Source organism: Carassius auratus, chromosome 7 (genome assembly GCF_003368295.1).
Source record: "Carassius auratus strain Wakin chromosome 7, ASM336829v1, whole genome shotgun sequence".
Lineage (NCBI taxonomy): Eukaryota > Metazoa > Chordata > Actinopteri > Cypriniformes > Cyprinidae > Carassius > Carassius auratus.
Window position 1 is genome coordinate 15,708,731 of NC_039249.1, and position 72,089 is coordinate 15,780,819.

A 72,089-nucleotide genomic window follows, 5' to 3' on the forward strand; every position below is an offset into this window, starting at 1 on the left:
GCCCCAAGGACATCTTGACATCAGTGACTTTATCCCCTTCGGCCAAGGGCATGAGCTGCATACCCTAAATAAACTTAAGTGCTGGGCAAGGTAGCCCAAGCCTAGTGCAGAGTTCAAGAATCTCAAAAAAAGATTCATTTAAGGGGATACGGCCACCGACTCGGAGAAAGGAAATGAGGCTGACAGCATGTAACCCCTTACCATACAGGATTTTAGAACAAGTGCAGAATGCTTAGCATGCACACTTACCACAATGTGGATTTTATGAAGTGCACAGAAGCTCAGGGTGTGCACATACCATAGCATGGACTTAGAAACACTGTTGCTTAAGGGGTAACCAAAGCTGTATCAAACCAGCCTAGGAGATCTACGTGACTGACACCGAAGCATCTGCTCAAAGATGCCCAGAAGGGAGCGGCGCACTTGCAAGAAGCCCCTCATGGTGAGGGGAGCACAGCTAGCTAACTTAACAAGCAACCTGCCAGGGAGGCAGGAGATCGCCCAGCCACCTGACATGATTGCTATCCGGTGCTTGAAAGAGTGGAAGCCCAACTTCAAAAATAGAAAGGGGACTCAGATGCTCCGATCAAGAGGGGCGTGCTCATATGAAACTCCCAGGTTTCCCACTGCTAAGCTTGAATCACAAGGAGAATGGCTCAACAGGGAGGCAGAGAGAGGCCTAATAACCTGAAGCTGCTACTCAATGGAGCTCAAACAAGCAGAAAACTCGATGAGAGAAGTCCATAGATGCTCAATCGGGAGTGGCAGGCTCAAAGACAACCCTCCGAGGTGAGGGGAGCATTGCCTGGCTTGACCCTAATAGAATTAGCTTATCAGGGAAGCAGCAAGCGACAGAGATGGGCCTAACACTCAGTTGGTTGCAAATGGGTTTTTTCGGGAGCAGTGCTCTCTGCTCTCAAGCTGAGGCAGGCCCATACAGCACGTACTGGGAGCGGACTCATAGCTAACCCTCACAGTGAAGGGAATACTTCTCAGATCGACCAGAAGGAGATGCTAGATCAGAAGGGGTAACCCAGCAGGGCCCAATCAGCGACAGTCCACTGGTGCAACTAGACACAGTCTCATGCTCTCTATCAATCCACTGAGTGAAGTGTGCAATGGTGTTATGATAACCCAGTACAGAGTTGTTGTCTGTAAACAGAGTGATAATTGCTGTGTCATCTGAATATTTGAGGTATGTGGTTGTGGGTGATGGACTGATGCAATCATTAGTATAAAGACTGTATAGAAATTAGGGGTGTGACGGTTCGTATATAACCGTGAGACCAGCGGTTATAGTTGAACACCGTCATTAGAACTCTATAACCGCCAAAACCGTGTCATTAAAAAAATTTTTACAAACATTTTTTAGATAGGATCATAAGATGCGCAATATATCGGGAGACATGGTTTTTACCACTTAATGAAGTTTTGTAAATCGTCAGACATGATATTTACCACTTCATAAAATTTTGCTTTGTTGAAAATCTTTCTTAAAAACGAATTTCGTTTTGTACAAATTTTGTCTTAATTTTAATAAATGTTTCATCAACCAATTGCATGTATTTTAATAAATAAAAAGCAAATATAGCAGACAATGATAACCGACATGGAAGCACCAGCGCGCCACGTTCACTTGCACTGCACTAGAGCGCATCTCATCGCAAATGAAACTCAGCGTAGGCCTATGCCTCATACATTAGCATTAAATATCTTTGCTGCATCCTTTCTAGAACAGACAATGGCATTTTTTTTGCGACTCGCATCAGCAAAGCATTGCATGGCCATAGACCGCAAAACAAGCAGCGGATGGCAGGCGGGTACGGCTTTGAAATTTGCTCAAAAAATGTTGTCTCGGATGATGAGTTTTGTGACCGATCTCCTTAATAAATGGAGGTCTGAAATCTCTGCCCCTTTACCGATCAGAGCGCGCGCTAACACGGAGTTAACCCCCCCCCACCCCTGGTTATGTTATGAACCGTCACATTTGACTCACGTCATAACCGTCATCACCAATTCTGAAACCGGCACACCCCTAATAGAAATAGGCTTGGCACATACCCTTGAGTTGCTTCAGTGTTGGTCATAATTACTGATGATGTGACTGAGCCCACACGTACAACTCACAATCTATCTTTTAATTTTTTTTAAATAAGATAGATCAAGTGGGTGGGATGTTGATAATGATTCAGTTCAGTAGGTCATGTTTTTTTTTAGGTATGGGAATTATGAAATAAGTTTTCCCAGATGATAGGATTCGCAGAAGAGTGAAAAAAGCACTGGTGAGAGTTCGTGGACACAGGCCTTCAGCACCCTTGCTGGGATGCCATCAGGCCCAGGGGCCTTGCCCAGCTTACATCAGCTGAGTTGGCGCAATACCTTAATAATAAAAAACGTAATCAGTCTCGAGACCATATTTTAATGGTCTTGGTCTTGTCATGGACTCATGTGCATTTTGACTCTATATTGACTCGGGTCTTGAACATATTAGGAATCTGACTTATTAACGAGTCCCAATCAAAATATTTCATGATTATGCGATTACTGTATGTTAATATTTATTTAAATTGATATATGATGGTAGGGCCGTATGATTTCTGCAATGCAGAAAACATGGACGGAATTGCGAAATCCAGTCATAAAAACGGAATTTACAGTTTAACGTCGTTAAGTTGTTTTATGAATTTAAATAATTAGAAATGCTAAAACACAAAATTTGGTAACAATAAAACATGGTGAAGAAAAAATAAAACATTTCATAGGACCCTAAACGTAATTTGTGTTAAACTTAATTTTTGTTAAACTTTTAATAAGCTGTGAAAATGTATGTGTTATGATTTTAATTAATTAGACATGCATTTTGATTAATACAATTAAATTTAACCACTAAAAAGGAGCTTAGAAAAATTGAAACATTAAAAAAAAATGTTATCCAGAAAAATTAATTAATAATTTTGACACATTAACTTTTTAAAACATCTATCTATTATTCAGTTTGCTTATAAGAGCCACAAAGAGTTTTGTGCAGTAAGACTCTAAAAAAGAAACATTCTGTGATAGGTGGCCTTTTAACCCTTAACTGATATGTATGGTGGGGAAGTCGAGGCCTAGTGGTCAGAGAGTTTGACTTCTAACCCTAGGGGTGTGGGTTCGAGTCTCGGGCCGGCAATACCACGACTAAGGTGCACTGAACCCCCAACTGCTCCCTGGGCACCGCAGCATAAATGGCTGCCCACTGCTCCTTGTGTGTGTGTGTGTGTGTGTGTGTGTGTGTGTGTTCACTGCTGTGTGTGTGCACTTTGGATGGGTTAAATGCAGAGCATTTAAATGGGTCACCATACTTGGCTGTATGTCATGTCAGGTAAATAAAATACAGTCTACATGCCATGTTATATTTTATATACTGTTTGGGTATGGTACCAAATTTATTGTTTCCACCAAACATTTTACAAACTCTTGAAGAATTCTTTAGGTCTTGTCTCAGACCCAATCTCTCTGGACTCGATCTTGACTCGGACTCAACCCTCTCTGGACTCGGTCTTGACTCGGACTCAACCCTCTCTGGACTCGGTCTTCACTCGGACTCAACCCTCTCTTGACTCGGTCTTGACTCGGACTCAACCCTCTCTGGACTCGGTCTTGACTCGGACTCAACCCTCTCTGGACTCGGTCTTGACTCGGACTCAACCCTCTCTGGACTCGGTCTTGACTCGGACTCAACCCTCTCTTGACTCGGTCTTGACTCGGACTCAACCCTCTCTGGACTCGGTCTTGACTCGGACTCAACCCTCTCTGGACTCGGTCTTGACTCGGACTCAACCCTCTCTGGACTCGGTCTTGACTCGGACTCAACCCTCTCTGGACTCGGTCTTGACTCGGACTCAACCCTCTCTGGACTCGGTCTTCACTCGGACTCAACCCTCTCTTGACTCGGTCTTGACTCGGACTCAACCCTCTCTGGACTCGGTCTTGACTCGGACTCAACCCTCTCTGGACTCGGTCTTGACTCGGACTCAACCCTCTCTTGACTCGGTCTTGACTCGGACTCAACCCTCTCTGGACTAGGTCTTGACTCGGACTCAACCCTCTCTTGACTCGGTCTTGACTCGGACTCAACCCTCTCTGGACTCGGTCTTGACTCGGACTCAACCCTCTCTGGACTCGGTCTTGACTCGGACTCAACCCTCTCTGGACTCGGTCTTCACTCGGACTCAACCCTCTCTTGACTCGGTCTTGACTCGGACTCAACCCTCTCTGGACTCGGTCTTGACTCGGACTCAACCCTCTCTGGACTCGGTCTTGACTCGGACTCAACCCTCTCTTGACTCGGTCTTGACTCGGACTCAACCCTCTCTGGACTAGGTCTTGACTCGGACTCAACCCTCTCTTGACTCGGTCTTGACTCGGACTCAACCCTCTCTGGACTCGGTCTTCACTCGGACTCAACCCTCATGTCTGCTGTAGGATACTTACTAAGTCAGACATTTTGACATACAGTAATTTTTGTGTGAATTTGTCCATTGAAACACAATACTTCAGAGAGAGCTTAATAGCACATGTACAAATCTTCTCACTGCACACACGGGCTTTAGTCCTTTGGCACTTACTGTAAATGTTTAAACTGACAAAGCTTAAATGAGTTTGGTTTAAACACAGGTATCAACGTGTGCTGTTCAGGTCTAACCTGTGCGCATGCGCTATCAGCACCTGGGTGATGACAGAATAAATGAGTGCTCATATTCCAGCATACAGCATTTGCATTGAACAAGAGTGCATTGTTTGTCCACGGTTTTTATTTTTATATTTTTCATCACAGTTATTGTAATGTCTGGGAAATAAAAATGCACATGCATAAACAGAAAAATATAGTAGCCGAACTTTATGTTATTTACAAAGGCTTTGTCAGATTTAAATTGGACCACAGTCCCAGCGCGTGCTGAAACGTGTGTGGAGAACCGAAAGGTTTTTTTTTTTTCATTTTTTTTTTTTTCATACCGTCTCATCCCTAGTTTGGTTTGTGGAGGAAACATTTGCACTTATTGATATTATACCCGTTGTCGCCTTCTGTTTATTTTATATTTCACGTCAAGAGTTTATTTCTATTATTGAGCTAAGTAAATATCAGACAAAAAAAGGAGTCCCAAAAACTGAAATATTTGATCATCGACCATATCGCTGTTTATACCTGCATTACCAAGGCAATGACTGATGCATTTGTATTGCATTCCAAAAAGCTCCGTCATTAGCATCACAGTGGAAAATTCAAACGTATCCTTGCTGACTGGCCCAGATCGGCACGGAAAAGCACCTTATGAATCGCCCATGAGTGAACGTCATGAACATCATGATTCAGTTAATCTGGAACAGAGGACAAAAAAAACAAAGACCTCAGCTGTGTGGGTACACTTTAAATTGTGTGAGGACAAGAAAAGGCAGTGTGTCAAATATGTGAATTGAAACTGGCCTATCACAACAGCACATCAAGTTTGAAAAATCACCTGAGTTCTGCAAGTAGTTATATACTGTTGGTGTAAAAAAAAAAAAAAAAAACTGCTTTTATGCGGCATGTTAATCAGTAATTTTACACATGATAAAAACTTGCACTCAATTTGCTTGGAAAATACTTGTGAGTAGGGCAGCCATAAAAAAAATAAAAAATAAATAAATAAAAAAAAAAGACAAAATTGTACAGTAGCTCAGCCTAATAATAATATTAATAATAATATAGGACTTAACAGTCCTGTGTGTTTTTTTTATCACTAGTGCAGTGTCCGTTCTCGGAGCATATAAGCCCTGCCCGTTTGAGGGACACTGCTTCTTGCACTCTGTTCTGTACTTTATTTCAAGTTTATTAATTCTGAATGTGTGCATGTCCATATTGCACCAGAATGCAACACTGTACTTTCTTGGGTCCGCAGCAACACACCTGCCACGCAAGAAGTCGATTGGATGAACGGTTCTCGACATAATAAAAATGTTGACAGACAGACACACAGCAATTCCTGCCTTTATTAGAGAGAAGAATATGTGCAGCCCCTCCCACAGAAGCTTCGAATATTCTGTGTTAATTATACCGAAGCTCAAAAAACGGTATTCAGACCAGCCCTACAATATGGCAATAGTTAATTATGTATGGAGTCATTTTTTTCAGATTTTTTAAAAACATTTTAAAGTACTGTTTGATGCATGTACATTTTAACAGATATTTAATAATACAAATAAAAAGTGTGAAAGAAGAAGAAACTGATAATTGAAAATGTATGTAAATTTGAACATTTGTTGATCTGAGATTTTCAAAGAGCATGTTTGGTTTCAATGGAAAAAATTACATTTGGTCAACTTTGCATATAGTACACAAGATCAATGGAACAAATTTGCTTAATTGATTAGTTACTAGATAACTATTAACTAGATTTCGGATCCCAGATTATTCTCAGTGTGGTCTCAGACTTGTATGCCCCACTCTGTGGCTGTGTGTGTGTGTGTGTGTGTGTGTGTGTGTGTGTCTGTGTGTGTGTCTGTGTGTGTGTCTGTGTGTGTGTGTATTTGTAAACATATGTAAACATTTAAAAACATCCAAAATAAAAGGTTTTGTTTACATAATATATGTGTATACACACATGCATGTATACATTTAAGAAAAATTATATGTTTATATATGAAACATTTTTATGATAATTTATATGAATATAAATATACATGTAAATACATATACATATTTATACTTTTATTTTAATGTGTGTGTGTTCTATATATATTTTTGTATATATATATAAATACACAAACATAGAGTATATATTCAGAATATTTACACGTATTTACATGTCCATATTCATTCAGTTCATATAATAAATATATTTAATATATAAACAACGTATTTTTCAAAAGTTTATACATGCATATGTGTATTTATATATGCATAATAAATATACATAACACACACATTACATAAACAAAAAAACTTATTTCGGATGCGATTAATCGTGATTAATAATTTGACAGCACTAACTGCGATTGATTGTTTGACAGCATTCATATATATATATATATATATATATATATATATATATATATATATATATATATATAGATGGATAGATGGATGGATAGATACACACACACACACACACACACACACACATACATACATATACATACAGTGTGTGTGGGAAACAAATCTCAGCCAGTGGACTTTGACGCCCATTCTGATGGACGCAGGTGCTTTTGTGAAGAGTTCATGAGCAGTTCAGAATCTGTGTGGAAACAGCAGTTCTCTGCAACACTTCTCACAGATCCTCTACATCTAACACATCTATGCAAGCCAATAATCCTCTTTTCTCCATCCCTGCTTCTCCATCTAGATCAATCCCCGATCGAAACATCAAATAGAACTGTGCTCTCTTACTTAATTTTTTAGCCTCCTTCCCATTCCCCCTCTTGCCTTTCCAAAAAAAAAAAAAAAAATTCACTTACTAGGTAGTATTAGACAGGCTTGTAAAAGTGTCATTACTAGAGGGACCCTGGGAAAGAGAGGTGAGATAGATTCCTGTCGGTTTGTGGAATATTTCCCGTGCACTAAGCCCTCATGTTAAGAGTGTGGTATTATTGATAAGACCATCTTCTCCGGACCGTCCCACTGCCAGGGGACTCGGAGAAGAGCAATCCACAAAAGAGCTCTTTCATGTCCGTCTGTGCAACAGAACAAAGCGAGGATTAATGCACTGTCTTTCATCCAGGGGTGGAGGTGTCAGGAGGTAGGCATCCGGAAAAAAGGTAGCAGTGCCAGAGAGAGTGTCTGGGATGAAGTGGCATAACGGAGAAGATCTCATGAGACCTGGGCCCCTGGCGCCATTGACTCGTGAGTGAAATGACATTCTGGAAGATAGAAAACTTAAAACTCATTCTCAGACAGATTACACATTTTAAAATATTTGGGTGCTACAGAGGTGAAAAGTGACCTCATTTCAACAGATGGCCACACACATACAAACAAAAAAATAAATAATTTATTAGTGCCATTTTATAGTTATTAAATGTACAATTATGCATTTTATCCAAAGCAATTTATATTGCAATCAAAGTATACTTCAGTTCAACGTTGATAATAATAATAAATGTTTCTTAGACAGCAAATCAACATAGAATGATTTCTGAAGGATCATGTGACACTTAAGACTGGAGTAACGGCTGCTGAAATTCAGCTTTGAAATCACAGGAATAAATTAACATTTTTAATATATTCAAATATTTTAAATTCTAAGACTACATGCTACATAACACTAAATGCAACTTTGGTGAGCAAAAGAGACTTCCTTGGACCACAAACACTGAAACACTTTATAAAATAATGTTTCAGATCATTGTTTGAACATGGATGGAACCTATATCACATAGCAATATAATTGTTACATTGTGATTAGTTTGTAATAAATAAGTGTAGTTTTACAGTTTTAGTTTTTACAGGTGTTTTATCGGATGGTTAGTAACTGTTATTTGCAACAGTTGTGCGCACACAGTGCAACCCTTACTGATCTTTGTAGACAAGTATTTCAGCTTCAGACTTGTCAGTCAACAACCACTGACAAAGTAAAGCGTTTCTAGAGGTAAATCCGGGCTTGATTCTAAGCGGAAGCTCAGATATGGAGGAAATCATGCTTCATCCATACAGGCGGTTCATAAGTAGATTACCTTTTGTAATTCGTTTTGTTACAGCAGTCAATAAGCGCCCAATGCAAATGTGGTTCATTTGTATCTGAATTGATGTCCTGTCCCCATTAGCTTATGCCTTTAATGCATTCTGCTACATTAGTGAATAGACCTTAGCCGGATTAATCACAAGTTCATTGGGATCATTTGCTTTCCTGCTGCCTAATCGAATCTCTGACATTGGTAATAAGGGCAAATCTCACCTGTCTCCTCAGCCTCTCACAAACAAACAAGAGTGATTCTGACTGCCGACTCCCGATCCGTTTCCATTATTCCCTCCCAACAACATTTTAACATTGATTTTTGACACACCGACACAAAGAATGATATCAGAGTATGACTTAAGTGATTCCTGCAGCTGTTTGTCATTGTTTGTGTTGTCGTGCTTTATTCCGAATTTGATATTCAGGTGGACATGTGCTGCCTGGAGTTGAAGTAGCACTTAGTGTCTCTTATCAGACTCTCTTGCGCCGAGTGTTATAATGAATGACTTTTATGTCTGGAGAATAAAAACCTCTAAATAGGCTGCTCCCGCATTATTTATTTAGGGCTAATTAATTAAAGTGGACCTGTATTGAATTCAACAGGGCAAGAGAAAAAAATTAGGGTGGGAGAAAAAATAATTGGAAAGATAGAAAGAAGGTCCCTTACCTCATGGAGATGAAGCATTTAGTTTGTAAAGGTGCGGGCACTGTCTTAAAGCACTTGAAGAGGTGCTCTGGAAAACTGCTAGGGGAAAAGTACATTCGAAAGTGGACAACAGTATGCCCTGCTCACTCTATGGTGTGTCATATTTTTGCTTAGGGTAACCTAAACTATTATAATGTCACCAACAACTTGTATACATTTTATTATACATTTTATATAAATAGCTGCAAAATCAGTGTTATTTAAATCATAAATTAAGAACAGTTGAACCATTTATTTAAATGAGCAATACATTTGGTTGCAGCATGTATCAGTTAGGTCTTAAAATCCAACTCTCCATTGCTAGTTCAGTAACACTTTAATATAGGGTTGATTTCTCACTATTAACTAGTTGCTTATTATTAACATATTGGTTGTTTATTAGTGCTTATAAAGCACATATTCTGGATGACCATATTCTACAGTACATCCCTAATCCTACCCAATACCTAACCTTAACAACTACCTCACTGATTATTAATAAGAAACAAATTAAGAGTTTATTTATTAAATAATCATAGTTAATGGTTTGTTAAGGGTAAGAATGTGACCTTAAAATAAAGTGTGACCATTAGTTCATGTTTGCTCATGTCCATTAAATAATTTGAACAGATAAAACTGAATTCTTTAGTTAATTTCAATATGTACTGATACAAAAATGTGACTAATAAGTGTATTAGAAGTATTTTACATTGTTAGGTTGCATTAACTAATTTTAATAAATGGAACCTGATGTGTTTTTCAGGACCAATGCTGATACCAATAATTACAGATCAAGCACAGTCATGGCCAAAAGGTTTGGCAGTGACATAAATGTTGTGTTTTGCGAAGTGTGCTTTTTCAGTATTTGTAGATTATTGGTCCACAAATTGCAGAGGTTATTAAGAACAAGGGTCAACAATGTAAATGCTGACTATATAATATATATAATATAATAATTTGTAGATTATTGGTCCACATGTTTCTATGGTATAATGTTTTAAAGGCTTTTGTTGGCAAAAATAAATAAATAAATAAATATATATATATATATATATATATATATATATATATATATATATATATATATATATATATATATATATATAACATATCAGTTGTTCACTCTCATTTGGAACAAGGTTCAGCGCCCCCTCACCATCATGCCCTTCATGGGAACAAATGCTTTTATCTCTTCTGCACAGCTTAAATTTGTCTTATTTAGTATATTTATTTTACATCCTTGTGGATATTTACAGCAGCACAGATTTTCCAAAACAGTCCCACACACAGTGTAGTGCTAATACGCTAGTTTGCTGGTGCGGGTTGAGACGCGTGTCGTGAATTATTCGGGTCATTTCAGTGCGTGATTTGGACTAAGCAGTTAAATCAATGAGCCTGTCTCTGATGCTCTCTGTGAGGCCTGCTCTCTAATGGCAGTTATAATGGCCGAGCAGCGGAGCCAGGCGGCAGTGTTTTATGCGTTATGGTCATGCTTGGTGAATGCTTTTGGGCAGGCAGAGAGTGTGTCTGGAATAAAAAAGTCTGCGTATTGTAACTCACAAGACCATTGAGAACATGACCAGGAATAACTACAAAACCGCTTGCTTCTTGCCCATAACCCATTACCCACCCCAAGAACTTTGCATTACTGACACTTAATAACCAATCAGAATCAACGATCAGTGACAGTATTGTCAATTCAGATTCTATTGAGATTTCCTCATATCTCAGGAGAATTATATCCTTGCAATCACGGGTAGGAAATCTGTGTATGTAACTTCCTGCTCTTCAAAATAACTTTGAAATGCCAAGCATATCTCTTAATGCACAGTATGTTTGAGTTTGTCCTCACCTTTCAACATTTTATTAAGACAATTTTCATAATATTATTACTTAAATTACCTACTGAACGTGAAATACTCCTGAATTCAGCCACACCAGTCATGACATTTTTCTTGCCAATGGCTACTTTGTTTTAAGCAGAAACAGTATAAGCCTTGTTTTGTTTTTGTTTTTCTTCTTAATTTTGAATTTAATTGTACAAACCAGTTGATATTCTTTTTTTTTTCACTTGTGTTATCAATTCCATCCATGTTATGTGTCTTTTTTAGCAAAAACCTCACTAACAACATCTTCCATTGTAAAAGCAGTCATTGCCCATAACCCTCCAATCAGTGCTGTGGGTTCCCTTTGTTTTAAAACCAGTCGACCATCTCCTATCTTTCTGGCCTGCATGCCTTTCACATCCATCAGACTAATGGAGGCTTGTGAGAAGCTCATGGTCCAGGAGCAGCTTTGGAGACATGCAAAGAAAACAAGGCCACTTTGACCCTCTAAAAATCACCATCAATAACCCCTAGTCAGATGATGTCAGAGTTAAGTGTTTGGTGTTGTGTTGACACACCGGCATGACTGTCTGACACGCATATACACCCACAGAAATGTGCTCGCAGGTCTGCTCAATGAAGGATGGAACTGGAAAATCCTAACACTAATGCATCAGTAAGTGGAAAATATTTAAAATTAATCTTTACACGCATATGTACACAGACATGCCCAGGACACAATAACACAGACACACAGACATGTTTATGGAAAAACTATTTAAAAAATGATATCTAACTACAAGCAACAGCACAAATAAATACAATAGAGTAAAGATACACAAAACAGTGATTTTCCGTTTTATTTTATTTTTTTTAGTGAGGTCTAACATTAGTTTTCAGGTACAGAAATTGAATGCAGTAATCAAATGTAAACAACATCGCATATAGGACTGTATAAATGAAAGATTGTTCTTTATTAAAGTTATAAAAGCTTTTCAATCAATTGCAGTGAGTGATTTATTTGTTGTTCCTGTTCACTTAATATAAAGACTGTCACTTTAAAGGGGGGGTGAAATGCTCGTTTTCACTCAATATCCTGTTAATCTTGAGTACCTATAGAGTAGTACTGCATCCTTCATAACTCAAAAAAGTCTTTAGTTTTATTATATTCATAAGAGAAAGATAGTCTGTACCGATTTTTCCTGGAAAAACACGACCGGCTGGAGGTGTGACGTGTGGGCGGAGCTAAAGAATCACGAGCACGAGTAGGCTTTTGCGTTGAGAGCGTTTGGAAGCTGTGACATTACCGTGAGGAAAAAAAACCATCATCCAAAACAAACCATGGTTAACAGTCAGATTCAGCCATTTATTTATGATCCTGAATCAGATCCCGAGGCTGAAACTGAACGAGAGCAGCAGCAGCAACAATGACTTGCTCCGAGCGGGGCTCAAACCCGGGTCTCTGGCATGGGAGGGGACGCACTAACAAGGAGGCAGAGATATTTTAAGCAGTTTTACTCACCTCCTGCGGTTCCAACACACGATCGTGAACCTTTTTCGTTGGGATTGCATCATCCTTAAGAAATAAACGATACGCAAATCCGTCGTCAAACTGGGCCTTGTTTGTAAAACAAGCATCTCCGAAATGCAGGGAACAAACAAAAACCCTTGCACAACTCCGTTGATGCTCTGTAAAAATAAACTCCATCCACTGGTCCCTTAATGCTGTTTTTTTTTTTTTTTGGTAATCTGTGCAGGGTTGTCTTGCCCTGGCAACCAAAAATGCACTTTTCGCGACGCTCTCGCTCTGATCAGTGAATGAATGTCTGTGCTCAGCCTCTCAGTGCTCTGCTATACGGGAGCGCGCACTCTTCCAGCAGACGTGCCTCAGGACCCATATAAGGAAATTCCGCTCAGTCTAACGTCACACAGAGCTATACTCGAAAAAAAAACTTTCCGAAACTTGTGCCAAACCGGAAGGAGTATTTTGGGAACAAAAATACTCCTTCAAACGTACAACTTAATTTTTGAAACTTTGTCCATGTTTAGCATGGGAATCCAACTCTTTAACAGTGTGAAAAACTCAACTTCACCCCCCCCCCCCTTTTAACAGAATGCACTGATACAGTAGACCTACGTTCAGCCGGCTATGACTGCTGTAGGATACTTACCAAAGCAGGCATTTTGACATAAATTTTGTGTGAATTTGTCCATTAAAACACGATACTTCAGAGAGAGCTTAATATTTGCGTGCGTTCTGAAGCGGGGGTTTGCGCTTCGGATGAGCACATGTACAAATCTTCTCACTGCACACGCGGGCTTGCGTCCTTTGGCACTTACTGTAAATGTTTAAACTGACAGAGCTTAAATGAGTTTCGTTTAAACACAGATATCAACGTGTGCTGTTCAGGTGTTACTTGTGCGCATGCACTATCAGCACCCGGGTGATGACCATAGGTGATGACAGAATAAATGAGTGCTCATATTCCAGCATACGCCATTTGCATTGAACAAGAGTGCATGGTTTGTCCACGGTTTTTATTTTTATATTTTTCATCGCTGTTATTGTAATGTCTGGGAAGCCAGAATGCGCATGCATAAACAGAAAAATATATTAGCTGAACCCTGTTTGTTTTACGTTATTTATAGCAAACCATATTACAGATGCTTTGTCAGATTTAAGTTGGTCCCAACACATGCCGAATCGTGTGTGGAGAACCAAAAGGTTCGATTTTTTTTTTTTTTCAGCGAACAGTTCCATCCCATATATATATATATATATATATATATATATATATATATATATATATATATATATATATATATATATTGTACATACATTTGATTTAAAATTTTTATCTTTGAAAATATTTATACCCACACACAAAGATTATATCTTTCTCTTTTTTATGTTCTCTTTCCCGCAGTTCTGAGAGAAAATGAAGAAAATGATAATGAGATGTTTTAATGATGGTTGACTTTGACTCAAGCTATGTATAATTCATAATAATTGATTGCCCCTGTTTTAAAGGAATACCTTTTCCCATGAAAAATGATCCCATTAGTGAGTGTTTAATCCAATCAAAGCTGTCAAAACACACAGGTTCAATTCTATTCTCCACTCTGTTCATCGTCATAAGCGCCTTAGATTGATCACCCTCATTTCACCATTGCATTCGGATGTGACATTTCATTCATAATTCTGACGGTTTTTTTTCCCCTGTTGATCAATTTTTTTGCATTTTAGTAGCTTGAGGGAGATTTTAGCTAAATCACTTCTGAAGATACATTTTCATGAAGGAAGGTACTATTCATCTTAAATCTGCTGAATCTTTACTTGGCTTGAAAGGCTTTATAACATTCTGTGGACCAGTCCAAACAGGTATTTTCCATTTAGAGGTGAAGAAGATTTCAAATGTTAATCTAATTCCCTTCTTTTTCTTCTTTTTCTTTTTTTAGGGGGTGGGGGTTAAATGTTACATGGAATAATTGAGTGTCTCTTTCATTAGAAACAAAAACCAAAAAGTTGTTCCATGATAAATCTCAAAGAGCTGCCCTCATAATTAGTTTCTTCTCTCTGAGAGTATGTTATTAGCTGTAAAACTTGCATTTCCCTGGCTTTCCTTTGTGTGTGTGTGTGTGTGTGTGTGTATTAGTGCTTAGGCCTTTGTCTTTATTGCCTTTGATCGCGCTCTTCCCTCTATCAGATCTCACCCGTGCTGTCTTTTAACAATGCAACCTATATTTCAAGCACACTCTGTGATCAATACCTGTTAAGAGAGGTGTGGGAATGTAATAACACTGTGATTCATGTGTTTTAGACTCCGGCTTTATTTACTATCCTCCATCTATGTCCTTTGTTTGGTGCTGGTGTTTTAACTCACTCAGAAATTGATTTGTACACAAGGTAATCAGGCACATATGATCAGATGGAAACTAATGTTTCCCTGTTCATCAGGCTGTATTGTGGCCAAATTACAGCTTTGTCCTGACCTTTGGGCTTAAAATTTTTGACACGAACATGTTTACGATTTGTGTGTTGCCGTTTCCCGGTAAATGCTTTACACGAATGCCTCCCAGATAGACAACAGGAACAAACTATGCTGTTTACATGTGATTTAATATTGCTAATAAATTCTAAACCCTGTTTTTGACCCGGTCATAATTGTTTTAACCCGTTTACCTGGTCTTACACTGCAGCTGAAGATCATTACTTATTTGATTGAGTCTAGATCACATCATATTAGACCATGGCAATAATGCTGGATTTGTTTTTAAGTCAATCATCTTGGCATCCACGATGAAGTAGCGTTGTGTTGGATTAGGACCGTGAGTTATGGTATAGTTTGCGTCAAGATTTGTGACTGTTGTGCGTGGCACTCTGTCCGACCGGGCAATTCTGATAAATAAGAATCGAATTTAGTAGCAGCTTTGACACGTTGATTGATAAAAAAGCTCATGGCTAAAGCCTCCCTTCTCTCCCATCTTATTCAGCTCGCGTCAAATGGTTTAAAAATCAATACTGGCCTTGTACACAAGCATCTGTGTCGGTGCTCTGGGGAGGGGAAAAAAAGAAAGAAAAGAAAAGCAGGGAAAGAAAAACACCTGCTCTCACCATGATGATTACTAATTTTTCCTGTCAGAGATGTTTGAAGACAAAATAATCATTGTGCGTATGGTTTGAGGGCAGGAGAGATTATTGTGTGATCCATTCAGATATCCGGTGAGAGAGGAAATCGCCCCAAAGCAGATGGATTGAGCTGTTGGGTAATACGTCAGAGAACTGAGGAAATAACTCAATGAATAGACACAATAGAAACCACACAAACCCACCGTTTTATTACCACAAAAAGCTGAGCAAGATTCTTTTTATTGTTGAAAAAGGCCAACGAGAAAAAAACAAAAAAAATCACATTTCAAAACAGGCTCAATTACAGTGCATTTTAAAATGATTCTATTCCAGTAGGGTGACTTTTCTAGTAAGTATTAAGCCATTTTCAAATTATTAGTTGGGGTTAGGTTTTTTTTTTCTTCATTTAATAATTTATTTATATATTATATATGTATAATGTTTTGATTTTTAAGTGTTTTATTATTTTTCCTGTTTTCTATTAATGGTTGTAAATGTGTTTACAAGAGTTGGCATTAGCATTTCTTTGCTAACATTTGCTAATTAAGAAACATTTAAGTTATTTAATTAGTATAGTGGTATTGTATATAAGTGTTAAGTTAGACATTTTAAAGTGTGTCGAGCCCAATGGCAGACTTCGGTTGGGGGTTTAACCCCGCATCTGTTTTGACCACTTGATGACACATATGGCTCGTTGTGGTAGAGAGGTCTTCCAGGGTCTAGCCGAACACCAGAGGCCCCTGCTTTCACTGCTGGACACGGGTCCTCAGGGGCCGGGGGGGTTGGAGCCTGTGGATAGAGAGATGAGTTGTGGATTATGTGTGAATGTAATGGATGGGCCTGTCTGAAGGAGAATGGCTTCAATCAGGAGTGACTTAATGATGATGGGCTGCTTGGTTTTGACAGTGACAGACAATCGATCCCCTCAGTGTTGGATGACAAACCGTTTTTGTGAATTTAAATGCTTGGCTCCTATTAATTTAAAAACCGTAACAGCATAATATGTGAATGTCAGTGCTCTGCCCTCTGAGGAAGAACTCTGTCTGTTTTTCCCTCCTCCATTTTTCTTTGTACTTTTTTTTTTGCCCAAGATGGAATACGTATGACTAATTCACAGAGAAGAAAGCTGAGAACATGTTGTGTATATATATGTGTGTGTGTTCTCTGCTGCCTCAATAAATAACTCTTCTGCTCGATAAATAACTTTGATGATGTTTATGAAAAGTAATGGCTATTTATGAGGGGGCCGTTAGGCTTTTGAAACCAGGGAACACACAGGGGGAACCAGGCAGAACGTGATTGTAATGGGTTTATTGAAATTAAAGTTGAAACCACTCTGGTTATTACAGTTAACCTGTCTACGCTGCTGGGCTCCGTCGTAAAACATGCGTCTGCCGCACACTTGCACGTCGACTTCTGCAACCTTTAATGGAAAGCTGAGATGTTCATGTAGAGTGTTTATCAGACTGACTGTCTGTGCCCTGAGGACAACCCTTCATTGAAACACTATACACATCATAACGCTGTCTCGTCGCTTGTATGGAGCTCGTCCAACCCCTAATGGCTTGGAAATATTTATTTATTATCCTCTCGCTGCTGGAATGGAAACTCAATTGGACTTGTGTGATGCCGGCTTTGTGCATTATGTTCCACAAACATGGTCATGAAAAATGAAAAGCATATTTAGCTATAATTGGCACTTGGGAAATTTGCCAGATTGAGTTTCCTAAGTAAATGCTCAGACTGATGTGATGCCTGCTTACAGTTGCCACAAACCAAATGAATGCATGTGAGTAGGCCATCATAAATCGAAGCAGACAGAATTGTTCAAGCCTTTAGGTATGTGTTCATGCTTGGACAGTGGGCCACTGAGGAGAATAAAATCACCAACATTTTCCTCCTCATTTGTAAGAGTGAACCAGGAAGTACCTTCTCACTCAGCACTCAATTAGCCTGAAGTGAAATGGTGCAGCAAGGAAAAAAATGTCCTCTTTATAATAATTGTTGCAGAATTCCCCTGCAGCTTGTGCGTGTTTGTTTTAGGCAAGTGAGATTATAGTTTTGGAGGCTATTTTTGCAGCTGTCTATGCAAACAACCAATATGAGGAAGAGGAAGGGCCATTTGTAAAGTCAAGGGTCACAAGACAAACTGGTACTTATATGTTTCAGTAAGATGATGTGATTTAGCAACTGAGAAAAGAGAGAGTTAATAATAATTAATATTAATGAGTATTATGAATGCAATTTTTTTTTAATGTTTTAATTTAATATCAATTATTAAATTATTAATTTAATTAATGTAACAATTACATTTTTATTTACCACTAAGTACATAATATAATTATATGATAACAAATGAGACTTATACATTATTCAAACATGCTAAAATGCAAATATTTTAAACTCTTTGCACAAATGTATTTTACATTTATTTATTCATTATTATTATTATTATCCTTTATATACCAGGAATTATCCCATTGAGCTATACATCTGTTCTACCTGGGAGTCCTGGCCAAAATGGCAGCACAGAAAGTTTCACAAACAGAGAACACACACGCAAAAACAAAAAAACTAAACAAAACAACAAAAGAAATCATCCAACAACATATTAAAATATATATAAAATATTCACAGTTTTCTTCCAGGTAGAACCAAAAGATTTCTAAAAAAAAATGTAAAGATGGAATTGTTTCTAACATTATAACAAAATGCATTTCATCCCATAGCTTAGGACCATCGGAGGAAAAGGCAGTTTTGCCAAACTCAGAGCAATCTCTAGGAACAGTCAAATGTAATTTGTAAGAGTTTCTAGCGCTATAAATTACAAGTATAATATGATAAAAGTATGATAAAAGTTTTTTTTGGGGGGGGGTCCCACTATAGGTGGCCTTAACTACTATATATACATACATTTAAATTAATAATTGTATCATTTGATTGAATGCGCTTTGTGTACATACATGTAATTACACTGTACACAACAAGATCTCCCCCACACAACGGAAACAAGTTCCAACATAAAGAAAATAAGTTGCAACACAACATAAACAAGCCACAGCACAGCGAACTTAGCACAACGCAATGCAATTAATCGTATGCATAGTCCTGTGGCCATTTTGTTGTGTTGTGGAGATTTTGTTGTGTTGAGCATAATGGGCCTTTGTAGCTGACCATATTTTACAACTTAACCCACCCTTAAACCTACCCATACCACCAAACCTGTCCCTATACTTACCCATAGCAGCAGAAGTATTTGCACAATAAGAACACAATAAGTACATTGTGCTTATTTTTGGATGTAAGTACATTAAGGCCACCTCATAAAGTTGTAATATAAAACTGTTTACAATTCACTGACAAAGTTGTTAGTAGAATTTGGAACTGACAACGCTGGGCACTAAATACTTCTGTTAATCAGCCAGAGGCACGGGGATATCAGACAGCACTTTCAAAAGATGATGCACGGTGATCTGTGTAGGAAGTTTTGTTTCATGTACAAATACGCTTCATTTCTCAAGATGAGTGATGCAAATGAAAGACTCCTGGCTGAGGAATTATAAGCCTGATTCTAGGTGGTAGATATGGCTTAATTTCTTGTAGCAGTAAAACAATGACTTATCCATAGCTGCAGGGACGGCCATTCCTCACGCGGTGACATCATCATCAATCATCAGAATTTGGCAACTCTTGGTGTGGCTCGGTGAAAAACTCCATCACGATTCTTAAACATCTGAGTCCCACTGTACTCATCTGCACAGCCCTAATGCAGCCCACTATTAATGAAAAAATAACATATCAAAGAATACAAATGAGTGCTGTAGGACTGCAAGTGCTTCAGAAATGGAGAGATAATTAGACTGTCTGCTGCAGATTGATGGATGCGCAGTAATTGCCTTTGTGTTATTATTTCAGGTCCAGACAAAAAGAAAACGTACTTCTCTTGTCTTCTCACTATTGAAATTCATTAATCTCATTAATGTGCGGAATTAATATCATTTTATCAGACATTCCAGAACTGCTGGATGTGTGTGCAGCTACGCTCACGATCTAGAGACTGATCAATCATGAGCTGCTCACATCAGTGTTTGTGTGGCTTTGTGATTGTATGAATGAGTTGGCATGTTTATTAGTTGGTGGCTCTGGGCTGGTTTGTTAGCAAGTGAGCAGCACGTTTTCTAACTGTTCTTTGGTAGTTTTTTTTGTATTATTTCTTGTTAATTCAGCATTGGCTGCCAAAAGGATTGATTACAGCTTTCTAGGAAAACACCTGCTGTAAATACACCTGTTTGGCATAATGGCCTGTACAGCTGCTGGCTTGTTTCAACTGGCTTTTTACTGTAACCTGTTTGTTAAACTCTACTTTTCAAAAGTTCAGGCTCAGATGTTATGTTACAGGTTTACTCCACCCCAATATGGCACTGAGAGCTGCAGTGCCGAAGTCTGTCTAATAATCCGATAGAACTGTTAAACAAAGGAATTAAAATGTATACAAAAAGAATTATAACGATTGCTTTTATATTATTAGTAATAAAAAAAGGTAAACTTAATACTTTCTTGTCTGCCGTCAGCATTCAGCAAATACGCATTTACATCATTTGAACAAATCTTTGAATGGCTAATGATCATTTAATTTCACAAACCTTGCAAACTCAGTCGAATCCAGTTGTGAGATTTTGTGAAGTATGCATGTAACCTGCATGACTGCGTGTTCCCTGTGTGACTTTCGGTCCGTGTTTAAATTGAATGCTTTAAACATTAAAATTAAAATGAATGTTACCTTGGCTTTATTTGAAAAAATGATTCCCAATGCACAAAAACTTCCCAGAATTCTCATTCTGATTGATTGTAGTTTACTTCTTTATTTGTGGAAAACACTTTGTCATCGAAATTGTTTATTTTACAAATCAATTTTTAAATCCATTTTCAAATGTTTTCAAATTTCTTAAATATTAATTAAAATAATATCGGCCACCCTGCTTCCCAAGATGGCGGCATCGGCTGTCAAAAAGCTAATATCGACCACAGATCACTTACCCCCCATGTCGTTCCAAACCCATAAAAGCTTTTTTCATCTTTGGAACACAATTTAAGATATTTTGGATAAAAAAACGTGAGTCTTGTGACTGTCCCATTGACTGCCACGCAATTTACACTGTCAAGGTGACCATCACATTCAGCTCAACCTTACTAAAACAGAACTGCTGGTGGTTCCAGCTAACCCATCGTCTCATCACAACTTCTCTATACAGCTGGGTTTGTCAACCATAACTCCTTCCAGGAAAGCCAGAAACCTAGGGGTTGTGATGGATCATCAGTTAAGCTTCATAGACCATATTGCTACAATGACCCTATCCATCAGATTTGCCATATACAACATTAGGAAGATTAGACCCTTCCTGTCAGAGCAAGTCACCCAACTTCTTGTCCAAGCTCTTGTTCTCTCCAGACTGGACTATTGTAATGCTCTGCTTGCGTGCCTTCCTGCATGTACTATCAAGCCTCTGCAACTGATCCAGAACGTAGCAGCGAGGGTTGTCTTCAATGAGCCAAAAAAAGCTCACGTTACCCCTCTCCTCATCAGGAGGATACGAGAATACTTTTTGTACGTAAATAAAATTAAAATACTGTAACTTTATTCAACAATTTGTCTTCTATGTGTCTCTCTGCATCACTGACCGTAGCACCATTTTGGAGAATATCTGCTGAACGCAAACTGCGTACACTATACTGAACCTTGACCTTTAAGTTTCTGTGTGTACTGTAGATGATTTGAAGGTAGTTTTTCTTAAATGAAACCGTAAAATGCTCATGAAGCGACTCTCAGAGAAACGTTGGATATGAAGTTCTCTCATATACGCTGTAAAAATACTGGGTTAAAAACAATCCACCTTGAGTTATTTGGCAACCCAGCTTTGAGTAAATATTGGACAGAACACATGCTGGGTTATTAGACTTTGGGTTAAATGTTTTTACCCATTCTGGGTTGATTAAGTCATCTATTGTTTTAAAAAAATAATTGTATTGCTGGCTTAAAATGGGCTGGAAATTAAAAATCACACACAAAAAATTACTAGGCAACAGCAATAAACAAAAGATGAACATTTTATTATTAAGCAAGAACACCCATGGACAAAATACAAGACAGCATTAATTTATTTGGATGAATACAGCATATATTACATACTGTATTACATTCACAATATTACATACTGTACATTTAAACTCAATTAACAAGCAACCAAAACCTGCCCCAAAACAAACCGTACTGAAATTAGAGAACATATTTTAACATCAAATTAAATTACACTCAGTATTATAATGAATAAAATCAATTTATCTCATGCAAGGCAAAGGTTTTTCCAGCGGGAAACGAACGCTGCTATTCCATACACGTTTTCCGCATTGAGGAAATCAATTGGATCCTATTCTCTGTACTTTGATTTGAGGTTCTCTGTATTTTAGATCTGTATTGAATGACGTATGTTTTCTAGTCCATGTTTTTATTTTTCTTCAATATAAGTATACATAGATCCATAAAAAGTTCTGCTCATTGTTTAAAGTTCCAGGCTAGATGGTTTGGTTGATCTCTGTATTCATGTAAGTGGACTTGCTGTCTGTTTCTCATTGGTCTTCTGCAGGAGAAACAGGATGCTGGACGGAGCTCTATCGCAGTGACATGGGCTGATTGAATGCTGTGACTGCAGGCCATATCTAGCATGTCAGCGGTCACAGCAGCTCCTGTGATTTAGTGCGGAGAAGCATGTCAGGTGAAGGGGGATTGTGAGGTGTTTGGTGTCAAACAGGCCTTGGGTTGTAAGTTATTTCAGGTTTAGCTGAGGTATGGCACAGAATAAAATGAGTCTCTTTTTAGTCATCTTCTCATTGCTGGCTTATTATTAAGTCATTAATAAATAACCAACTTTTACAAATGCATTGCAGGTTTTACTCTTAGAAATTGAAGTATTTCCATTAAGTTATTAATGCAAAGTCAGTTAAATGTAAAGAGACATTTCTGTGTTATACTGTATCATCTTCTGGCGTCTGTAATAGCTGTTGTAAAAGTGTTTACTTATACAAACTGACCCAGATTTATGAGGTAAGTATTCTACCATAAAGAGGACTAGTACTGTAAGTGTGCATGTAAAAAAAAACAAAACAAAAAAACAACAAGCTAATATTGTGGGGGAAAAATGGAAGATTTGCTTACTGTACATGTACATATATGCATATACACATACATTACACACACACACACACTATAGTGTGTGTGTGTGTGTGTGATATTAAAAAGTGGTTTACTAATATTAACTTAATATTTAATCATATTAAATATGTTGTTTACTAATTGCTCTTTCTTTAAATACATGTAAAACTATACCTCAGCTTATGCTCTAAACTATAGGGAGCTCTTCTTACATTACTAGGTTACAGTTAACAACAAAGCCCAAACTTAAATTGAATTACTATTTATTTTTAAATATTCAACTCTCTAATGTGTGAAAATAATGTATGCAAACAAGTCCAGTATATTGCACATAATGCAGTTTTTAAATTAACTTTTAATTTTTTTTTACGTTTTTTTTTTTTTTTTTTTTTTGCTTCTTCCATGGTTGAAACAATGATTGAGGGTTTACGTGAAGCATGGGATGTGCAGTCATGTTTAGTTCATGTTTAAACTAGTAGTAAAAAGTATCACACGCCGCACTACTGTTTGAATGGATCCGCTAATACAGTGATCTTTCCCGCCACATCAAAGAGCGTCAAAATGACATGTTGTTTGAATTTACTGAAAAAAAGGGACATAATTTGAAAGATGAGACTTTGTTTCTTATCAAACGCAACATTATATAACACTGGAAACTGGACTTTTGCCAATATTTTATTGTTATTTGAGCTGCTACCAACACAATTTAATGCATTAACTACCAGTAATTTTATAATTAGACCTACATCATAGTCTCTATAACATTTATGAAAAAAGTAGTTCCTGTGGCTCAGTGGTAGAGCATTGAGTTACCAGCTCAAGAGATTGTGGGTTTGGTTCCCAGGGACCCTAACACATGTTAGGTAAAACAGAATTTACATATTAAATGCACTGTAAGTCACTTTGGATAAAAGCGTCTGCTAAATGAAAAACACTTTTTGTTTTCTCTTTGAACATTTTTATCTGCAGGTAATGGGGATATAATGGATGGCAGGGTACCATGACGACATCATATCCCATCCTTGGACAGGTGTTTCAGTTTGCGAATGAGAGGAAATGGGATCTTTACACCCAATTTGAAGTGAAGTGAGTGAGCATTTACATGGAGGATATCCCGTGACCCTAGTGTAATGACTTGCAGACTACAGGTGGGCTTGCTCCTGAGTGGCACTGATGGGTCATATAAACACACTCTATCACAGGCTTTCTTTAACTCTGAATACTACTGTTGTGTCAGTACACCATTTAAGTCACAACATTGGAAATGAAACGTTTAACAAGAATGTTGTTTGCATCTTTTAGATGAAAAAGAAGCCCACAAATAGTTTTATTTTCAGGCCAAGCGTCGACGTTCAACTGCAGAATGTGGGTGTCAGTTTTGTTTGGAGTACAAAGAGTCATGTTCATAAACAGTTTGGTTATGAAAGACATGATTTAAAATCACATTCTATAAGTGTAGTGACTTTAAACAACATTTTCACAATAGCCAGATTTGTAGAGCTCATACAATATCGTCCCCTTGGAATTATAAGGTTCTATCTGCGTTCTGAGTAGTTTTGAGATATTGAGCTTTAAAGTTTTTGTGTTCCATAGACTTCTGTAGATAGAACCTTTTTGTTTTTTCAATAAAAAATCCCAAAATGTACACAACTTAAAATAAAACATCACATAATGTAAATAAATTGTCACAGAATAAGAATATGTGAATAACTCAATTTTAACAAAAATGTCAGATAGAACCTTATAATTCCAAGGGGACGATATGTGCTGAATGCATTAGACAAATCTCTACAAGTTTTCATGTTATCAAAATGAAGTATGTATGGTACGGGGAGCATGTGTTGCAAGTTTCTCTTTCCGGGCAATTACTAATGTAGGCTGTCGTCAACCCCTGTTAGGTTATAAAAATGTTTTGAATAGCTGTAGTGCGATTGCCAAGCGAAACAAAATTCATATTCAGCATTTGGCTGCATAAGAAAAAAGTGATTGTACGAAACTGTTCAGAAGTTTGGAGTTGGTAAGATTTGAATGTACTTGAATGAAGTCTATTATGTTCACAAATGCACAATTTAAAAAAAATAAAAATAAATTTGATACATATGCTTGATACATATTTTATATTTATATATTGTATATTTATATTTCAGCATTCTTTTATGAATAGACAGTTTAAAACAGAATTTATTTTTATTTGATTATTTGATGGTGTGTGTGTGCTAAAATGTTTTATGTAAAAATATTATTGTACACAATATTTATGCATAAAAAAAGGTAGTTGGTTTAAAGTACTGTACCATCTTGGAAAATGTAATAAAAAGAATGATAATATATATATATATATATATATATATATATATATATATATATATATATATATATATATATATATATATATATATATATATATATATATATATATATATATATATATTTTTTTTTTGAGATAGAAAACTTTTGTAACAATGAAAAAGTGTTAACGTCCGCTGTTTTTCTTTTTTTCTTTTTTTCAAAAAATTATATATATATATATATATGCAGCACTTAAATATATATCTTACTGATCCCAAACTTTTGGAAGTTTTGTTTTTGGAAAATGTAGTCTTGCCCAGACACTGTGAATATAGCCAGCACTACATCTGTTTCTCAGTCAGCATGTTTCTATGAAGTGTAGCCCATTACATAAAACACACATGCTGTGATGATTGAGAGATCATGCTGTCAGTGACCACTACTACATGAGGCAGCACGAGGCTACTGTAAGCTCAATAGTGTGTCGTTTTCCCGCCGTTTCTTCTCCTACACCCTTTCTCTCTGTCTCGGCCTCCGTCCCTCGTCCCAAGCATATGTTGGCCATGTGAGATGTAGTTTGGCGGGCGTGGCAGAGGCTTGTGGTGTTCCCGCGCTGTGACTACAAAAGGGAAACATGGCAGGCAGTGTAAGCCAGCACTGAAAACAGCTGTTCACGCATCCTTTCTCCTTTTAATCACACTTCCGCGGCTGCCCACGGGCAGCTCCAGCTCGGAGTACAACAGCTACTTTTTCCCTAAGTAAAAACGCTGTCTGTGTTTAATTGTTGGCAGATTTTTTTTCCCCTCTTGCTCTGTGTTGTATGCTCTCTCTCACATACACAAACGCACACACACTTCCAGCCATGGGGATTATTAAGGGTGTTTTTTAGAGACGAAAGCGGCCTTAAGATCTTCAATAATGTGTTTGGATCCTAAACAATACTGGGATCCAAAGTTTTGTGTTGTTCTCAGATCCTTACAGAATCTGCCTGCCACATTTTATAATGCGTCAAAACAATTTACTTGTGTGGTACAATTGTCTTATTGTGTTCTTGATGTATTGCAAAAAACACATTAAAGATGTAGTTACATGTTTTTTTTTATATATATATATATATATATATATATATAAATTAAGTACAATGTAATATATATTTACACTTAAAAGTTCATAAAGTGTACAATTTTATTATAAAGGGAGTCCCGTTTTTGTTAGTTTTTTGTCTTTAGAGAGATTTTCAGTTCAGAAACGGTGCATATAAAAATTAAACGTAGCTTACGTGACATTGGTGTGGCATTATTTTTGGAGCTGTTCTATTTATGTGCATCATTTTGTTGCTGTGTTTTGTCAGTCTTCTGTTTAGTCTTCTGTGTGGGTTTTTCAAAGTTGCAACAGTGCGGTCCTCTCTGTCTGTATTTGAAAGCCTGTCTGCTTGGACATCAATAAACGTTGTTGAGTAAGGAAAAATGTTGAGGTGTTTGACGTCCAGTTTTAAAGCATTTAAGATCTGTCGGTGCTGATGTTTAGAGGCAGTACCAGCTCAGACGATGAGTTTGTGTGAGAGAGAGGCAATCTTTGGGGACTGCATCATATGAATGTCAAATCTGTCATCCTGCCTTTAATTGGGGGTCATTAATCATGTAGACTGTCCTGCAGTGAACAGGCCGGTGTTCAGACTCTTGATGGTTTGGCCTGGCCTTGGTGTCTATGCATATGTGCAACTGATATTAATTTTGAATGATTAATTTTTTTTTTGTATTGTCCCATGGCGATTTAAATGAATATTTTAATTGTTGCTGCTAATTAATTGGCAATCTTTACAGCTGTACCTTAAGTCAAAGTTCCTGATCATAGCTTGTAGAATCCAGAAATTACCCTCCAGTTCTGAAGATATGTTCTTAAATGTATTCTATAAGAGCATTATGCATTGCATTAACACATGTAGTAAAGACTTTTAATTCAGTGGTATAAATTTCAGAGTGTAGGCCAATATCATGACCTTCAACTCAGCACAATAGATCCTTATAGCAGATAATCCATAGAGGCTGATTTGTGAGTCATCATGGAGTGAATTTAACCCAATAATTTTTTCTGCCCTACAATAAACCACTGGACTGAGATGGGCTTAAACATTTGAGTCTTGCCTTTTTCCTTAAAGGTGTCTTCTAAATCTTAAATCATCAACCTTAAAGAAAGGCACATTATTTTAAAAGGTCATACTATTCAGATGTGTGGATTTTATTTTGTGATTTTGTTTTATTTTTTCCCAGTATGTTTAAGAGAAGTTTTGGCAGAAACAGAAGGACTTTTCTTTGAAATGTGTTATGTTATGAAGTAGCCTATATCAGGAAGTGAAAGATATGAATTATTGATTCATGCTAGAGGGTCCAGCTGCACTTCCTCAGGTAGTTAATGGTAAGGTAACACCACTGCTCAATCCACTGTGTAATGTTTGGAATGTAATTATGAAAAAAAAGTCATCAATCATATTTAAGTCCACTCTTCTCACCTTCTCACCCGACTGAGTGTCACCTCTGTCAGGCAAAAAGATTTTGGAAATTAAAAAATTTGAAATAACATTCCCTCAATGACTTCTTTATCTGCACTGCTTTGATTTGACGTTACCTAGTTGGAATGTTGGAAATATTATGGTTATGAATACCTGCTCTTGTTACTAGCTGAGAGAGGTTCTAATGTGTGTGGTGGTGCATAGCTCTGGCCTTGTCTCTATTCAGGTGGTCAGCCAAGGGTCAGTTCTCATGATGGCTGAGCAGATACCTGCCCATTATTTGTATTCTATTACCGTTATGAACTGTGTAATTAAAAATCTAATGTCGTTTATTAATAAAACCAAATGCAGTTAGTTTCAATTTCAGTACATCTCTGTCAAGCCATAGATGGTAAACCAGTGCAGAAAAGAGAAATTATTGCTCATGAGGACATCTAAAATTAAGATAATTAGTTGATTCTAAAGTACAGAACCATTACAAGGAAAGATGTCAGAGAAGTGATGAAGAAGCATTAATCATGAACTCTCTCTCACACACACACACACGCTGTAACACCATGTACAGACTCACACACTCAAAGCACACTGAGCTCTTTTGAGAACTTTATTATGGTTTTCACACACATTTTCATTTAAAATCTGCATGTTTTGGCTACATGATTATATACCATTCTACACAAACTGCACATTGAGAAATGTGTGGCTCTGAGCGCAAACCATGTGACTGTAGTAATTGAGCTGGTACCTCAGGGAGTGTGTGTGTGTGTGTGTGTGTGTGTGTGTGTGCGTGTGTGTGTGTGTGTGTGTGTGTGTGTGTGTTTGGTAAAAGGTTAGAGGGGTCATGTATAATCTGATCCACAACAGTTGGTTCATTGTGGAAGCACTGTGCTGAACATGTAGACATATTTGTATATATAATATAAATTGTGTTTTATACTGTAGCTCAAACATAACTCTCAGGTTTTAATATTTATGTTTTCGTTCTTTATGTCTGTTGCCCCAAGGACCACAATTATGTACTTTAATAATAATATATTTAGACAGGTAATATTTATGTTATATAATATAATATAATGTAATATATTGTAATATAATATAATATAATATAATTGGAAAATTGGCAGGAGTTTCTCTGTGTATGTCATTCAGAGGGTCTTACCATGTAAAAATGTATTACATTTGTTAGTGTTTTATATCTAGTATCTCTGACACGACAAACCTATTATAATGTACAATTGTATTTAAGGATGTTTAATCCAAATTTCAAAAGTATCAGATTCCATAAGCTTATGAAATGTCAGGAAGTATCCACCTGGCTCCAGTGCTAACTATATTTTGAGCTATTAAAATTTCCTTAGACCCAAAACAGAACATGAGGACCCTGAAGATGACCACTACTGAGTCATCTGACTGTGTATGAGTAAATGTGGGGCTTGAGAAAAATAAGAAAAAGAGAGATGGCTGAGTGTGTGTGTGTGTTTAAGATCGAGAGAGTTCATTTTGGGGTTAATTTTCTATTCATTTTTCATTTTTGTGATCATTTCTAATCACTGGCCTGATGAGAGCAGCCTCTGGGCAGTTTGATAACTGTTATTCCATAGTGAATAGCCTCCATTTTTAAACAGAGGATGTTATGATAGCTGGGGTCAAATGGAAAGGTCACTCTTCATTCAGATAAAAGGAGGAGGAAATGACACGTTAATGGCCACTGCCTGTCATGGTGGTCCAACACAGAGTCATCCAGCTGTTGCATGGGTCAAGCAGAGGATCATGGGTAAAGGGTAAAATGTCTTCAGTGCCCTGTGTCCAATAGGGTTTTGTATAACAAGTTAGTGTTAAATGTGAAGTTTCTTATATTTGACTTTAAACTAATGTTTTACATATCTAAAAATATGTATATATGTATGTATATGGATATATGATGTATATATGAAAAACATAAGTCTGTTTTTATGTCTTGGGGCAAGATTTTGGGAGACCAGTTTGGAAGCAGTCATAATTTTTGCGATTTAGTTTGGTGCCGCTAGTGACAGAAATTACACAGTTCACCTTTAATTCAGCTAACTACAGGCTTGAGGTTTGAGAGGCTGAATAAAGTTTTGCTCATCATGTGCAGTGTGATGTCTAATATTATAGCTGTGGTGTTATTATCTTTGGGATAATTAGATGCACACATTTGCGTGTCTCTATTGTGAAATATGTGTGCGTGCACGGACATACAGACACAAACACATGCATACTTACGACCTACAGGCCTGCCTATTTACAGCCCCATATGCACAATTACATCAGACAAATGAAAGGCTTCGGTTCGGCTTATTTTGGTTTGTTGCATATGCAGTCTTTAATATTGCCAACTTTAGCAAACGTACACTCTCGCAGTGCAGCCACCGTCTCCGTGCAGCAGCCGCAGACATACCCTAATAATCATCCCATATCCAGGCCTGCGGGGTGCATTCCCCCTGCCTCCCTGCTCTATGATGTGTTGAGTGCCGTCCTAATCAAAAATCAATGCCCCCCACTTGAGCTGGCCGGCCTGGCCTCATGTCAGCCGCTTATGTAATCTGATAATATCAATCATAACTGCGTTGGAGGCCATCCGTCTAGTTCCCACTGCTCTGGGGTCGTGTGGGGGGAAGTCGTGTCTCCTGAGCGATCAATTATTGCTTATTATGGGCTGTGGCTCAGGCAGAGAGCAGAGGAACTGCTCCTCCATAAATAATATTAACAGCATCACCCCCATCAATCAATAGCTGTACAGTTGTACAGCAGCAGAGTTAATGGTCTTTCTCTCTCACTGTCTTTATTTCTCCCTCACTCGCTCTTCATCTCTCTCTCTCTCTCTCTCTCTCTCTCTCGATTCCCTCTCAGCCGAGATCAATGCTTGTGGCTCCTTGGTTGTACTGAAAGTAGGTAAACTGGGTAAATCTAACCCCTCCGCTGCGCTAGGGTGGGGGTTGCCGATGAACGTGATCAAAAAGGACTGTGATGGGACTTGCCACTCTCTCTCTGTCACGCTGTCTCCGTCTGTCAGTCAGCCTGTCTGTCTCTCTTCCTTCAACCCTCTCTGGTCACCGCTGAAATCATGTCGACTGTTTCTCTGTGTCATGAATAAAATTAGCCTCTAGTTTTTATAAATCGAGTAGTCAACGAATCATTAGGTTGGTTTCAGCTTTTAATACACTTAAACACCGTGAAAGCTGTCTTTTATTTTATAGAAATATATTTGGTTCCATCAGTTTAACTCATTACAAGTTTAATGTTTATTCAGTTTTATAAATGTTAAGAGTTTCTGCCCTATTAAAAATCATACAGGTATTTCAGTCAAATTATATCAGTCAAGAATTATATCAGTCAAATTCATCTTTTAAGGGACGAAAAAAAATAAAAACAACATTACCAACTCATTATTTCCCCTAGAACCATCCCAGATGTTTATAACTTTCTTTCAAATATATTTTGAAAAATAATTCATATCTGTAAGTCTATATAAAGGAAGTGGATAATAACACCAAAGTTGACACTTCAAAAACCACACAAAGTGATCACCGACACAAAGGATGAATCAATTGAAAACATAGGTGTGAGAGAGAGAAAAATATTAATATTTTTAACTTTTTACACTTTAAACCATTGCTCCTGTCTAATAATGACAAACTGTGAGATCCCCGCTATGGAAATGTTGTTTATGAAGCGTGACATAAGTGCATTATGAAAATCATGCAAGAAGTAATGTGGGAGCGCAGAGGACTGTCACGTTCTCATTTGAGCTCCATAATGCATTACTTGTGTGCAAACTGTACAAAAAGAACTTACCACTGCACTCAAAAGATTCTTTAAAAATAGTAGACCACACTCTCTGATTACTCTGTCACTGAGAGACTAGTTGTCCATCATGACCCTAAAACAGAATGCTTTTAATGGTCAACGCTGTATTTGTAGGATAAGAGCACTTTTAACACAGGATTGAGCTCAGTAGAGAGCCGTTAGCGCTGGGCTCACGTTTAAGGTCAGTGAATTGTAACACTAAGAGGAAATGTCAGAAATGGATGTCATGGAGAATAATTAGGTGGAATTAATGAGTCACTAAAATCCCCATCTCCTACTTTCCTGTTGCTGCCTGCTGAAATGGTGTGAGTCCTCGTGTGTGTGTGTGTGTGTATGTGTGTGTGTGTGTATGTGTGTGAGTCAGCCTAGCACGCACAGCATGAACCAAGACATCAGGCGGGTGTGAGATGAAGGTGTTTTATGTGTGTATGATGGGAGAGACGGAATGAATGTGTGTTTGATAAATGCTTCCCGTTATAAGTTTTTAACTTCTTTGGTGAGATGGCGAGAGGTAGCTGAAGATTACAGGGTTTCAGGGTAAAATGGTAATTATGAGAGCGTGTTGTCTCAGCAGTATAGTTCAAGCAAAATGAATTGGTGTAATCATCATCATGTGACTGACAAGGAAACGTTCATGAGAGGGAGAAAACTCCACACACACACACTCCCTGCTGAAAAGTCTATGGGATGCTAACGTTCCCATCGGGCCTCTTCATTAGGCCTGGGGAAAGAAATGGATTGCTGAGCTAGAATAGCACCAAACCACATAAACCATTCTTGACCAACATGGAAATTCATGCTGTGTGTTTGTGTTTTGCAGTGGAGATAAACTGGACTGTTTCTTCTATGTCTCATTACATTTAATAGCAAAATTCACATTTTGGGAGTATCTTGAGAATTTGGACATGCATTGCATAAAAAGGGAATAAATAAGTAGACAAACTTTATATGTAAAGCAACCTTCAAAGGATGCAGTCAAAAAATAGTATTCTATTTATTTGTTCAATTCTACTGCATATTCGTTCACCTTTTATTTAACTAGGAAAATGGAAAGGTGAAATTTAAAATCTCTTTAACTAGAGTGTCTTGGACATGCACTTCACTAAATATAATATAAATGCTGTTTTATATTATTATTATTGATATTGCTTTCACAATTATTTAAAATAATAAATATAGAGGTAATGTTTTTATAAAAATAATGTAATATATTTGTTTTAGTAATGAATATAATATTTTTTATAATAATTTATTGAAATAATTATTGAACCTCTTTTATGAATTTAATGCTTAATAATGTTACTTGTGCCTTTTATTATATATGATATACTACGACACACAGGTTCCGTTTGTGTTACATAACCCATTGCTTTTCTTATTCTTTTCCCCCCTCTGTCTATCTATGTACCTATCTTTCTTTCTCTGTCTTCTACTTGTGCCCATGCCAAGTATATTAGCTCGCTGGAGCCCTCGGCAGTGCTTTCAGAGACAGATGACCTCTTACTGACTTGTTCACATCAAAGCCTGATCAGCTAACCCAGACTACACATCCCTGTACCAGCAATTTGTTTAACAGGAGAAGGCTTTAGAGAGAAATAAAGGAAAAGGGGAGAGGAAAAGTGAGTGTGTGGGAGAGGAAAAGCTACTCTGAGATGCCCTGCTAACCCTAAAGCACATATTCCCAGCGTGGACCTCCGCTCTCCGTTCCATTTTGCAGGATCTGTATGGATTTGGATCGCCATTTATGTTGAGCCTCCCGGATCAGACCACGGCCACTGCTCTGCTCCCAGGACAGGTGAATTCATTACAAGGGGGTTCTCAAAAGCAGATGGGCCTGTGTGCGTGTGTGCTGAGCGTCAAGCCCAGGTGAATAATGAGACCGAAGCTATGAATGTGTAAAAGGTGCGGCAGGAGATTACACTTTTCCTCTTTCCTCTCCCTCAGCTCAGACTTGAGATGCTGCTCTCCTTTTGAATAAATAAGAGTTGGACAAGGACACAAAATTGCATCCATAATTAATGAAAAGACACATTAGTGCTGATGCGCTGTAATCCATAAAACAAGAAGAAAGACGTCTTTTGAGAGAAGGAGAGAGAGAGAGAGAGATGTGACACGAGCGGTGAGCCACAGGAGAAGAGGACACACAGAGACAGGAAGTTTCCCTTATGAAGTGTGAGTTCCCACCGGCGGTTTCAAATCCATATCTGGAGCCACTGATGTTTAGATGAAGATTGCTGGTCTGTAGACTCTAGTCTCTGTGCCTCCAGCGTGCCATATGAGCCCATATTGACTTACATCTGCTCTGCTGCCGGCTGCACGAACTACAGGCAGCCAGTCGGACCACCTTAGACATTTTATTCTGTACGTTTACACAAAGTATTTATTTATTTATTTATTTTTTGCTGGATGTTCCTATAATTCTTCACTTTTCCTTTAATCTGTATAATAAATGTGAATTTAATCACAATAGTCTAGCATTTAATCGCCAGCAAAATGCTTATAATTAAAAATAGACGGTGTAATACATAATTCTCAGTGTCTTCATAATCATATCGCATACTAGCACCTCTTTTCCTTTCCTGCTGTGTAATACAGAGTCAGACACTAGCAATCATTGTCGGCAACATCTAGATGGAAATCTAGACATTAGTAATCAGCGCAGGCTTCTAGATGAGGATCCAGTGTAAAGCTACGTCCTGTATTTACGTCTGCGCTCGTTACAGCTGGCTGAGAGCTGTCAGCTGAAGATGTATGACTGGGGATTTAAAATGGACATAATTTCATGCTGAAGATGGAAACTGTTATTGTTGTTTGATTGTCGAACATTTTTGGGACAGGCGTAGTATGCCTTTCTGCGGATGAGGGGTCAATTTAAGTCCCGGTTATTTATGTGCTCAGGGAAATGATGTTTTGAAATCTGCCCCCTCTTTAAACACTGTAAACAAAGGTTATCAATCATAAACCTTGTCAGCTGTAATTGTTACCAGATCAGCAAGAGGATGCTTGATGAGCGTAATGCAGCCGTTATGCATGGCTGTGAACTTACGCTGTATTTAATGCTTATGGTATTGAATACTATATATGTTTTAATACTTTATGTTTTAAAAACATTGTTTAATGGGGCTAAGGGAACAGTAACGTTGAGGGTTTTTTTTTTTTTTTCTCACTTGTATGCTTATTTTAGGAAGAATTATTATTATTATTTTTACAGAAAATAACTTTTCTAATTATTGTGGATTAGATTGATCAGACTCAGGAATTATTTAGCATATAGAAATTATCGACAGCATACAAAATTGCTCAGAATGACTGAAAAAAAGCCACAGTTTATTCTAAAATAAAGAAGTTTGCACAGGAATCCAAAACATATGAGGTAAACTTGAGAGTTGTGAGTTTGGATTACCCTGGAAGGCCGAGAGATCAAGTGAAAATGATTATTTTGAATTATATTATTAAAATAGGCATAGATCACTTAAACTGTTTTTATCATGTGGTATATTTTTCTAAACTATGAGCTTTCTCTTTCCGTTCCTCTTCCCTACAACAATATTCTCTCTCTCTCTCTCTCTCTCTCTTTCTCTTTGTCAGTCTTTTCTATAGCATCTTTAGTCCCTGATTGGCTATTGCTCCTTATTGATCATGTTGCGGATAATGTTCCATGCTAACTCAAGACACAGTATGTGTGTTCGGGTGTGTGTTTTTTCCTCCAGTTGGAATCATTTTACTGATGTCAGGAGCCCTGCTAATCCTAAACACTAGATCAAACTTTTCAGAATTGCTTTTTATGTGAAGCAATATCAATACCATCCGTGCCCCAGAGAGAGCACAATGATCTGTGTGTGTGTATGAGAAAGTGAATAAGAGTTAATAGATGTGTGTGCGCGCTCTTACCATTATTGAACGCACTAGTGTGGATTTTTATGGAGCCGGGGGGCCTCCGTATTGACCTGTGGCTGACATCCACTTTTTACTTTCATAACATAATCAGCATTTGACATATGATTATAATAACTCCATTCTCTTTAATGCATTCTCAACCAACAGATTGATTTTTTTTTTTTTCTGGCTCTCGAACCAATTACATAAATATGTGTGGCATAATTAGTTTACACGTTACTGAATTACTGACAGATTAGAAGTGAAACCCCACAGTTCATACGAAAGCACATAACTGCCAGAGAGGAAATTAATATGGATTCAAACCCTCCTTAGAGACTCATGCATACACACACACACATGCAGAGAAAAGAGAGATCTGGCACTGGTTTGAACTCGATATAAAGAAAGAAAAGAACTTCAGACTGATAGAATAAGAGAGAATATGGCGGAGAATAAAGGGAGGAAAACAACCGAAATCTTGGGTAATGGGAATTCTGGAAGGAAACACTGTTTGCTGCTGGTTTCCAGTTTCCTACTGAATCCGTTAATCCGGGTAATGTAGGTCATAATGAGATCAGCATATTAATGGCGGGAGTGAGGGCGATGTAATTAAAGGCTGAGGGAAAGGGATAGATGAAGATCATATGCAAAGCCCAGAATGTTTAAACAAAGTTCAAACACAAAACTTTTGAGCGATTCCTTTCTCAAATAGCAATATAGATGAAATTGCACTTCCAGTCATCAGAGAAAAACAGCATCTTGACCTAATGGGCCTCGTTCACAACACAGGAGCAGAACGAATGTGCGCGTGTAAATCGTTCATAAAACCTTCTGTACATAAATAGCTGCATTGAATAAGAATAGATTTACGCAGAGTTGATTCTTGAACTTGTACAAATAATCTTCCACACATCCAGACGGTGTAACACATGCACACACTGTTTTCCTTCTTGTTCCTTGTTGCCTGGATCTTCCTGACCTTTGCTGGCAGTATTGATCAGACTTCTTCCCCGGCCTTCTCTGTTCAGACTAACACATATAATTGCTATTGGGTTCCAATGACCCTCTCTGCATGTCTGGGGATGCTTTACTGCTGATATAAATCAATTCACACTCACAGAAACAATATGTGGCCATTACTGCTGACGAGGGTTTGAAAAGGCTGCAGAGGGAGAGGCTTCAATAAAGGATGATTAGAGCACACAGATCTATGCCAGAGGTAGTGATAGTAAGCAAAAAGCAAGCAGAACGACAAGCAAAAGTCAATCATTCTTGATTTTAGCTTCCGTGTGCACAAGCAGTTGTGACCGAACCGAAGTTGTTTTGAATTAATGTTAAGATAAAGATCAGGGAGATGTGTTTGTTCCTTTTCAAAGAAAGACGATGGCTTCCAATCTGCAGTGGTACAAAACCCCCAAAAACCACGTTTGCATGAGAGGTTCACACAAGTTGATCATCAGTGTAGTTTCTCATTAATCATTTCGTGTGCAGCTTAATTCTTGGAACATGGAAAGTTAATATGATTTGCCGTCTGCGCTCTAATTGTGTTTCCTACTCGCACTACCATCCTGAGCTCGACTCTTCTCTACAGGTGTGACTGCATAAAGAGGTCAAATCATTTTTAAACTTTATAGCCTGCGTCGTACCCACACCTCCATCTCGCTTGCATATCTCTCACCTTTTCATATGCAAAAAGGCCTCTAATATATTTATCAAAGGTGTGAGGTTGTGAACACACAGCCTTGGAAAACTTTTGCGTAAATATTTTGCATGATTATTTTGCATGCAATTTATACAGCGAGGTTGAAAAAGTTTCTAGCCTAGGTTGTTGCAGGGTAACCTTTTTTTTCCAAGTAGCATAATTTATAGCACAGGTGCTGATGCTTTTTTCCCCCTTGCAGTTAAATACACGTCATGGGAATTTGAAACAATTTTCACTTCTAAGCTAATTATGTCACATCTCGGTTATTATTTTTGAGCATATGAAGAAAATATAGTAAAGTGTTAATGAATTCAAGACAAATGAACAACAACATACTTTTTCTTTTTTGATTGTATCATTACGTTGATAACTGAATTGAACAACGTAATTCTTTATTAGATTAATAAAAAGTGCGGTCGTCTGATTTTTTCTAACTTTTTCCGGATTGTCATTTATGGTTTACAAATCTTGCTTTGTGTATTACACACACACAGAAAGAAACATCCTCACAGCAGTTTAGATTTGTGTGTGGATGTGTGCAAGTTGCGTGCAAAGTTCTTACTTAAAAACTGAATGCATTCACTCCCATTCAAGTATGAAGGTGCCATCGCTCTTGTTTTGGATTCCTTGTTAGTCACGGCAACACCATTACTGTTGTATTTTCAATAATTAATCATTCATGTTTTTAATATGACTCTTCTATTCATTCTTTTCCATAGCACCTTAATGGTTTTGGGCTGTTGCAGATTTGGAGTTTCTCTTGTACCTGTCCGCAGAACATTCCGGGTGTTTACACAGCTGCCGTGTGACTTGCTGTCCTCTCTCTGGCCATAGGACCTGGTCCCAAATATTTCATTTCCCAACTAAAACAACCCCCCCCCCCCCTCCAAACACACACACACACACACCCAACACACGTGTGCACACACACACGCGGTGATGAATGTGTAATCACACTGATTAAGTTGTTATTAGAGGGCAGGAGATCCTCTGTAGGAAATGGGGGTGAGACACACAGATGATTATTTACATCCCTCTATTCTAACCACAGCTGGAATAGAGAGGGGGAGGCAGAGAAATATGAATGTACGGCTTGGTGGGGTCTAGGTAAGCTTTCTGTTTTCATTACGCAGTGATGAAAAAGATGAAAAGTATAATTTAATGCAATCACTGTAAAGTTTTATTAATTTGTTTGTTTACACCTTTTCTGCATTCTCTTTCTTTAAAGCTCATCTCTTTCCCTCTCTGGTGTCTCTTTTACTCATACTTGTTCTTACCAGAAGGTGGTGCTGCTGCATCTTCACTATGAAACTTAAAAAGCTCAGATACTGTAGAACAAGCTTCATTCTGCTTCCCAGTACTCATAATCTCTCTCTCTCTCTCTCACACACACACACACACAAACACACACACACACACTCAAATGAAATGGTGTACAGTATCCCCTGAGAAGGGAAGAGTTAAAATACATCTATATTTATATATTTATGGAAAGTTTTTGATTTGTTCCTGACTTGAAGTGTTTGTTGAAATAACATTTCCTGCTTTTGTTTTGTTGAAAATTAGAAGAAATGAGAAGATTGAGGGGGAAATAAGTGTGATTACCGGCTACGACATTTAACGGTTTTAAAAATGTTGCCCTTCTGTTTCTCCTCTCTCTCTCTTCTGTGCTGTGTGTGTGATGCAGCAGCCTTTAGTCTCGTTCTGTGACATTGACTCTAGAAAAGAGATAGAAAGAGAAAGGAAAGAGAGCGAGAGAGAGAAGCAGGAAAAGAGAGAAGAAAATAAATTGTTGTTGGTCTCGGGGAGAGTGAGGGGCAGTCGAGCAGTGATGCGGCGGGAAGCACCGGTATCATGGAGTTCTCAGTATTCAGAGGAGAGAGGTGTGTTTTTATGTTTAGTGTGTCTTTAGTGATTGTAGCATGCTAGGGAACCGTACGATAGGAGGCCTACTCAAATCTAAAAGACATTTCTCTTTTTTATTAAATTGATAATGACCTCTTTTATTATTCCTGTTGTTATTGTTAATATTATTTGTAGCTTTTTTGTTTTTGTCATATATGTAAATATATATAACCATCAACATAGCAGTTCGGCTGTAAATCATCTGGTTTCAATAACTGTGTTAATAGCCAGCCGATGCATTTATATGTTTTGGGTATGGATGAATGAATTGTTTTATGGTCATTTATATTTATAGTATGACAAGATTTGTCTTTACAGTTTCAGATAGTTGGAACAGAGAATTTATAAATGCATATTCTGAAATATATTCTAAAAACACACTCAAAGATAAATCGACATGTTGAGATTGTATACTTGTTACCATGACTTTACAAACAGGTGTGAAAAGAAAAAAAAATGAAAAAGAAATATGTAATGCTAACAACATCTATGGCGAGGATAATTTAAGTAAGCTTTTATTCACATTTATTATGGATAGAAATGAGGAAGAAATTAATAAAATTCCACGTGAAATTAATGAAATACGTCTAAAAAAAAACAAAACATGTTTCGATACTTAATTCATTTCACTGTACAAATGTAAACATTCAATTTAACTGATCAAAATCGAACTAAATTCAGATCCCTTGCAGCAGCTTTTACCAAATTCAGTGTCAGTGTCGCACACCTGTGCATATGCGTGTGTGTGTTTGTCTCGTGACAAACTCTCTCTTGACATTCATCTACATGTTGGCAATGATTTTAGCAGTTTAAAACCGATCTCGCACTCACTGGCTTCAGAAGAGAGTCTCTTCACAGTCTTATAACTGTTGACTGTGTGGCGGTTCTGTCACCGCTTTTCTCTTATCTGACAGCTAATGGAGTGTATCTTTGGAGCACTGCAGCTCTATTTTAAAGTTACAATTAGGAGGAAGTTGTCATTACACGCTGCAGTCATTTCATGAAGTTAATTGGAAGAGATTCTTAAAGTTCTTTTGGCTCTTCTTACAGTGAAAACGGTGCTCTACAGTCTGCCTAATTTTCCTGTCTTAAACTGTGTGTTCAGGTGTGCTGGAAGTCTTATGGATGATAGGGTACACACACACAAACACAAACGCACACGTCAGTAGCTTTGTCACAAGCCCCGAGTCATGAGTTTTCTATCTAAATTATCTTCTATACTAGATTCCACCGCCATATTAAATCTGGGGGAGCTCTGTTATTGGGGGAAGGCTCTGCGCTAATCCAATTGTGCAATTAGAGGAGGAATAGGGGGAGAGGAGTGACAAGGGAGAGGATCTCGGTCTGTACCATTGACCTTTGACCCCAACATGAGCTAATGCCATGTAGAAGATGAGCAACGGCGCTCTTACATTGTGACCGTAATGTGTAAAGTATCTTAGCGAAACTGCGATCTGGTCAAATGTAGACACAAGCTGATGCCACAATTACATTTAAAATATAAAGAATTATGTGCGTTTCAAACACAATGCATTATAATAATTAAATAACAACTGAATTGATGTGGTTTCACTGATTTTTGTTTGAAGAAATTGTCTATTTTTACAGTTTGTTTCGGATCAGATTTTCAGTTTAATTACAATATGTTTAAATATGTATTTTTTTATATAATTAATATTAGCCTAACATCATCAGACTCTTAATGGAAATCAATGACGCATTTGAGGATTTAGTATATTAACATGCACTTAATATCGTGCATCATTTAGATTGGATTTACTGTAATTATTCCTCAGTTATTAGAACTAATCCCAAACTCTTTATGGCTCGTCCTTCTGTAACCTTTCACAGACAAACAAAGCTGTAGGATTGTAATAATCCTATACAATCCTTTTGCTCACCACAAGATTCTGTGCACTGTAATTGTGTATAAATGTTTTGAGTCTGGTATCTTTTCGTGTAGTCTATGTTCACACATACAATGCCACCATGTTGCCTAAACAAAACTGCATCCCAGCTAGTTCTGATCATTTCTAAATCAGTTTTAAAAAAGGTTCTGTTTTGCTTACACGGTTTTAATAATGTTTTAGTCAAAAAAAAAAAAGATTATATTATTACGGACATTTGGACATTTTGTTTTATGATTTATTTATTTAGTGTTTTCGACCTAATTTTGATTAGCATAATAATTTAACTCAACAGTTTGTGTGTGTATGCATGCATTTTCTCATATAGTAGCCTCCTAAAAAAGGGAACAGGAATTTTTCTGGAACATGCATATTAAATCTGTCCTGTATAAGCTACAAAATGATTTGATATTTTGCTAGGCTAATTTCTCAATCTAATTGCTGCAGGGTCAGTTTTATTGGTTACTGAATGCAATGCCTGTTTTAGTATATTTAAATCCAACATATGCCAACACACAAAGCTGCCATATTGTGAGGTCAATACAGTAATTGTTTAAGACTACTGTACCGTACAAACTGAACTCTTTAAATTTCATGTGATATTTATTTGAGGGACCGGAATTACTAAAATTTCAGTCGAGATGCCAAATAAAGGCTGACTCCCTTTACTTTCTCTGATTTATTTGTAAAAGGATCCGATGGGGTCTGGGTTTCACTGTTATAGTCTGGTTTACATTTGGGCTCTTGTTTGTACGTGGCTGTGTCTCAAAGAGCAGACCATCTCCCACCCTGTTTACGACAGAGTATTTACACACATTCTCTCACTGGGCTGCTACAGCATTTCAGTACCTGACACTGCCAAGTTTTCCCTGCTGAGAGTTCTTTTAGCCCCCAACCAGCATTTGGGTTAATCTATTATTAGTGGGATTCATTTTCTGAATAAAGGCCTGAAATTAGACCTGCTAGTATAAGAGATTATACTCCTTTTTTTTTCTTGAAAATAAATAACGTCTCCTGTGTGTATCTTAAAACAGATCACATTATTGCATTTACACCTATTTTACTTAAAATAGCAAAAATGTATTAAAGTTAAAATTGGGCATTACCTGAAATGTTTAGTTTTATACTAACTTTGTGTGTGCCCCACTCGTTTTTCTTTCTAAAAAACGAGTTATTTCATCAGTCACCCCGAAGTAAAAATGTTTAGCTTCTGTTGTTTTTCAAATGCTAATGTCCTACACTCATTATCACTCCACTTCTGTAGTTCACAAAGAAAATATTACATTAAACCCCTTTCCTTTTCTGACTGCTTTTCTTTCTTTTGTTTGTTTTCGCCCCACATTTCTTCCAGCATTTAGCGTCCTGATGCATCTACGCAAACTATTGTAGCGCAAATAGTGTTTACTGGAGGCTAACCATGACATCTGTTATCTCTAATACCCAACAGACCAAACAATACGGTTTCAAATACGATTATGATCGTGGAATAAGCCTTATCTGTGTAATTCAAAAAATATATATTGACTTAAATATGCTTTGTAGATGTAAGTAGATTAGGTAATCTGTAGTCCCTATCTGCTCTCAGGTCTGTGCTGGTGGGGGGCACTGTTATAATCCTGTGGAATAATCCTATGATTTCCACAAGCTGTTTTGTGTTATTAAATGTAGAGTGTCTGAGTTGATGTAATGTCATATTAATCCCGTTAACCACCATTTGCTGTCTGCCACAAAAGAAACAGACACTTGTCTTTTAATACATGTCTGCATACGAAGTAATTAATGTGGCTATTAATTCAATCATTGTCCCGTTTGATGTGAATATTCCAGTCAGAATGGATTATCATAAATCAACGCATATGTTCAATTTAAATTGAAGAGTGATTAAATTGAGATTAAGTTTATGGGCTGGCTTGAACGTGTCTCAATCAATCTTTTCCCCTCTGTCTCCGGTTCTACATTAATGTAACTGTACTTTAGTAGTCTGAATTCATATAATTAATGTTAAATATAAAATATTCAGATTAATTTAGTTATCATTATTGCTTTTAAATTTAATAAAACTAATATTAATAAATAGTATTATATGATATAAACATGGTTCCTATTATAAATACTATTGTTTTTTAAATGGTTTTCTAATAATAATAAAACTAACAATAAATACAATTATGTATAACATATTAATATTAGTAAAACCAATATAAATATATATATATTTTTATTTAACTTGACTATCTTATTTGTGTTGTCATTTGTGTACTATATTTTGAAAAAAATAAAAATCTAACTTTCTAAATGTGTAACCATTTAAAATCAAATTATGTGCAAAATTTAATCTTCACCTTCTCAGAACCAAGAAGTGAAATGAATTGTATCTTTTGCTGTATTGCATCTGTTTACTGTGATTACATGCTGACCTTTCTGTCTTTGACTTTGCAGCCATGGCTCTCCAGGACATGACAAGAACAAAATCCATCAGGTGGCCCGTGGAATTTGCCCTAATTGGTTTTTACAGTCATACCTTGTTTAATATAATTGGACTGTCATATAAGGGTTGTCCTGGCTGTTATGCTGGGCTATTTTTATCCTGTTTATTGTAAGTCAATTCAGTTCCTGGAAGATCCCTTTAATGCCCCGACTTGCATGTCCAATATTATTAGGTGCTATGAGTTCAGCTTGTGCAAATCGCTTAATGCATAAGTCGGTAAGAGGCTCTGTGCTGGCAGGTCAGACTGAAGGTACAGCAGATTAATATTTGATCATGCAGGAGGGTTTGTAATCACAGCTGATTGATCCTTCAGCTGAGTGCCCTGGCAATTATCATAATTGTTGCCCACCCTACCGGCTTCTCTCTCTCTCTCTCTCTCTCTCGCTCGCATGTCTCCCTCACTCTCCTCGTAGCGTGGGCCGCAGGTTGAGAGTCTGTGAGACAGGAATTCCTGCACAGTGTGTCTTTGAGTGTATAATGCAGGAGAATTGTGGGAGAGAGGTTGGATGAGGATCATCAGAGGCGAGGTTTCCCTCTCTTGGGCGACATTGTGTGTGTGTGTGTGTGTGTGTGTGTGTGTGTGTGTCTGCAGGGGCAGTGGGACGTGGTTTGCTTGTGTTAGTGTTTCCGAGGACACACACACACTGTATTCTGGCAGTGTTTAAAGTGAATCCCCACTCAGCCACGCTCCACGCTCACGCTGCGAGACGGCGTGTAACACACAAACGGAGGAAAAAGACAGAACGCTGTCTCTATTTACACAGGACTCTTTTACCAAGAACTTTGGATCAATCTTTCTCTCTGGTTGATTTGTTTTCCGAGTGATTTTACTAACTGATGCTGAATTGCCTTATGGTCCATAACCTGTAATAATAAAGCTTGTATATTATTTCAGAAATGAGTGCTGAAAGAGTCCAGCCTTTATTGTGTTTGTGTTCATCACATCAAGCTGTGCTTGTATGCTGTCTTTATTTAACCAAATATCTTCATTCATTTGTGTAATTTCTGGATTTTTACGCAATGGTGTGAATTCGATTTCTTTCTTTTAAAAGCCTATTTTTTTTAAGTGGAAAAATACCAAACTGGTTTCTAGCCTGTCTGCCTTTGAAGCTGAGGGGTATAAGTGCCACTGAATGTGTGAGGCAGCCAGTGCTGTGCCACACTGTGTGGGGGTACTTCCTGTGCCATGTTTTGTGGAGGTACGTTTTTTTTTTTTTTTTTTTTTTTTTTTTTTTAAAGTGAAGCGGCAGGAAGAGGTTTTCTATGCCAGTACACTCCCTGTTAAAGGATCAGCGGAGGAGATGTGACCAGTTCTGAGGTATGAACCGCTCCGTTTGTCCCTGTGTGAGCTTCCTTAGGGCATAATTACTTTAGGTAAAAGACAACTGACCGAAGACTGATCAAGTTTTGCCGAAAAAGGTCAATGGCGCACGTGGGCCGTGTACATGCTGTTGAGGACTGTTGTGAAGGCTTGCAATTTGACTAGGCATTTCTGTAGTTTTTCTTGTATATATTAATGGATTCTATATTGTTTTAATACATTATATATTATTTTACGAATGCTTGTATTTATACATTTTTCTATCTTTTATTCAGCAAGGATGCATTGATAAAATTAGATCAAAAGAAACAGTAAAGACATTTATAATATTACAAACCATCTTCATCACAGATAATAAAAAATGTTTCTGCAGCAAATTATTAGAATGATTTCTGAAGGATCATGTGACACAAAAGACTGGAGTAATGGCTGCTGAAAACAGCTGCAACCTCACAGGAATAATTCATATTGTAATGCATAAAAAAAAAAATAATTAAAAAAAAGTTTCACAATGAGTTTTTACTGTTTTTGATCAAATAAATGCACCTTGGTGATCATAAGAAACATTTTTAATTTTAATTTGTTTAACAATATTTAGCTTTCTCAAAGTGTAAATATTCAACCAATGTAATTTCACTCATTTATAAAACATGGTGGAATTTGGAGACGAATCAGTTGGTACATGTATGCCATTAAAAAGAAGAATAAAATGAGCTTTTCTTCTCAGTCTTGTTTCAAATTCTCATTGTCTTGTCTTCTCTGATGAAGTTATGCTGTGTCGGACCATTTGTCATAAAACATGTCTTTAGGAAAAGTCAGTCTGCGAGCTGCTCTCCCTGAGAGAGAGTCATCTATCTATACACACACACACACACACACACACACACACACGGGATGCAGGACACACTGGGAGATGGGCTCCCATTAATCTGCTGTGACTGGGGGAAATTGTGTCTTTGTAATGAGTATTAGGTGTGCATCTACATGAATTAAAGCTAAATGAGTGTCTGATTGATCACCAGTCCTAAATGACACAGAGCAGAGCGTCATTATGCTTTAACAGTGACTGTATCATATCGGGATGATTAACACACTTGGCCTGTCTGAAGAACATGTTTATGTAAACAAAAGAGAAGTGTGGCTTGTGGAAGCTTTTTTTTTTTTTTTTTTTTTTTTTTTGCCTGCTTTCAAATGCATTGCAGTGGTGTGTTTTTCATAATATGTGTTAAATCCTCTTGTGAATCATTTTGTTTATGTGCGTGTGCTGATCTCTGAAACTCAGCATGATTAGTAGCACCCCAGATGTGCTGATTCCAGTTGTTTATTTAAATTCACTCACAGTATTTATGTTGATATTTCGGCTTAGTGTTAAACTAATTTAACTTTACCTAGAAACAATACCTCTAAGTCGGCTAAGGATACTACATTTTTCTAGTAAAACATTGTTTATATACACAGCCATTCAAATATTTAGGGTCAGTATGATTTAAAACATTGAATAAATATATAAATGCATACTTTAATTCAGCAAAGATTTAAGTTGATAAAAAATGACACTAAATATGTTTTATTTTGTTACAGATTATTTAAAAAAAATGACTTTTTTAAATTAATGCTGTTATTTTAAACAGTCTTTTCAGCAAAGAATCCTGAAAAATGCATCACGGTTTCCACAAAATATTATGTTTTTTATATTGATAATAATAAATGTTACTTTAACACTGAATCAGAATATTATAATTATTTCTAAAGGGTCATGTGACACTCGAGACTAAAGAGAGTGACGGCTTTACAAAAATTCAGCTTTCAATCACCAGTTTTCACTGTATTTTTGAAACTTATTCCAGCTTTTTTAATCAGTTTTTTTTTTTTTTTTTTTTTTTTGCACTTTTCATAATACATATTGTTTCAATGTGTAGGTGACTGTAAATGAAATCTCCACATGTCACAAATGTATGTTTAAATCATGAACATTCAAAAACATTAAAACACTAAACTTTTGAACTAGCGTATTTGTATTATTATTTATGTTGAAAACATACAGAGTTCATCTGCTGAGTTCCTTCTCTAGTAGTTTGTAGCTCAATAGATAAAACACCCAAATCGAAGAGAGACAAGGAGCTCTGTTCTCTCTGTAGCCACTGGCACGCTAATAGACGAATGTGTGTATAGGGTGTGTTTGATGTTTCAGCCAAATTCTCTCAGGTGTTTTTATGTACAGTCTGGCATTTATGCGGTCCAATTGTTTTGTCTGCAAGCACCTATACAGCACGCCGGCTTCTGTTACTCCATAAAGTCCAGGCGAGCTGCTGTGTCGGAGGTCTAAAGCTTAACTGGAAACTATGGACACATCAACAGTCTCTGTAACTTTCACAAATCCAATTGCTGAAGATAGCACAAATGTAAAAAAGAAAAAGAGAAACAAGTCCTTTGTTTAAAGAGATAAGACCCGTGGCAGACACTGTAATTTTCTAAAGCCCATTAGGACACAGTTGCACAGGGGCAGAAAATTTAGCACATATCAAGATGCGGCTGTGAGGGGTGCAAGGTCGCGTCACCTCGGCTTCCGACATATTTACTGTACCTGGACACATTAATGTTCCACTGTAACCACGGATACCATAATTATTCTGTCATGCTCCCTGTTGGGCTAATTGTTCTAAAAACCATAATTAACAGGAATCAGGACGTAACTCCTCTTTCACATTCCTAAAACTCATTTACAACCCCCCTTTACTTTTTTGCACTTTTTTTTCACAATCATTCTCTCTTACATTTCTTTGATTATATTGTTTGCCTTCCTCAGCCCGTCTTCCCTAAAGGCCTCTGCTGCACGACAGGCTCATAAATTGATTTTGTTCCTTAGATTTCTTCATAATGGAATATTATCATGTGTTGAGAGCAACAAGTTCAGTTTTGTTAATTTCTCTAGAGTATGCCCTATCCAAGACTGGTGGATTGCATATTAATTAATTAATTTATTTATTAAGTTATTTATTTTCAAAAACTGAATGTAGGCCAACAAATGATTAACATGACAAATTCAATCAAATTGCAATTAAAAGTAAATCAGCTGCCGTAAAGTATTAAATGCATGCAATAATTTTTCGATTTCTATTTTTATTAATATACTAGACTAAATGAATGAGATGCTGAACAGTAACCGAGAGGAGAAATGGTTAGTTCCTGTGCCAGACTTGTTGTTCGTGTTGTTTGAGCAACATGCAGTAATGAATCACTTACAATATTAAAGCTGGGATGCGTAAAATAAAAGCAGTGGTCTTGTTCCAGGCCTTCACTCATTTTGTGCTGCTTTTGCTTACTTTAAATTATTCAGTGCTTTGACTTTTTTTCTGTCAGCAACTGTGTGTTTCCCATTGACGATATTCTGGCTGTGCTAATCGTTTCCCAGCGTCTGCCGTTTTATGACTGACATAGCAATAAGCAGATTGTCCTGATATTTATGCCTCGTGTGGCTTAGAGAGATAATTAAAGTATATAAATTAATCAAGTGCAATTAATTAGGGGCTTTATGTTGGCAGCGGTACATCCTCGCATGTATAATTTATATTTATTGATTTGTTTGCTTTCATTAGCCTATGAGATAACAGTTGAAATGCATTAGCGAAGAGGGAAATGCAGAATTAGAATGAGTGCGGGCGGCAGGCGAATCATGTGGTCGGTCAGTAATTGATAGATCAGCGGCCGCTCAATGCTAATATGCTGCAGTGTTAACTGTCATAAGTGCACAGGATCGATGACTGATATTTTCCTCCATATCTGCTGCTTGATTAATGATGTTTTTGAAAGCAGCAACCTGGTTAATGGTAAGTTGATAGGCATGCTAAATTTACTGTTTAATCAGCTTCTGGATTTATAGTGGCAGTGCAGCCATGCGGGGTAGCTGGCCTGAAACCTGATGGTGCTCCAGAAGACTATTTGCACCAGTCAGCAGCCTGGATAAGCATTTAGGGCTCTCCGCTGATTTCTCATTGACCCTACAGCCATCATTCATCAAAAACCTGTTGAGAATGAAAGCAACCAATTTGGAGAGAGACAGAAATTTATTTAGGAAAATCACAGTACATTTCTTTAAGCAAATCGCAGGAATCATGTGAAAATAAATTATATATATATATATATAATTGACTAATTAACTAGTTGACCTTACTGCTCTGCCATGACACTTTAAAGGGGTCATCGGATGCTACATGCACTTTTACAAGTTAATTGAATTTAAAAGTGTAGGCAGTGTGTGTACACAACCACCCTATAATTATGAAATCCCATTCAGGTTTTTTTTTTTTTTTTTAATCTACTAAAATCTTTACCCCTTTCTCTTATCAAGCTAATGCCTGTCTTTGTGATGCCACACAGACAGGCCCCTCCCACAATGGTTTGATTGACAGTAGCGTTTATGCACAGACTGGACTGTGGTCTTACCTTAGACCGGCCCTGAGTGAGCTGACATCAGTCCACCATTGTTTCTGGAGCAGGTGTATATGAAGGTAAAATAATGGCTAAAAGATTTGCAAACGCAGGGTAAGAGTTGTGGAAGTGTACATAAAAATGCATGCAAGTGTAAGAAGAAATTATTTGCGGCATTTTACTGCTACTTGTAAGTGTATTTCATGTATTGTGAAATTGCAGCTTTAAGCTAATGCAAAATAATATGATCTGCATTCTCCTGACTTCCATTTTTCCACGCTTCCACTTTTGGCACATTGCTTTCACTAAAACACGTTCAAAAGTACTGCAAACCTTAAAGAACTGCAAAACGGATTTACTACATAGAACCAGTGTGTATGTGTAAAAAAGCAAACTGTTGCAAATGTCTAAATGGCTTGCTCATGTGGGGCAAAAATTTCCCAAAATAAACTGATATGTACAGCTCTTTCTCAATTTTCTCTGCGCTTACAATTTTGGTTTGATTCTCTCTCTCTGCAAAAAAATAAAAAATAAAAAAATTGGGTCGCAGACTGTATCAACTACAACAGAAATTGTAATTCGAAATGTTTTTCTGATGTGAGACTTTTATTTTAAAAGACGTGCATGAAGCTGTTGACACTTCTTTGTTCTATCGTTATTATCGTTTCTTGTTATGAAATAAGTCTCTCACCAGAGAAACCAACTATCCTGTCCTGGTAGATGTTATGCCATGTTGGTAGCACACACTCCTCTACAGCATGCGCAAACACGGCGGTGCACTGTATATCATTTCACTAAAGCACAGAAACCACGAGCATGCAATTCGTAAAATTAAAAGTACAGTAGCAATAAATCACATAACTGGTACTCTGTATGTTGGCTGGGAAAGATTTTTATGAAGGTATAATATTCATTCTATCCAGGAGCAGTTTCCACATTTCATTAACAGTTAATGTTAATAGTGTATATTCACCATAGTAACTGTAGTTTCCAAAACCAAAAAATACCATGTTATTTTCACTTTGTGTCATTTTGTATATGTTTAAATGACTGTGGTGGCTCATACCAACTTAATTGTATTAACAAAAACTAGTTTGGGACTGCAATTGTATAGCCTTACCGTACAGGCTGTTTATTGTATTAGTCATATTCTGAAGAGTCTTAACTTAATTTTTGTGAAATAAATATGCTTTGTTTTGGTTTTTTAACATTAGTTTTTATGGCTGATGGTCCAATAAATGCCCCATAATAGTTAATCTTTAAAAAGAATACCTCAACATAAGTTTATAAATAAAATATATTGTTTAAATTGTTGCTGCCTTGAGTTATTTTGGAATAAATGTAAAATGCTTAAAAAGACTGACTTTATTATTATTATTTTTTTTTTTTTTTTTGATAAATTGAATATTCATTACATTGTTTTGAATAGTGTAAGTAATGTTTATGTAACCAAACAAATGCGACTGGGATACAAATTTACATTTGATTTAAAAGGTGCCATAGAATGCATTGGTACAATATTTTTTATTGTTCTCTGAAGTCCCAAGAGTGTGTATGTGAAGTTTTATCTCAAAATACAACACATATTATTTTCTATAGCTTGTTGAAATTGCTACTTTTAGGGTATGAGCTGAAACATGTTTTTTTTTTTTTTTTTTTTTTTGCTTGTCCCCTTTAAATGAAAATGAGCTGATGCTCACGCCTCCCTTTTCAGAAGAGTGTGGAGCTTCAAGACCTCACATTGCTTCCAAATACAATTTTGAACTACCATATTCCTATTTACGATCATTCCGGTAGCATGTGAAGGCAGCATTAGTGAAAACAGGCAGAGCCAATGGTAGCTTTAGCAATTTAGCATTACAGAGAGCCAAGAAGCTCTTTTGGAAAACAAAATATGAGGTGTGATGCTTACTTTGTCTGCAGTCTGGATGTTTGCACACAAAGCATTGGTATCAGTCCCCCTTTCAGAAGATCATTGTTTGTAAAATGATTAGCACAAAGTAGTGTTGTCAAAAGACCCGGTACTCTGGTACCAAGTCGGTACAAAAATAAATAAATAAAATGTGACGGTACCAGGTTTTTTTTTTAAGTACCGGGAGTTCCGAGCACCCACCCCACCCGGTTCTTGATGCATTATCCGAAAGGTATCCAATGCGCTCTCTTCATAAAAGCACTGAGACATGATGACATCAAAAGGAGGAAAAACACAGAATTTCACTGGTATTGGTACCAAATACTGAAATTTTGGAACCTTGAAAACACTAGCACAAAGTATAAGATTTTCAATATTTTTCCACACAACACATTTAATGGCTCTTTGGTGCTGACATTGTACCTCCATCAGCTACAGCAAGAGGACAGTAATGGCGGACCCCAGCTTCTCACTCTGTGTATATGCTAATAGGGCAGAGAGTGTCACAAAGGGCCGGGAGTTTCCCCGAGTATGATGTCACAGTAGTGAGAAATCTGGAACTGCTAGTGTGAAGAGACTGTTTATGATTTATTAGGATTATAAAACAATGAGTGGGTGGATTTTTACCATTATAGGCTGGTTGTTTTCACACACTGCAGCCACACAACTGTGTTCAAACACCTTATAAAAGTGATTTTTGCATTCTATGGCACCTTTAAAAAAAAAAAAAAAAACTTTGAAGATTTTACCTACATTAGAACACCACCGCACAGCACTGATTTTTATATATATATATATATATATATATATATATATATATATATATATATATATATATATATATATATATATATATACCTACATTATGTACGTTTCATATCTAAGTTTTTTTTTAAATACCTCTACTTAGAGATGTGACAAAAAGATAAAGTATCTAATGTGGCTATTGGCTCCACATTTATTCATCAAGTGTCCTGGTCAGAGGTCGTTGTTATGGTAACCTACAGTAAAACAGATGATGGTGCCTTTGGCCTCATTGTACTAATTCTCCTCGCTCCCTCTATGTCCTCCCTCTATTTCCCTTTTCTTTTCTTTTTTTGGAAAAATCTTAATCGCGGTGTAACAGAAGAGCACCTCAAACCACAAAAAGTGCATCCAAATATCTAAACACACGCACCTAGCAATACATATTAATAACATTTATAATACTTATCATTGTAAACATTTATTCATTTATTTATTAGATGCTTGGGAGCTTTTCTTGTGGAATTTATTATTATTATTATAAAAAGCTTCAGAATAGAGCTCTTCAAAAACCCCATTCTGTATCCAATCATCTAATAATAGTTATATAATTAAATGCACTTGTTTACGGTGATATTATTATTATTATTTTATTTTTAAATTCTGTTTGAATTAAGCTGTGACATACAAAATGGTATTGATGAGTTTACTATTAATAATAGAAATATAACTGTTTACCCATCAGTAACAGAAACCTTTTAACCTTTTTGCTCTTTGGTATGGATGCTCACACACACACCATACACTCACACTGAACACTATACTGAGAACAGCTGGACATGTTTGGTGTGTGGTGCTCCTGCGTCTGTCCTGTATCAAAATGTGTGTGTGGGTAGTGAAAGAGAGACCATATTGACAATACTAGCTGGCTGTTTTTTAAACCCGCTGTGGGCTATTGGGTTTCCCACTATGGACCCCCCGGGACTAACATGGCTTCCACTTTTCTTTACGGCTGTGGAAGTCACCGACTGAAACCAACCGGGGGGTCAAATCAATCTTAGTATTTATGACCCAGAAATGTGACACTGTTTCTTAAATGCTGTTGTTCCTTCTTGATTTAGCCTTAAAGGTGCGTGTGTGTGTGTGTGTGTGTGTGTGTGTGTGTGTGTGTGTTTGTGTGTGGAGAGAGATTCTTATGAGTGTGTATGCGCGTCTGGCAGAGACTGGAGTAAGATGCTTTATGACCGCTGCACCAAATTGTCTTTTCCCCCGTCTCACCCCTTGTAAACAAAGATGGGTTAATACGTTCTTTTGATGACAGTTTTATGGAAAGCTTTTAGTCCTTGAGTATGTATCATATTTACTGTAAGTATACTTCAACTACAAAGACATGTCACAGGCTCATAAATCCACTCAGTGGGGTTTGTTACACACAGCGAGTCATTTATTCATATATAGTGCGTAAGTATGATTGTTATCTTATTGGCTGAAGACATGAAACATTTGCGTTCTGCTGTACAAAACAAGAGGAATCAGAGAGTGACTAACTCTTGTCGCAACAGGAAGTGATGCAATACTATAACTCCACAAGAATAGTTTGAGCTGGACAGTATTAGACTAACGTTCTATGTTTTGTAATTGGAAAACTTTTCTTAGCAAAAGTGAACAAGGCTGTCAAGTTCATTACTCATCCGTAAAGATTTAGCTCTCTCTCTCTCTCTCTCTCTCTCTCTCTCTCTCTCTCTCTCTCTCTCTCTCTCTTGTCCTGTATAGTGTTGTTTTTTTTGTTTGTTTTGTGTACCTTTTTTTCTGGGAGTTTATGATCTTTAGATTACATTTTATTTTAAGGTGTCCTTGTTACGGTGTAATTATATATTTAAATACTGAGTAATATTAATTAACTACATGTTCTTACTATATGCTTAGGGTTATTGTTTTGCTTGGGGTTACTTGCATGTAATTATGCATACTTTATTGTTATTATACTATTAAGTGCATATAACATGTAACAAGGACCTTAAAATAAAGTGTTACTGATCTTTGTGTGATTGGTTTATTTATAAATAATAGCACGATTCTATCAAAAATAAAACATTTGAGAAAGAATGCAGTAAAAGCAAGAAAAAAGGCAAAGCGGGAGAGAATGCGGCAGCTCAGTGTGACGATGATTTTGAGAGAGCCTTGGAGCTTATTGAAGGAAAGGCAGTCTGACAACTCATCAATGTTCGCTGCCACTGCACTAAACTAATGAAAGTGCTATTTGATCTGGGCCTGAAAAGGCTCGATACAACTCCTGCTATCATTTAAGTCCCAGACTTCATCCAAATCTGTCTCCAGATATCAGACCAATACATGACTGAATAAACTGTATTTGCTACACGTGCATTAGGGAGAACTGTTCTCCTTTTTCTTGATGGAAAATTTTGTTATTTAGTGAAGGGGGAAAAAAAGTTATTTGGTGGCATACTTTTTAGTTAAGTCCTTTTTAGGTAGATTTTTGTCTGGTGCAATGAAAATATCTTCTGACACCTAGAACAGTTAGCTAATAGTCAGCTACCTTATAATATATATATATATATATATATATATATATATATATATATATATATGTGTGTGTGTGTGTGTGTGTGTGTGTGTGTGTGTGTGTGTGTGTGTGTGTGTGTGTGTGTGTGTGTGTGTGTGTGTGTGTATATATATATATATTTTTTTTTTTTTTTTTTGATTGGTAATAACAGTGGGCTTATTTGCATGTATATTTAGTCAATGTACTATTCAATATTGCTAGAACAAAGCACTTGTGTAGTAAATGTTTAGATTTTCAGTTGTATTTTTACTTAAAGTTTGAGTAATGTTTGGTCTTTTTTTAGTTTTTGTTTTATTTTCCATGTCTATAGTTTTTTTTTTTAAATTAATTAATTGATAAAGCTAAAATAGTTTTAATTTTTGTTTTTTATAAAAAACTATATTAACCCCTGAGTGGGGAAATATTATTATTAATTTATATAGAATTAGATATTTTAATTACATCACTGTTAAAAATGTACGGTCGATTTTTTTTTTTTTTTTTTGTCATTAAATGTTTTTGAAAGATACCTTATTTTCACCCTATCCTTATTCTAATGCTGTATTTATTTTTAGAAAGGCTGATATTGTGAAATATTATTACAATTTTTAACTTTTTTGATAAGCTATCTATGCAAGTCATCCTCACTGCACATTGTTTAAATCTCTGCACATCATCTGTGTAGCAGTTTAATATATTGTGTACATTTCATTATTTGTATTTCATTTTTTTCTCCTGTATATTTCATTATTTGTATTTCATTTTCTTACTGTTGTTGTTGAAAACATTTATTAAGCTTATTTTTGGTGGAACTTTTAATACCCCCCCCCCCCCCTTTCCCATGATTATTTTAATGAGTTTAAAGACAGTCGTTTTAAAATATTATTTGTAACATTGACTTTACTGTCAGTTTTGATATGTGTACAAATAAAATATTCCATGTTGGCATTGTCAGTCCAAGGATGTCGAAATGAATAATGTATACAAGTGTAGTTTTGGCCTTGTCTCTCTGTATATCTGTGCATCACAGATTCATAATCTTGTCCTGTGACCCTGATGGCATAACACACGCTAGTTTATTCCCACACCGAATCATAAGGAAAACAAAGTGTTTCAGTGGAGATGTGTGCAGGCCACCCCGATTGTAGAAAGAGAGAGAGCAATTGACACAGAGGGAGAGCGAGAGACTCAGAGGCTTTCTGAGAAAATCAGAAGCACATAGTAAAAGAGAGCGAGTGCAATGAGGGGAGACAGAGAGACTGAGGATGACAGATCTGGCCCAAGACTAGTCCAGGGAAAGGGGTGATGCGTCATCGCCATACTTGAGTCCTGCGAATGAAAACAGCCCCATGCCTGCACTTGAACTGAAGTGTTTCAAGGTTATGCTAACCGAAACATGGTGAAGTAATAACATAAACAGCTTGATAACCAACCATGTGGGAGATTTCTGTCATAACTCATGTGCATTGAACGCCAAAAAGACAGCTTTTATTCCACAGGCAAAAGATTGGAACAAACAATATTTTTGTTTCACAAGTTAGTTTGACATTCCTTTTGCTGCATGTACATAAACATAATCTTCCCGTATTTGATGTTTAAGACAACCTCTAAGTTATTATAAGTTAAAGTGTATCTATTTGTGTGTGTGTGTGTGTGTGTGTGTCTGTCACATTTGGGACACTTATTAAACTAATCAAAAGTGACAGTAAAGACACTTATAATGTTACTAAAAAATTCTGTTTCAAAATGCTCTTTTTACTTGTGTAGTTTTTAAGGAGCAAACATTTCAGCTAATATAAATATACATTTATATTAAATAATATAAAATAATGAATATAGATATTAATAAAATAATCTAGGATACCTAACATAACTTTTTTTAATGATTTGTGTGTGTGTGTGTGTGTGTGTGTGTGTGTGTGTGTGTGTGTGTGTGTGTGTGTGTGTGTGTGTGTGTGTGTGTGTGTTTTCATCCTAGCAAAGAGAAATCAAAGACAAAGGTGAAAAGGACAGTGGAACACGTGTGGAATCAGATGTGATTTTTTTTGCCAGACCAAACTGTTCATAAGGTTTAGCCCTGTTTATCTCTACTTATATATTCTGCTAATTAATCCTGATAATTCCCTTCACCTTCACCGAGCTACCCTGAAGTTAAACTTCTTAATGAATCAGACATGAATCAGGTCCCATTACAGCAACGTGCTGTGCATGCTCTGCTTTAAATCCCTGGAGGCAGAGGCCACCAATTGCTCCTCATTTCCCCGGGTGTGCTGGATAGTGTCAGGTCAGAGACTAGTGGTTAGAATTTGTTAGAATTGAATCCTTGAATTTGAGTCTAAAGCCAAAACGACCCTTATTTTTTACACAGAAAACACACAGGTTGATATAGATGCAGTTTAAATAATTGTTTGAAAATACAATTATTTTAGATATTATACAGTTTAAATAATAATAATAATAATAATAATAATATTAATAATAATATATTAATTGTTACTTTTGCCCCACCCCAACCCCAAGATTCCCCTGTCTTCCATACTTTGGAACCCTGATGTTGACAGGTATGTCTATAATCTGTTTAGCTTTGCTAAGTTTTAAATGTGTATATTTTTATTTATTATTATTTTATTTGAGCTACTAAGACTTGTGCTGGGACATCTGCATTACTTTTAGAAATTTTTTTTTTTTTTCATTTATTCAAAAAAGTATTAATTTCTTTTTAAGAAAAAAAACAGCAGTATATATTATTATTATTATTATTATTATTATTATTATTATTATTATTATTGTTATTATTATTATTTTATAGACATATATTCAGGGAATGTTTTCATGCCGTAGGTCTATATATTTTAATATTTTATGTTTTATAGTTTACCTAAAACACAATTGGATACAATTTGAACTGTAGTATGTGATAAATATAACATACGTGTGTGTGTGTGGGGGGGGGGGTGATTTATGTGCGTAATGATATTTCACAGTTGTCTACATACTAACATTATTCAATAAGTTACCCTCAAATCTGTGCTGTATATCTTTAAGATTGCGCAGGATGTGATTTTAATAGTGGCGTCAGACTGCATGTAAACAAACGAGCTGAAATGGAAAATAAATATTTAGTTTTAGTTTACATATTTACAACTTCTGAAGAGGAGTTTTTAATAAATAAATAAGTCTCGTTGTTTCTGGAAGGAGCTGGTGGATTGAATCACAGTTCCCATACAGCCACTGTGAGTGAGTTACAAATTGTACATTTATTGAGTGTTCCACTTATCCCTGCTCTCCCTTTACAATTGGAATAATGTAATAATGAAATGTATTTGGTATCTCAAATCTCTCTCTCTTAGTGACCCACTGGTGCTCATGTGGAGCGGCAGCACACATAGCACACGCATCCCAAGAGACGATCTCAGTCGCTTGCTGTCTTATTAACCAGTCTCCATTCAGGACCCCCATTAACACAGTCAAGGTCAATCCAGCAAATCTACTGCTCGGCAGATGAGGACCAGGCCAGCACACTGATAACTGACCTGCCCCTTTCCGTCCGGGTCAGCGGTGTTGAGCGGAAAGGTCGTCTGCAGGCTGAAGCCGAAACGCTTAACAAATGAACTTGGCCCGCTGATGTTGGGGTTCCGCCATCCTCGTTTACGCCGGCCTGTCCTGAGAGATGGGATTGTGTGATGCCGAGATTGTTTCCTCGATTAGGCAGTGGCAGAAATGGAGAGAAAGAGCGAGGATCTCTCCCTCTGTCCTCACAGAATCGGCTTCATTCTTCCGACCTCTCGGAAAACAATACCCAGCTGTCCCTCTCTACTTTGATCAGCCAAATGAAAGATGCTGGCATTTCTTATGGAGTGGAGATTGCTTATCGATCTATATCAAAATATTCATGTTAATCCGTGGGCAGGCCGAGCGTATTTTCAAGCCAGGTTAGCAATCACAGCTAGCCGGTCTGTCTAAGGCAATTGGCAGAGCCATGGAAGATAATCAGACTGGGGTCCAGCAGTCAAATGCACTTTGCTGTTTAAATTTAGACCCCTGACAGTGATGGAGGAGTCCACAGAAAGGTGTTGACAAACCAAATTGTTTGTTCCAGCATTATTTTGCCAGAGATCAAGTCCAGAGTAATGTGGATTTGTTCATTACAGGGGCCGGCTATTGAAAGGGATGGGATACAGAAGAAAAAAAGGGGGTGGGGGTAGCCCTTGCAATGAGTGTGTGTGTGTGTGTGTGTGTGACAAGTATGAGATTAAACTGTTTGAAAGGCTAAGGAGGATGTGAGCTCACCTCTTTCTGTGCAAAGATTGTTTGTGCGCTTGAAAGGACTTATGAGAAAACCTTGGAGATTCAAAATATGAAATCCACACACAGATTCTGCATTGCTGTGGGAGAAATTATTAAAATATGTACTGGGTTAATTTGGGTCGGGTTAGGCAATTCCGTGCTTAAAACAATTAGGACAGCTCTCAGTTTTGAGTAAAATTATAATAAATAAACAAAATAAACTTTTAGAATGAACTAAATCTCTTAAATCAAAGCCAAGTAATACAGCCCTGATATTTACTTTAAATGGTATTGTTCATCATAATTAATAATAATATAATGGATGATTGGAAAGGTATATACTCATTTGATTAAAAGTATGGGGTCTTTATGTGTTTTTGACAGGAGTCAATTATGCTTACTAAGGCTGAATTTATTTAATCAAAAATGCATTTAAACGTTAATATTGTGAAGTATTATTGCAATAAAAAAAAATTAAAATGCTTTACTAGTAGAATTACAGAAATGTAAAATCAGTTATTATATTCAGTTTGAACCCTTTCCACATTTCTGTGGTTCTCAGAAGTGAAAGTTGCTATAGTCGGGTAAACGTCAATACTGGTTAATGGAAACTAACAAATATATCTTTTTTGGATTCCCCTTTGTTGCAATAGCAAAAGAAAAAAAAATCTTCATGATAGTATTTCTGTGTCTTCCCAAAAATTGGAGAGAAATATGTCGAATTTGCCATCACGCTTGCAGCCGTTGTATTATAAATACCCTTGCAGAAGTGGTTACATTTTCTGAAATGTAACGTCATATGACATAAGCTATAGTGTGATTTGCTGTTTTCCATCATCTTGTCCAGCTATGTGCTTCTTAGATTACAGTAGATTATGTATCCTGATTTCCTCTCACGAGCTGGATTATTCCCCGCCCTCGAGCTGTGATGAACAGCTCACTAAATCTGTCTCAATACGTTAATACTGCCATGCAATTATTGCTCTAAAGAAATCTGTGAAGAACCAGCAGTGCCAGAAAGCAGAAGCTAATCCTGCTGAAGGCCAAAGGGTAACAACTAGCGCCATATGGCCGCACACGCGTAATGACGAGCGTCCCGCTTTCAGGTCAGTCATACAAAAGTATTAGTGTCAGGTGCGGATTAATGCAGTAATGTTCCTTCACCCTCAGACAAAACACTAGCTACCTGATTATGGTGCTTTTTCATGATAGTCCGACAGTCGTACAGCTGTGTGTTTACCACTCATGCTAAATCTTGAGTTCTAAGCCTTCAGACCTGAATGTCGCCATCGCCACTAAAACCGATGCTGTTATTGGTCCACTGCTTTTGCTGAAAAGTGAGCTGAGAGTATTTGTGCAATTGTTTATTTTCAGCGCACCATTCCAGTTAAACATGATAAACAATTCACTTAAAGAGCAGTAAAAAATCTCCAAGCCGATGCGTGCAGTAGTGTAATATGCCATATCAGCTAATCAGTAGGTACATTTTTATTTCAGCACTGATAAACATTTCACTTTTAATGGTCATTTTTATAATTACTATGAGGATTCATATGACAAAACATTAACATAAGCATAAATGCATTATAGCTTGTATATACATTTTCGAATTATAGTGATATCTTAAAAGCATACTGCTTGTCCTGCAATACCTCATTATGCAATGTACTGAATAAAATAAATATTAAAAAAATCTGGATTGTTGCAGAATTTAAATGTACTATGTGTATGCGTAATGTTGCAACAGTATTTTTTCTATTTAAGGAGTCTAAGAATGTGATATACAGTAAGAGACTCTTGCAGTACTGTATGTATTATAAAATGCTGATCTCTTATACAATAAGATATGAACAAATGAACTTTTGGTAAGGAGGTCTTTTCTATATAATGTACAATACAGATATAGAATGATGCATAGGTTTTGTATAGGCAAGTTGTTTCCTGATGTTTGTATGGGTGGAAGCAAGTGGAATACAGATGGGAATATACTCAAGATATTAGGTGTCAACAGCATGATTCTTTGTCACCGTATGTGCTCGAGTGTACTTGTGTGAATGTGCACGTGTGTTAAGGGTTTGCTGTAAAGGTGAGAGTGAGTCTCAGGAGTAATCGTGTGTGATAACAGATGGATATGCTTTTGCATACATGTAAATAACACAGTGAGCTATTAACATACATCTGTACAGATGGTGAACCATAATAAAGAATAAAACATAAGGCTGTTTCTTTCCCTCTTTTTTTCACACTTGAAAACTATTATTTCTATTATATGGGTGTATTTAGTTTAAATAGAGTTGTTCACCATAATTAATCATTAAAAAAATGGATAATTTGAAACAGAAGTACTCATTTGATGAAAATCTATATGTGCTTTTGACATGAGACAATTATGGTTACTGACTGAATTTATTTGATCAAAAATGCTATAAAACAGTGATATTGTGAATATTGTGTTCATTGCAAAAAAAAATAAATAAAAAAAAATAATATATATATATATATATATATATATATATATATATATATATATATATATATATGTGTGTGTGTGTGTGTGTGTGTGCGTGTGTGTGTGTGTTTGCAATAAACACAAAATTCACAATATCACAATATAACTGTTTTATATATATGTCTTCGGTGTCCCATAATCCTTCAGAAATCATTCCAATATGGTGATTTGATGCTCAAGATCATCACTATTAATTATAGCGTTATTTTTATCTATTATCACTATTAATGCTGGAAACAGTTGTGCTGCTTATTATTTTAGTAAATTTTTATAATGCATTTTTTCAGTATTCTGTAATGAAACAGCATTTATCTGAAATAGAAATCTTTTGTGATATTATAAATGCATTAAATGTCACTTTGTATCAATATAAATCATTATCGCTTAATAAAATGATACATTTTGTAAAAATAAATAAATAAATAAATCACCCAAACATCGCTGTTTTTCTTGATCACTTATTGTCTTGATTTTGAGATAAGTACACTACCTTGTAGTATTTTGTTGTTTGGGTGTGTGTGTGTGTGTGTGTGTGTGTGTGAAGATTGCGTGCCAGTGTAAATGAATGCGTCTTTGGTGCATGTGGTATCGCTCCAAAAGCAACGGATGTGAGGAAGAGAGAAGGAGGGAGAGACTGTACTACAGCTGAGGCTTTTCAGGAACCTACATAGAGCTCACTCTTAACATGTGTTTCTAATGATAACTAAATTATGTGTGCACATCCAGGTGTGTATCACATATGTATGTGTTTTAATTCTGTTAACATTCAGTCTTTACAAACAGTACAACTCGCAAAGTCACTCCTCCACGCCGTCTTCATGTGACATGTTCAGTTGCCCTTATGTACCACACACGCTGCACACGGACCCCCACATATCTGCTCAGATACCCCCCTACGCACATCTTAAACAGTGTTGCATACAACTCATCCTCACATCTCACACACTCATAAACAACCTCAAATAGTCACTAATGTAGTGAAATGAAGACTTTCTAGGGTATTTTCACAACAAAATAGATGAAATATTGCATGCAAGAAAATATCCTTCGACACTGGCTTGGAATAAATGATTTTAATTCAGTTTGGCATTGTATTTCCTGTGTAGCCTCATTAGATATTCAGATTGGAGGTTTGCCAAAAGCTGGCACTGATCTTTCATGTAAATGAATGTTTAACAACATGCTCCAAAAAAAGCTTTGAGATGAAGAAAGATACCTCTAGGAAGTGTTGTTCATTAAATGTGTAACTTTTCTGCCACGCACTACTAAAAATTCTACAGAGATTGTGAGAAAAGGATTCTCTCTCGCTTTCCCGGTCTCTTTCTTAATTTCTTTCTCTCTCTGTCTCTCTCTCTCTCTCTCTCTTCTCTGACAACATCTGAAGTGAAAATTGGCAGAGTTCTTTACACATTTCCGTGTCTTTTCACCATTTCCTAAGAATTTCCAGAGTCTTGTGTGATGCCTGCCTCCCAGCTATAATGCATATGTTAAGAGTTAACCACAAAATACCAACTGCAAGGAACGATGCGGCTAAATGGCTCGGACACAACAAGCTGTTTGATGTTTTCTAACCAAAATGCCAACTTAAAATTTGATAATATTCTTTAATATGCATTATTATGCATACTGTGTGCCTATACTTAAAATGAACAACCTAGAAAATAATTACAAAAATTTTGTGGCTAATATTTATTTATTTATGCACGCATGCTGTTTAAGGAAATCGCAATGTCTTTTTTTTCCCCTTTTCCTTGAGGTTAGTTAAGTAGTGTTTGTCTGTTCACTCGCTGAGAGTCTGTGGCACATCTGTACCCATATTTACACACAGACACACACACACACACAACATTATTTCGCTGATTTATGCATGAACCTTTAAATTGTGCAAACCTCTTCAAATATCATAACAAATTGTGGCACTATATTTGTGAGGATATATATATATATATATATAAAAATTTCAGAATCTATTTCATTCACCGTTATGTGTAGGGCACCATAATTTATCTTGGTCACATCTGATGCAGCGTGCAACTTACAGTACAATGTAAATATACACTAAAGTACAATAATTGTACTAATTACAATACAAAACAATCAACCAAAATACAGTGCCTTACAATATGCTGTGTAGAATTGAAAGAAGTTATTAATTAGTATGGGTGAGTGAAGTCTACAACTGACCTGAGACCTGTATGACACACACACACACACACACACACACACACACACACACACACACACACACACACATTATAAATAATACAGATTATCTTGACAATAAGTCAACATGATGTTAATTTCTAGAGGCATTGATTAAACCCTGACAATGAAATCTTTATCAGACCTGCATTTAGTGTACAGCGTGTGTGTGTGTGTGTGTGTGTGTGTACTGAGAGAGAGAGTGCTGGCCTCACGCCTCAGAATATGGCTGCCTTTGATATCCAGCAGTTCCGTTTTCAGACCTTATCTACCTCTATGAAGAATAATATCAGCGTATGAATCTCAAGCTTTAATCATGTTAACCTGCGATAGGACCTTCATTGCATAATGAGTTTATGGGGTTTGTAATAGACCTTGGAGGATTTCTTTCTCCTCTTCCTCTCCTCTACAACGCCTCTCAGGCTTACTTAAATTCTGTTTATTACATGCAGGAGACTAAACATGCAAATCTTCTTTACCTCTAAATATATATATATATATATATATATATATATATATATATATATATATATATATATATATATATATATATATATGTATGTATATATATATATATGTATATATATATATATATATATATATATATATATATATATATATATATATATATATATATATATATATATATGAAGAGTTCAGATGCAAAAGCCTCTAAATGCCATCTGAATATATATATATATATATATATATATATATATATATATATATATATATATATATATATATATATATATATATATATATATATATATTAATAAAGATCCATAAAGGAGTTGATTAATTTGAATGATCTTAATATAGAGTGAGTGTATATATGTATTTATGTGTGTGCATATGTATTTATTCATTAGTAAAATTAAAATGGAAAAATGTGTACAGTTCAGTGCTCTGTATTGTGGGTAGTGTGTAGTGCAGATAGTGTTTGTTGTGGTGTTTATATTACTGTGTTTTTATGGTGCAGATTGTTGTGCGATCAGTGCAGTAGTGCATGCTTTTTATTAAACATTTTTAATGTGCCATGGCTCATGGCTGGCAGCATTTCCCGGCTCAATATGGCTGGCTGGCTTGTGTGTGTGCCATATATTTGATGCCAGACCTCCTCATTTCCTATCAGTGGTTATTAAAGGTGTTTCCTCTGTGTGTGAGTTTGTGTGTCTAAATGTGTATGTGTGTGTTTGGCATCAGTGTAGTGATATTGGTAATACTTGAGAAAGGAAACCAAAGCAATGTGCGTAACTTGGTCCAATTGAGTTTAGTCAAACTGATAAAAGTTTACAGCTCGTTTGATAACCTTGGATTAAAAAAAAAAAAAAAATTGAAATATCATGCTCTTTTGGGACAAGCCTTTATGTTAATATATATGTTCAGACTAAATTATTATTTATTTTTTTTTTATTTATTTTTTTCTTCTTTGTTTTAACAACATTTAAGGCCTATCTTGTAGATTGTTGATATTTTTATTTTCAGAAATTAAAGAACTTTTTTCTTTCAGTTTTCTTTCAGGAAGTCTTTCAGTTTTTTGGATATGTCTAGCTGAAGTGCAACCTTTTACAGTAATTTTAGCTATTATGGGGGCGTTTAAGGTGGCCTGGACAAGTATAAGGGGAAAGCAGTTCTAAGTAATCTTCCAATACAGTAAACGCCTTAAGAGTCATTTTAATATGTTTGTGTCACAATTAAGCAGAGGCATCTTATAGATCAACACTAAGACATATTGTCATCAGATTAATGCTCACTCTCTGCACAGCGGACCTGCTTCTCCTCCCCAGTGCCTCTCTCACTGTGAAATATGTTTAATAAGTGCATAATTATGACATCTGTTAGCCTCATTGTACGTTTCAGTGGCAAGTGAATCACAGGAATAACAGGTTTAAGTACGTGTTAACACTATGATAGCATGTTTAATTGAAATATGACTGGGGAGCAATGAAGATTAAATTAACCCTGAAGATAATCGCCTCACACGAAGATAATTGAGTCGCAATCATCCTCACTGTGCAATGAAGAATAGCAAATAGAGAACAAAAGACAGAGAGAGAGAGAGAGAGAGAGAGAGAGAGGCAGTAGCTGGGGGCCATAAATAATCAGGGATTTCTCCATCTGAAATAAACCTGTTTCTTGCTGATAGCAGAACGATAATTTCAGTCGTCAGATTAAAGTGTGATTAATCAAAGCGCTAATCCTGCATTTGAGTGGGAATGAGAATGGCATATGTCTGTTTTATGTAATTATGTTGTGCTGAGAACATCAAGGGCTTTTTGAGATCTCCTCATCATCTTTGCGTTTGAAGATGAGTTATCCGATTGGAAAGGCTAGCAAAATGTTTTCATCTCACTTTCCCGGTGTCTGTCTCTCTCTCTCTCTCTCGCCCCATTCAAAATAGCGCAATAGGGCCTGTGTTTTCGTGTAGCATATGGTCCCAACACAAGTGGCTGTGATTGTTCAAAAGAGATTAGAGAGGCACTACAGCATAACCAATCCTATCCCAGACATTCTTGTCTGCATCTGAAATGAAAATTATCTCATTGTCTCAATATCATCATTAGAGCAAAATATCTGCTGAGCTTTTAGCATGTGAGTTCCTTTTATTTACCGCAATCCATAATCTTATATCAGTAATCCAGCCTCTTTATAACCACTGTGTTAATATTTCTGGGCAGATTGGAGACACCAGACAAGCAATTTTAAATAAGCAAATAGTAGATGCTAAATAATTAGCTTTGGGGCATTTTAGTTTAATTCCCATTTAGGAGATTTACCAGATATGTTGGTTTGTATATTACAATGCAAATGGCTATCAAGAGTTTGAGTGTTTTCTATATTTCTGCTTCAAACTAAAAAATGTGTCAGTTAAAAATGCTCAGTTTACAAATTCTGGCAAGACATGTATTTGCATTTTATTTTTATTTTTTAGGGTTAACATTATAGTTATCATAAAGTAATGATTTTTACAGCTTTTAATTTAGGTAAATTTTAAAATGCACAAATGTTCAGTGCTAATCAATTTTTGATCATTATACTGTATAAGGGATATTCATACAAGGGACATTTTAGCTAAAACTTAAAAGTGTGTCATATTTTACTCACCCTCAAATTGTTCCAAACCAATAAGACCCATCTTCAAAACAAATTAATATAATTAAAATGAATAAATCTGTTCTTCATTGTGTATAAAGCATTTATATGTCTGGAGAAGATCTGTATTAAAGCAATCAATTTCTAGGTATTTCTTTTCTCTTTTCGAACAGTTTAAAGTATCAAAGTTTGGTAAATCTCTCAGGTTTCAATTAAAATTTTACAAAATGCTTATTGATTTGGAACTACAAACCCGATTCCAAAACAAATTGGGACACTGTACAAATTGTGAGTAAAAAATGAAAAATTTACAAATCTCATAAATTTATGTATTATTCACAATAGAATATAAAAAAAATATCAAAGAAGTTGGGACAGGTAGCAATAAGAGGCCGGAAAAGTTAAATCTACATATCAGGAACAGCTGGAGGACCAATTTGCAACATATTAGGTCAACTGGCAATGCCCAATGATTGGGCATAAAAAGAGCCTTTCAGAGGGGCAGTGTCTCTCAGAAGTCAAGATGGGCAGAGGATCACCAATTCCCCCATTGCTGCAGTGAAAAATAGTGGAGCAATATCAGAAAGGAGTTTCTCAGAGAAAAACTGTGAAGAGTTTATAGTTATCATCATCTACAGTCTATAATATCATCCAAAGATTCAGAGAATCTGGAGCAATCTCTGTGCATAAGGGTCAAGGCCGGAAAACCATACTGGATCCCCTTGATCTTCGGGCCCTTAGACGGCACTACATCACATACAGGAATGATACTATAATGGAAATCACAACATGGGCTTAGGGATACTTCCAGAAAACATTGTCAGTGAACACAATCCACCGAGCCATTCACTGCTGCCAGCTAAAACTCTATAGGTCAAAAAAAGAGAGCAGGCATTTTCTCTGGGCCAAGGCTAATTTAAAATGGACTGTGGCAAAGTTGAAAACTGTTCTGTGGTCATACGAATCAAAATTGGAAGTTCTTTTTGGAAAACTGGGACGCCATGTCATCCGGACTAAAGCGGACAAGGACAACCCAAGTTGTTATCAACGCTCATTTCAGAAGCCTGCATCTCTGATGGTATGGGGTTGCATGAGTGCATGTGGCATGGGCAGCTTACACATCTGGAAAGGCACCATCAATGCTGAAAGGTATATCCAAGTTCTAGAACTACATATGCTCCCATTCAGACGTCATCTCTTTCAGGGAAGACCTTGCAATTTCCAACATAACAATGAAAAAAGAAGAGGGGATGCCACACAGTGGTAAACATGGCCTTGTCCCAACTTTTTGAGATGTGTTGATGCCATGAAATTTAAAATCAACTTATTTTTCCCTTAAAATAAAATTTTTTCTCAGTTTAAATATTTGATATGTCATCTATATTGTATTCCGAATAAAATATTGAAATTTGAAACTTCCACATTATTGCATGCAGTTTTTATTCACAATTTGTAGTGTCCAAACTCTTTTAGAATCGGGTTTGTACTTGAGGTTGAGTACATGAGTCAAAAGTTCATTTTGGGTGAATTTAAATGTTAATACGCACAACATGAAGTAATATATGTGTGTGTGTGTGTGTGTGTGTGTGTGTGTGTATGTAAATCAATGTATTAATTATTTTACAGATTTGTATTATAGGCCTATATCATTAGTTCGTGATACTAATGCATTAACTAACAAACCGGTCTTTAAATTAAACTGTCAATCATCATCTTACACCCCTGACAACATGACACATCTCTTGCAAGCATTATCGTTTTGAGTGAACAAATTAGATTCCTCTGGCAGGTTGCTAAAGATATATAAATAAGCTGGGGCAGAAAAATCATTCATAAAGGGTCAAAGGTCATACTTTATGGGCTAAACCACAACCCTGAATGACTTAAAGGGCTCACACACATACAGCAGTTCTGAATATTATCAGTGGATTGTCAAGAGGCTGCTTCATTTATCTGGGAGTGAGATAAAACAGTGGCAGCAGTAAGCCGGCTCATCTTTTACTATTCAGCGGGTTACATTTTCACAGCCTGTCTCTCTGTCTCATGCATTAATTAGCAATATTGATTGTCTGGACCTTTCTGTGGAAATTAAAATCATAAACACTCTCAGAACCAAGGACACCACCTGAGTGTCAAAACTCATAATCCCTGAGAGTCTGATAAGGCCTTACAGATATGCATGCGCATCACATATAGCTATAGACGGAATATGAGCAGCACACACAGAGTAGGAAATGAGGACCGGGCACACACTCTCTCACACACACACACGCACGCACAAATGGAAAAGAGGGGAGTTATCAGTGAATCGACTGCCTGCTATTGATGTGAATGTCATTATCTGAAGATTGGCTCTGAATTAGAAGAATGGCCACTCCAAGCCCATGTCCTCTGGGCTGAGCTGCATGTGGAAGACATTAGAGTGCTGTCATTAAGCCAGGCTGACCAGGTCAAGACTGTTTCTCTGTACACTCAACATACTCTAATTGACTCAATGGCTAGATTGCTTAAAAAATGCCTTCTTATGAGATATATCAATAAATAATCATGTTTAGAATGTATACATAAATTATGCTAATTAATAAATTATATTAAGTATACAATACAAATGAAAAGTTGATATTTTTATTCAGTGAGGATACATTAAAGTGACCATAAGGATGTTATAAAAGAGTTCTATTTCAAATAAATGCTGTTCTTTTGAACTCTCTAATGATCAAGGAATCCTGAAAAAAGTATTACGCTTTTCATAAAAATATGAAGCAGCACAACTGTTTTCAGCGTTCAAGGTTTCTCGAGCTCTGAATCAGTATACTCAAGACTTGAATAATGTTTTTTTTTTAAACCATTTAAATAGAAAACAGGTATTTAAATATTTCATAATGTTTCTAAGAAATGCAGCCTTGGTGAGCATAAGAGACCCAAAACCTTTAAATGGCATTGTATGTATCAAATTATAATAATTACTAAATACCAGATTGTATTAATAAAAACCTCAACTATGTCCATTTAATATACGTCAAATTAATAAATAAATAAATTATAGTAAATAACATACTATAAATAATAAAATAGCAGCTATTAAAAGCAGGATTTTATTTTTTGCCTTTACTTTGCATGTACGAAATTGTAAACAGCATATTTAAGTGTTTCTACATTTTCAACATGTTATTTGTCAGTTTCTTCTTGCAGAAAAAGACATTTCCTGAGAGACAGAAAGCTGTCAGAAAGTTGCGCCCTAATACCTCATCTAAGCCGGTACACAGAGTCATAAATCCAGTCCAAACATTCCCATGTCACCATGGCACCCTGGCATACACACTTCTGTGTGTGCTTTTTTGAAGTCGCTCCCTCGGGGGGGATTCACTTCTCTGCCTGGAAGTGTCCGCCAAGAAGCTGCAAAGACCAGCCCTGTTCCCAGGAGCGAGGCCTGTAAGGCAGTACAGACACGGCTTCACTCTCCCCTTGAAGGCTGGGAACCAGAGAGATAGCAGCAAATCAGTGTTTGTTCAGCCTCTCCGCAAATATCCCGTGTGCAGATTAGTAGGGGTTTCAGGAAATAGCGCCGCGTCCACACTCTGAGCATAGCACGGTGGCTGTCCATGACTCCAGAGTGCTTACGCTAAACACGCTAATAAATTTAACATGTCCGGCTTTGTTTTGGTTTCATTAGAGCTAATCTCCAGTGCAGAACAGAGAGTGTGTTTACTCTACAGGCACTGATGGATGGCTATAGCCATAACTATAACGAATGAAAGAGCCGCATTGTTGGAGGCAGAAAACAAGCGTGATTTAACAAACATAAAAGTTATCATTTGCAGCTGTCCAGATAGGCAGTCACAAAAGCTACTGTGACCTGTCCTGAGTGACATTTACAGGAAGAAGTGCATTCTTGTGTTTTTCTGGCTTTCAGTTATCTCGTATTTGTTGTTATTCATGTCAGTCATTTGTGTGTGAGATACTAGCACAGAGTACATTGTTCATCATTTAACTCTGACAGGAAATTACTTGAAGCTGAACTTGCATGTACTGTATGTACAGTAGGTGAAATGCAAAGAATCTTTTCAATCCTTTTTTTTTTAAATTGTAATATGGTTGTTTATGTGTGTGTAAATGAAACTTTAGCCATACTCAGGTCAGCTGTGTGACTCCATGTCAGTATTTCTGACCTCTAGCCTGTAAATACGGCTAATACTGCAGTGTGTGCTGTGTATCTGTGTATTGAAGGGCCTGTCGGTTGTGAGTGATTTGTCTATAAAAGATGTATCTGCATGTCTCCTGGTCAGGCTGCTGGTTCTTGAAATGCAACCATGTGAAATTGTTTTAATTATTACAATAGTCATTTTCATACTTTTGTGTAGTCTAACTTGCGTTTGTGTGTCCTGTGTAAACGAATGTCTCATAGTTGTGGTCAGTGACATACTAAAAGAGGGAAATAATGGTACTTTGATCTCATTGACAAATTTGAAGTGGGGGGTAAATTTCTTTGAAGAATCTGAGAGAACCCACCATTCACAAAAATGATCAAAGATTTTTTTTTTTTGGTTAATCTCACAAAGATTGGAGAATGAAAAAGCGGGAGCGACACTTGTTTCCAATCTTGCCTGGGTAGTTGGAATGTGAAATAATAATGCCTTCGTTTTTCTAATCAAATAAAATATATTTCTGTAAAATATTCTGTCATATATATATATATTCTTTCTCTATCAATAATTACACATTTTACTTTATTTTGTTTTATTTTTCTCTGTCTGTTTTATGGGTATTTTAAGAGTCTGTGAAGATAATAATAACCAACAATCTTGTAATATATGACCACATACTTGTTTATCACATACTGTATATTATATACAATAATGTCATTCCCAGTTTATTTTTTTCCTTCTGAATTTTGAAAAATAGAATTAAATCAATAAATAAGCAAATAAATAGCTGTTTAAGAAATATTTCAGTCCGCAACAAATTATTTAGCAATCAAAAATTGAACACTTCCTGTTTGAATGGTCAATGTTACGTTAGGGTCACAGAGGGTCTTGTTTGATTGGCTGGGGTCAAAAAGGACCTTGCTTGATTGGCTGAATCGGCGGGTTATACTGTGCCACGTGGCCTTTGTGCTAAAAAATGTTCAGGAAGTTAGCTTCACCCTTTACAGCATGGGACATTTCCTTCTGCAGGAGTTAAGCACTCTGGACAGGAAGCTATTCACTCCAGCTGTAAGATCTTCTAATGAGTGTCTAACTGGAACCAGACTGGCAAGAGAGCGAGCGAACGAGTGAGAGAGAGAGAGAGAGAACTGGTCCGAAACCCTCTCCATCGTTACTCTCTTTTTCAGGAGTCTTTTTGACATGGGAGTAGTAAAATTTGCAATGAGCCTTCTTTTTTAAGTCTGATACATGGCAAAGTGTGGTCAAGAGAGAGAGAAAAAAAGAAGAAACAAAAACGGCTTGCAGATCTTGCCTTGTACTGTGTAATGTTTGTGTTT

At 36.7% G+C, this 72,089-nt stretch overlaps 1 long non-coding RNA gene across 1 annotated transcript; it reads left to right on the forward strand.

The window, feature by feature from the left end:
* Window positions 1-7,487: 7,487 nt before the first annotated feature.
* Window positions 7,488-44,786, forward strand: LOC113106055 (uncharacterized). Its single transcript, XR_003292446.1, has 3 exons — window positions 7,488-7,858; window positions 24,008-24,124; window positions 43,497-44,786. It is a non-coding gene; the product is annotated as an uncharacterized LOC113106055 (long non-coding RNA).
* The last annotated feature ends 27,303 nt before the right edge of the window (window positions 44,787-72,089 follow it).